Genomic DNA, 65,980 nt, shown 5'->3' with positions numbered 1-65,980 from the left:
AGATTTTTATGATTGCCACATCTCTGAAGTTATAAAGTTCTTACAAAAACTTGCTAAGAGTCCCAATGCTAGCGCTATAAACTTGGTTTTCACAAAACATATTACAAATGCTCTCATAAAAGCTAGAGAAGAGAAACTAAAACTTGAAACTTCTATTCCTAGAAAGCTAGAGGATGGTTGGGAGCCCATCATTAAAATGAGAGTCAAAGATTTTGATTGTAATGCTTTATGTGATCTTGGTGCAAGTATTTCTCTTATGCCTAAGAAAGTCTATGATATGTTTGACTTGCCACCATTGAAAAACTGTTATCTGGATGTTAATCTCGTTGATAATGCTAAAAAGAAACCTTTGGGGAAAGTTGATAATGTTCATATTATGGTTAACAATAACCTTGTCCCCGTTGATTTTGTTGTCTTGGATATTGAATGCAATGCATCTTGCCCCATTATATTGGGAAGACCTTTTCTTGAACCGTTGGTGCTACTATTGATATGAAGGAAGGTAATATTAAATATCAATTTCCTCTCAAGAAAGGTATGGAACACTTCCCTAGAAAGAGAATGAAGTTACCTTATGATTCTATTATCAGAACAAATTATGATGTTGATGCTTCATCTCTTGATGTTACTTGAGTCACACTTTCTGCGCCTAGGCGAAAGGCGTTAAGAAAAGCGCTTATGGGAGACAACCCATGTTTTTACTACAGTATTTTTGTTTTATATTTGTGTCTTGGAAGTTGTTTACTACTGTAGCAACCTCTCCTTATCTTAGTTTTGAGTTTTGTTGTGCCAAGTAAAGTCTTTGATAGTAAAGTAAGTACTAGATTTGGATCACTTCGCAGATTCAGATTTCTTTGCTCGTCACGAATCTGGGTCTACCTCCCTGTAGCTAGCTCAGAAAATTAAGCCAATTTACGTGCATGATCCTCAGATATGTACGCAACTTTAATTCAATTTGAGCATTTTCATTTGAGAAAGTCTGGTGGCCTAATAAAATCCATCTTTACGGACTGTTCTGTTTTGACAGATTCTACCTTTTATTTTGCATTGCCTCTTTTGCTATGTTGGATGAATTTCTTTGATCCATTAATGTCCAGTAGCTTTATGCAATGTCCAGAAGTGTTAAGAATGAGTGTGTCACCTCTGAACATGTTAATTTTTATTATGCACTAACCCTCTAATGAGTTGTTTCGAGTTTGGTGTGGAGGAAGTTTTCAAGGATCAAGAGAGGAGTATGATGCAATATGATCAAGGAGAGTGAAAGCTCTAAGCTTGGGGATGCCCCGGTGGTTCACCCTGCATATTATAAGAAGACTCAAGCGTCTAAGCTTGGGGATGCCCAAGGCATCCCCTTCTTCATCGACAACATTATCAGGTTCCTCCCCTGAAACTATATTTTTATTCCGTCACATCTTATGTACTTTGCTTGGAGCGTTGGTTTGTTTTTATTTTTTGTTTTGTTTGAATAAAATGGATCCTAGCATTCACTTTGTGCGAGAGAGACACGCTCCGCTGTAGCATATGGACAAGTATGTCCTTAGGCTCTACTCATAGTATTCATGGCGAAGTTTCTTCTTCGTTAAATTGTTATATGGTTGGAATTGGAAAATGCTACATGTAGTAATTCTAAAATGTCTTGCATAATTTGATACTTGGCAATTGTTGTGCTCATGTTTAAGCTCTTGCATCATATACTTTGCACCCATTAATGAACAAACACTTAGAGCTTGCTAATTTGGTTTGCATATTTGGTTTCTCTAGAGTCTAGATAACATCTAGTATTGAGTTTTGAACAACAAGGAAGACGGTATGGAGTCTTATAATGTTTACAATATGTCTTTTATGTGAGTTTTGCTGTACCGTTCATCCTTGTGTTTGTTTCAAATAACCTTGCTAGCCTAAACCTTGTATCGAGAGGGAATACTTCTCATGCATCCAAAATACTTGAGCCAACCACTATGCCATTTGTGTCCACCATACCTACCTACTACATGGTATTTATCCGCCATTCCAAAGTAAATTGCTTGAGTGCTACCTTTAAAATTCCATCATTCACCTTTGCAATATATAGCTCATGGGACAAATAGCTTAAAAACTATTGTGGTATTGAATATGTACTTATGCACTTTATCTCTTATTAAGTTGCTTGTTGTGCGATAACCATGTTTACGGGGACGCCATCAACTATTCCTTGTTGAATATCATGTGAGTTGCTATGCATGTCCGTCTTGTACGAAGTAAGAGAGATCTACCACCTTCATGGTTGGAGCATGCATATTGTTAGAGAAGAACATTGGGCCGCTAACTAAAGCCATGATCCATGGTGGAAGTTTCAGTTTTGGACACATATCCTCAATCTCATATGAGAATAATAATTGTTGCCACATGCTTATGCATTAAAGAGGAGTCCATTATACTGTTGTCCATGTTGTCCCGGTATGGATGTCTAAGTTGAGAATAATCAAAAGCGAGAAATCCAAAATGCGAGCTTTCTCCTTGAAAGACCATTTGTAACAGTGCATGAGCGAGTCATGGAGAGTACCTACTCATTGTAGACACTTGGTTAAAACTATGTTACAAACCACTTGTGTGAATGCCCTTAGTGCATTGATTCCTACATACTTGCATATTGAACTTGTTATATTACTCTATGTTGACAATTATCCATGAGATATACATGTTACAAGTTGAAAGCAACAGCTGAAACTTAATCTTCCTGTGTGTTGCTTCAATGCCTTTACTTTGATTTATTGCTTTATGAGTTAACTCTTATGCAAGACTTATTGATGCTTGTCTTGAAGTACTATTCATGAAAAGTCTTTGCTTTATGATTCACTTGTTTACTCATGTCATTACCATTGTTTTGATCGCTGCATCCACAACATATGTTTACAAATAGTATGATCAAGGTTATGATGGCATGTCACTTCAGAAATTATCTTTGTTATCGTTTTACCCCGCTCGGGACGAGCAGAACTAAGCTTGGGGATGCTTGATACGTCTCCGACGTATCGATAATTTCTTATGTTCTATGCCATATTATTGATGATACCTACATGTTTTATGCACACTTTATGTCATATTCGTGCATTTTACGGAACTAACCTATTAACAAGATGCCGAAGTGCCGGTTCTCGTTTTACTGTTGTTTTGGTTTCGAAATCCTAGTAACGAAATATTCTCGGAATTGGACGAAACGAAGACCCGGGGGCCTATTTTGCCACGAACCTTCCGAGAAGACCGAAGAGCATACAAAGTGGGGCCACGAGGTGGCCAAACCACAAGGCGGCGCGGCCAAGGGGGCCGCGCCGCCTGTGGTGTGGGCCCCTCGTCGGCCCCCGACTCTGCCCTTCCGCCTACTTAAAGCCTCGCGTCGCGAAACCCCCGATGCGAAAAACCACGATACGGAAAACCTTGCGAGACGCCGCCGCCGCCGATCCCATCTCGGGGGATTACGGAGATCTCCTCCGGCACCCTGCCGGAGAGGGATTCATCTCCCGGAGGACTCTACACCGCCATGGTCGCCTCCGGAGTGATGAGTGAGTAGTTCACCCCTGGACTATGGGTCCATAGCGGTAGCTAGATGGTTGTCTTCTCCTCATTGTGCTTCATTGTTGGATCTTGTGAGCTGCCTAACATGATCAAGATCATCTATCTGTAATACTCTATGTTGTGTTTGTCGGGATCCGATGGATAGAGAATACCATGTTATGTTAATTATCAAGTTATTACATATGTGTTGTTTATGATCTTGCATGCTCTCCGTTATTAGTAGAGGCTCTGGCCAAGTTTTTGCTCTTAACTCCAAGAGGGAGTATTTATGCTCGATAGTGGGTTCATGCCGCATTGACACACAGGACGGTGACGAGAAAGTTCTAAGGTTGTGTTGTGTTGTTGCCACTAGGGATAAAACATTGGCGCTATGTCCAGGGATGTAGTTATTGATTACATTACGCACCATACTTAATGCAATTGTCTGTTGCTTTGCAACTTAATGCTTGGAAGGGGTTCGGACGATAACACGAAGGTGGACTTTTTAGGCATAGATGCGGTTGGATGGCGGTCTATGTACTTTGTCGTAATGCCCAATTAAATCTCACTATACTTATCATGACATGTATGTGCATTGTTATGCTCTCTCTATTTGTCAATTGCCCGATTGTAATTTGTTCACCCAACATGCTTTTATCTTATGGGAGAGACACCTCTAGTGAGCTGTGGACCCCGGTCCATTCTTTAATACTGAAATACAAATCTGCTGCAATACTTGTTTCTACTGTTTTCTCCGCAAACAATCATCTTCCACACAATACGGTTAATCCTTTGTTACAGCAAGCCGGTGAGATTGACAACCTCACTGTTTCGTTGGGGCAAAGTACTTTGGTTGTGTTGTGCAGGTTCCACGTTGGCGCCGGAATCTCTGGTGTTGCGCCGCACTACATCCCGCCGCCATCAACCTTCAACGTGCTTCTTGGCTCCTCCTGGTTCGATAAACCTTGGTTTCTTTTTGAGGGAAAACTTGCTGCTGTGCGCATCATACCTTCCTCTTGGGGTTCCCAACGAAACAAACGTGTGAGTTACACGCCATCAGCCTTCGCCGCCATGGCCAGCTTGGCTTGGCCTCACTACCTCACATGGCAGTATTGCCGGCACTTTTCTTGCCGGCACATTGCAGATATGCCACTAAAGCTACTGTTTAGCGGCACTTTTTGATTAGTGCCTCAAATTACCATCTAATTATTGACATTTTTAGAGAGTGCCATTAATAATAGATTATTATTGGCATTTTACTAAAGTGTCGGTATATTTTTTTCGTGGCAATTTTAGAAAAGTGCCTGCAATGTTTCTTATTACTGGCATTTTACCAAAGTGCTGGTATTTTTCACGGCAGTTTTTTCAAAAGTGCCTGCAATGTTGTTTATTACTGGCATTTGGAAAAAAGTGCCGGCATTTCCCTCCACCCCGCGAGTTATTTTTTGAAGGGTCTAAATGCAAATTTTACACGCCTCTCCCCATCCCCAAGCTTCCGTCCCTTCCTTAATCGCTCCGTCGCCACGCACGCGGCCGCGGCCGACCTCGCCGCCGCCGTCGTCCTCCGCACGGATCTCCCCTCCCGGCCATAAATCTCTCCCCATGGCGTCCTACAACCCCAGCCCCAGCTACCCAGCCCCCTCAGCCCCGCCGCTCTACCCGACGCTCGCCATGGCGGACCTCGCCCCCGTCGAGATCCCCCCCCCCCGGAGCACGCCCAACTCGCCCGCCGCTCCCCCGCCCTCCGAGGACATCCTCCTCCTCATCCCCGCCACCCAGCTCCACCTCATCGACCGGCACCGCAGCCACCCGCTCGCCGCGCGGGGACCTCACTCTCCTCCGCATCGGGGCCGGCTCCACCTCCCTCGCCGCCATCGCGCAGCTCGGCCCCGTCCAATTCCCTTCGACCCGCGACGTGGCTGCCGTCAAGCTCGACCCCTGCCACTACTCCTTCTCCCTCACGGTCCCCGCCTGCCCCGATGACCCGGCGTCGTGGCCGCTCGACTACGGCCTCACGCTCTCGCGCCCCGACCCGCGCCTCGACGGCGTCCTCGGGGCCTACACCAGCTTCTCCGCCCACTCCGTGGCCGGCAGCGAGGGGCTCGCCGGCGGGGTGGGCGGCGAGGTCGAGGCCGCCGCGTCACCGGACCGCCGTCGCGCCAAACGTCGAGGAGTACGGCGGCGCGGTCGCCAGGGCCATCGCGCCGGGCGCCGAGGGCCTCGCCAAGGGGATCATCTGGTGTGGGGTCATGACGGTGGAGAGGCTCCACTGGGGGAACGAGGTCCTCAGGAAGAGAATCCAGCCTGGGGACACTGACGCCGAGGTCACCCCCGAGATGCTGAAGCGAATCAAAAGGTATTGCTGACTTCCTCACTTCTTGTAGTGCCATTATGGGTATATCAGTGTTCTCTAGTGTCATTTCAGTCGAGTTAGTAAACCTTATGATGATTAGGGGCAATATCTGCAAATTATCCATGCAATCATGCTGGCAATTACATGTATTTTACTAGTCTTGTTGTTTGGCTTCCCTGTTCCTTGGTTTCATATTTATGTCATGTATAGGAAGAACTCCAAGCATTCGTGTAGAAATGCTGCGGGATTGTAGATAGTTTGCAATTTATGAGCTTCTCGATCGGAGTAACTTAAACTGAGGGATATTTTTTGTAACCACGAAATTGTTCTTTTTGAGAACTTTATTATTTTATTACGAAGTACATTATGCTTAACATAATCGTAAGCAGGTAATATTCACTCTAGCATAAGGATGCATTATATATTGTACAAGGAGTTTGACCCTGTGCCAGGTACAGTCACACTTGTTGATTAGTGATCTCACCGGATGTTTTAGGTAACTTGTGCTTCCTTGCTTAAACTGATTGTGTTGTCTCATTTTGGTATTTCTTATATTTTCTGGCAGGGCTAAGAAGGTCACAAAAATATCTGAGAAAGTGGCAACCGGAATACTGTCTGGAGTCGGGAAGGTTACTGGGCCATTTTACAAGCTCAATAGCTAACTCAAAAGCTGGAAAGAAGTTTTTCAGCTCTACCGCCTGGAGAGATTGTTCCGCGCCGCTGCTCCCCGAGCCCTCCCACGACGCCCACCTACCCATCCCGTGTTGTATGACCGCCATGTGGGTACCGGTTCTGTGTTGTCTTTGTGTAACTAGTTACTGCACACGTAGCTGGCACTATTTCCTTCAACTACCACTTCGACAGCCATGAGCTGTGGTCTTTTGGGTCAAAGTAGTTGGTGCATTTCTTGACATGCTGTTATTTTCTGATTACTGATCAGTATTACCTGTTCCTTGGCATATGTTTCTGCAGGTCATGTTAGAGTTTGCTTACAGTATGGGTTGTAGCAATATATTTTAGATCAACCGAACTGTATATAAACATGAAGTTCATGCAACATTGTTTTTTATTAAGTGGCTTGTACTGGTATACAAAGAGCAATAAAGATAGCATGAGTGCAAGCATTACATTCTATTGTACTGTCTTTATGCCTTCATTCCTAGCATATTTATTTGACTCAAAATGCATTAGCTTCTTCCGGTTGCATCTTGGTATGTGAGTATGTGACTTGTTTTCTTCTTTCTCCGAGTCATATCTCTATCGGATACTCCGTGGCGTTGCTTACTTGTCATTCTCATAGAGTTCTTCATCGAGATTTGAAACCTCGGAATTTATTGGTAGATCGGTGTACTAACGCACCGAAGCTTGCAGACTTTGGTTTAGCCAGGGCTTTTGGAATCCCTGTTCGTACATTTACTCAAGAGGTATTTTTCTTCTATTACTCGTTTACAAGCGCATTGAGAACTGTTCCAGTACCACGTCGCCTTTTGGCAGGATCTTAGTATACAATTTTGCATCTTAGTATGTACTACATATGATTTTGCATCTAAACAAGCTCATTGTTCTTGTATCAAACAACACCATAGCACATCAACTCACAAGGCATGTCTATGGGAAGTATTTTTCAGGTAGTAACATTATGGTACAGAGCTCTAGAAATTATTCTTGGAGCGAGGCAATATTCCACACCAGTTGATTTGTGATCAGTGGGCTGTATCTTTGCGAAATGATGAAGCGGAAGCCACTTCGTTTCCGGGTGATTCGAGATTGATGAATTATTTAAGATATTCAGGTTCGATTCTCTCCCCGAACCATTCTAGTTTACCATCAAATTCGAATTTCAGCAACAACGAAACATGTTAGTGCTCAGTAGTACTAGATGTACTTCATTAACTAGGTTCAGATTCTTAGGAGAAGAGTGAGAGCCCAAGGAACCATGAGTTTGGCCAAATGTCTGAATTAGTTGATGCACCTTTGTTTAAGAGTAATAGTACGAATGCTTAACATCTGAACTTTGTGGTTCCTAACAAAGCCGGTAGGACTTTTTTAGCGAGTTTATCAAACTAATTCCACATTATTTATGGCTGGAGTTACTTTCTACTTTTTTTAGCTTATCAGTCACCTCACTTTTTTGCCTTATTGCTCAAAAACCAAGCATAGGAAGCCATTTTTAATGCAGACAAATACTTTTTTTCAAGGATACGTCATGGATAGACGTATCGGTTTCATAGAAGAAAAGGCCAGAAGGCCAGCATTACAACACACTCTAGGCACATGCGCCAGGGAGTGCAAACCCCACACTTCCGCAAGACAGCACACACACGCTATGGGACTACTCGCGGCATCTCCACTTATCCACTACTGCTAGGGCGTCTCTAAACAATCCAGCCGTTCTCCAGAGCTCAGCCTCATCTGTGATCCGTGCTAGCACCGTCTCTCTGGAGGGGGAAGCACCTTCGAAGACCACGTCGTTTCTGTGGCGCCAGAGACACCAGCAAACAAGCGCGATTCCCGTCCACGAGATCTCGGTCCTTCCCCAGGCCACCGCGCTTGCTTTGCAACCAGGGGATAAAGCTCGTGTCCGCTTGTGGCATCCACCCAAGTTTTCCCCACCAGCGCGCGAGCAAGCAGCCCGGACCTCTCGCGCCAGGACGCATCCCACTAGGAGATGATCTATGGACTCCTCTACCTGGTCACGAAGGGGCATGCAGCCGGATGCGGAAGGCCCCGTCCGCCTAGTCTCGTCGGCTGTCCAACATCCGTTTCTTGCAGCCAACCGGAGGAAAACTCGCAGTTCGGCGGGGCTCGAGAACGCCAAATCCGCAAGGCTCCGGCCATCTCTATCCCGGCGCCAAACATCGCACGATAGCATGACCGTGCTGTGTAGGAGTAACTGTTGTCCCAACCCCATCGGAAGCTGTCCTCCACACCCTGTGATAGGGCAACATCTGCTAGGCGGTCCGCCACTTGAAACAGCTCTCGGAGTGCTGGCGCCTGGAGATCCGGGCCAATGTCGTCCAACCAACCTCCCAACAATCCGTCATGTACTCTCCGCAGCCTAAGTGCACGCTTGGGCACAGCCGCAAACAAATTCGGTGCAATGTCCCGCAACCGTCCTTCGGGTAACCACTTATCAGTCCAGAAGAATGTAGACCTCCCGTCCCCGATCACGGAGTAGGTTGCCCCTTCAAAAACCTGCCGAACCATCGGGGGAACCTGGATGTTGAACTCATTCCACGGCCTTGTGTTGTCAACTCGCTGCAACCACAGCCATCTAGCCCGCAAGGCCAGATTCAACATCCTGAGGTTGGGTATGCCAAGGCCACCCCACTCCTTAGGTGTACAGACTTTGTTCCACGCCACTAAGCAGTGGCCACCCTTGACATCCTTCCTTCCCTTCCAGAGGAAACCCCTGATAATCTTCTCAATCGCTACCAAAGTCTTAACCGGGAGGTCAAGCGACATCATGGCGAATATAGGCATTGCCGAGAGGGTCGATCTAACCAGCTCAAGCCTTCCACCTCTGTCTAGCAGCGATGCTCTCCACCCTGGCAACTTATTGGCCACGCTATCCACGAGGTATTGCAGCTGTCCTGCACTTGGCTTTCTCAGTGTGAGGGGAAGGCCCAAGTACCGTAAGGGGAAGGGGACCACCGGGCATTGTAGCTCCTGGTCAATGATGATTCTGTCAGCATCGGAGCAACGAATGAGGTTGGCAGAGCACTTGTCCATGTTGGTACGGAGACCTGATGCTGTTGCAAAATCTTCCACCACTGCAGCGAAAACCCTGAGGTCAGTCCTCGTAGGACGCAAGAAGGTTACCACGTCGTCAGCATACATCGATGTGCGACAGCGCAGTCCGGATGCTGCCAAAGGGGTGAGAAAACCGACCCTAGCAGCCTTCTCGATCAACGAGTGCAGCACTTCCATGATCAAAATGAAGAGCTGCGGAGACAAGGGGTCCCCCTGTCTAAGCCCACGCCCGTTGGCAATCCGTGACCCAGGAATACCGTTCAGACAACACTCTCGTCGATGCCGTGGACAACAGGGCACAGATGACCGAGAGGAACCTTTCCCCAAAGCCTAGCTTCCTGAGGACATCAACAAGGAAAGCCCAATCCACCGAGTCGAAAGCTTTGGTAATGTCCAGCTTTAAGAGCACTGTTGGAGTTGCAGTGCTATGAAGCTTGCGAGCCATCCCTTGCACCAACATGAAATTATCATGTATGCTTCTTCCACGCACAAAAGCACTCTGTTGCATCCCGACCATCTGGGGAAGGACAGGTGCAACTCGGTTGGCCAGCACCTTGGCGACCAGCTTTGCCACGCCGTGTATCAGGCTAATGGGCCGGAAATCCCGGACCTCTTCCGCGCCGTCCTTCTTTGGCAGAAGTGTGACAAAGGCTTGGTTGACCGCCCCAAAACCACGGCTGTCCAGGCGGGAGAGGGAGTTGAAGGCTTCCATGACATCTGCTTTGATGATGTGCCAGCACGACCGGAAAAAACGAGCTGAGAAGCCATCCGGTCCAGGGCATTTATCCAGCGGCATGCCCCTGATGGCCGTCCACACTTCCTCTTCCGTGAACGCCCCATCAATATGTTGGAGGTCGAAGGAGGGAAGCCCAAGAAAGTCTAAGTCCAGAGTGAAAGCTCTCTCCGCCGTACCCCCTAGCAAATTATCAAAGAAGGAATCCACGGCCTCTGCCTTGTCATTATGTTCAGTGACTCGCACATCGTCCACGACTAGGTGTCCGATGAAATTCTTGCGCCTTCTGTGACTCGCATGAAGATGGAAGAAACGTGTACATGCATCACCCTCCCGCAGCCAGAGGACACGAGAACGCTGCCTGGCGATCGTTCTCTCCAGAGATGCCAGGCCCAAGAGCTTCTTCTTAAGCAGACGCCGCAGGGCTCTCTCCTGACCAGACAACTGTCTAGACTCCATGGCGATGTCAAAGCGTAGAATCAACTCAGTGGCCAAGAGGATTTGCATCTTCACATTTCCAATAAACTTGGAGCTCCAACTAGCCAGCCGCTTTGCCGTTGCTCTAAGCTTGATATCAAGGTTTTTGAAGGGGTTCACATTTGGGGGTTGAGCATTCCACACTTCCTGAACCGTCTCAAGGAAGCCATCGGCTTTAGGCCAGAAGGACTGAAACTGAAATCTACGACCACGAAGAAGGTCTGGGGTCAGGCTCAGCACCAAAGGGCAGTGATCAGACGGTCCACTGGACATGGCTGAGAGGAACGCATCTGGGAAAAGTTCTTCCCACTCCACTGTCGAGAAAACCCTGTCTAGCTTCTCCATAGTTGGCTGCGCACGCTCGTTGGACCAGGTGAATCTCCGTCCATTTAGGTATACCTCCTTGAGCTCAAGATTCGAGAGGGTCCGCCGGAAGGAGCCCATCATTCGGCGATTGGTAACACCTTGGCTCTTATCTTCTGGGCTTACGATGAGATTGAAATCCCCGGCTATCATCCACGGCCCAGCATGCAAATCCCGAATATCCTGCAGTTCCTGTAGGAAGGAACGCTTGTCCGTGTCGCTCTGAGGCCCATACACACCTGTAAACCACCAGCTCACTGATCCTCCAACCGTGATTCTTGCCGTGATTGCATTCTCTGTGAGGTGCGGGTTAGAGATCGACACCAAGGCAGACTGCCAGGCTAACAGGATGCCTCCTCTGGTGCCCTCAGCGGGAAGGTAGTAGAACTCATCGAAGTTGGGCCCGAGGCATTCCCTCACCACACGATCAGAGATGATCGCCATCTTTGTCTCCTGTAAGCAGACTACAGCCGCCCGTGAAGGGGAGATGGCCTGAAATACCGCAAGCCGCCGAACAGGTGAATTGAGTCCACGCGCATTCCAAATGGCAATACAGAGATCCGCAACATCCATTACACAAAACCAGAGGTACAGAGATGCTTTAGCGCGACACGATGCGCTTAAGCAAGAAAGAAGGAGAAGAGGCTAATCACGAGAGGCACTCCACTGGTGCGTCAGAGGCAGCAATGAGATCATCCGACGTCCAACCAAAGAGGCGGAGAACTACGTCCAGGGGCTGCTGACGGAAGGGTCTGGTGAAGAGATCGAGGTAGGCGTTCAGGGCGTCATCCCCAATGGTCTCACCCTCATGGGCAATGCCCAACCTGGTGATCAACGCTCGCTGCTGCTGCCGAATAGGGGTGCCATGCGCGAATCTACCCCTGATCCTTCCGCTACGCCTCACTGGCCCAGAGTAGATCTTCTTCTTCCTGCACTGCTTGGTGGGCCTGCCAAGCACAGGTGAGATGGATTTCCTGTAGGAATCCCGGAAGCAGGCAAAATCCTGCCCAAGTCCCAAGCTGATGGGCTCCACGGCCGCCGGCCTCGTCTCAGAGGTCCTGTGAACCGGCGAGATGCTGACTGAGAAGTACTCCAGCACTGATCTGGGCGAGTGTACGGCTACCGGGCCCGCCGAGATCTCTGGCGAGGTCCACCCCAGCGAGGATGGCGTGTCTATGACGCCGGGCCCAGACAGCTGACAGTTCTGGTCTGGGTCACAGTCCACAGCCTGGTCAAACAAAGGGGCCAGCCCACCCTTCTCTTTTTCCAACGGCCAGAACGGGCCAGTTCTGCATTCTCCTTCCTCCCAGCCAGAATCTTCCACGAAGGCCTCCACAGCGCCACGCGTCGGAGCGGGAGTGGGCACAACGGAACTGCCCATGCACGTAGCGACGCCGGGGGACAGCTCCTGATCCTCCGCGGGCCCGGGCGGAGGGGATCTCCCAGGAATATGCTCCACAGCCAGCCCAGGGGTGCCACGCGTCGCATTCACGGCGAAAGCTTCCACGCCAACCGCCACTGGTAGCATCGGATCCGGCGTTGGCCCAGCAAAAAGCACCTGGCGCGCAGCGGGATCAGGACAACTGGTGGCCAGCCTTGGACTGCTTTGCACAGGTGGGACCGCTGACTGCATGCAGCCCTCCATGTCGCCTAGCACGTCCACGTCATCGTCTTCCACCTCCGGCCAGGGGGTCACCTGAGCGGCGGTGTTGAGCGCGATCCGGCGGCTTCCGCCCCAACCGCCGCCGGCAGGGCGCCGCCGCAGTGCATCACCACGATGAGAGGGCGGCCGGCGTCCATGATCTCGGTCAGCACCATGGCCAGGGCCAGTGCGCCCATGACTCTGGCCACGTTCTCCCCCATGTCGCCGCCCAGAACTGTCTCGACGCTCGCCCCTCCGGTGACTTGGAGAGTCACCACCATCATGCCGCGGATCACGATCAAGGTCGTCGCCATCATGGCGACCATCCTCGTCACCATCGCTGTCCTCCTCCAACGGCAACATGTCTTCCGCGTGAGCGATCCGGACCGCCACATTGTATCTGAGCATATTCTTCTCCAGCGGAATCAGCGCCGAGCCCGGCAGCACCAGCCCCTCATCCACCTCCATCCGGTCACCTGGCTCCTCGACAAGAACCTGCTTGGATTTGGGGAAGGCGGCGACATTGTTAGTCCAAGCCACGACCTGGAAGCAGCTGAGATCTTCGCGATTGGCAGAGGCCGCGCCGATGCACTCCACCCAAGCATCCGAGGCAAGGATGGTCTCTGCAGTCCGGCGACTCCAAACGTGCGCCGGCACACCGGTCAGCTCGAAGTGAGCGCGAAAGCGCATGCGGCACTGCATGGCCTGGAGCTGCCGGTTCCACGGCATGAAGCGGAGAGTGAAGTCTCGGCCATGCGCCGCGTCCGCCGCCATGATCTCATCCCGCACCCGACGGCTGCTGCAGACGAAAAGGAAGTCCGCCGGCCGGGAGCGATGGACAGTGAAGTTGTCCTCTGCCCTCGGAACACTCGCCACCAGCGCAGCTCCAGCTTCGCCCAACGGAATGTAGGCTCTCGTGCCGGAGACGAAGGCGACGAGCGCGTAACGCAGGGCGGCTTCCGCCGCGTCAACCTCAGCCGTTCTTGGAAGGAAAACGGCCTCCGTCTCCGGCCGCCGCAGAGAGGTCGCACGACCAGAACTGGAGCGCGCCCGCGTCTCCTGCCTCTCTGTCGCACGAGGAGGCGACCTTCCACGCGTAACATGGTTCCCACGCGACTCCGGGGCTCTCCGGCCATCCTCACCGCCAGCGACGTGCCTCGCTCGGGGTGCCGGTCTTGACGTTGAGCCCGCAGCTTCAAGAAAAGGGGGCGGCGGCGGCGGAGGTGGGGGCGGGGGTGGCGTCGGAGGAGACCGCCGCCCATGTTCACCCAAGCGCATGTGAACAGGAACGCGCTGGGCGTCGACATCCACGGGCGGAGAGGGCGCCCCAAGGCCAAGCCTTTGCCGCGCCGGTATCTTGTACCGCTCCGGCAGCGGCTCCCCGGCGTCTGGCTCGCAAGCAACGCCTTTTCCACGGTCTTCGACAGCAGCGCGTGCCGGCCCCTGCGTCAGTTCAACACCCGCCGCCGATCCACGACCTTGGCCACCACGATCTTCAAGATCGATCCGCGCCCCGGAGCGCAGCTGCACAGCCGGACCACCATGCGCCACTGGATCGCGGCCTTGGTCACCACGCCGGTCAGCAGCCATACGCCGGCCTTGCGGACAAGCACGCGCATGATGTCCCTCGTCTCCACACCGGAGGCAGACCGTCTCGTAGGTACACTCCGCCGAGATGTGACAGGTGCGGGTACAGTTGAAGCAGGCCCCGGCGAGATTGGAGGGGAGGCCGGCGCGGATGGACCACGCCGGCAACGTCGCTTGCTGGCCGCGCGGCCTTTTGCGCCCACGGGCAGCTGTCCACGGACGAGCACCAGGCGGCGCCGCCCCGGCACCTCGAGGAGGGCTCTGCCGCCCATGAACCACCAGCGATGCAAGGCGGCGAACGCCGTCGTCCACGGCCCAAGGCCTTGCTGCAGCGGCCGGAGCCCTGGAGGAAACCACGCCACTAGGGGCCAGATCCTTGGGGGAAACCACGCCACTAGGGGCTAAAGGCGGCGAGGACGAAGTCGCCCTGGAGCCGGAGATTGACGACGGCGAGCCGCTCCGGAGCACCTCGCAGTACGTCCTGCGGGGCGCCTCTTCCTCTTCGTCGTCGGTGTAGTCCGCCCACCGCCGTGAGGAGGAGGAGGGGGAAGCCATGGCTGCGCGGCGGCGACCTCGATAGCTAATGATTGTGTGATGTAGATGTCGAACTCGATGAGGGCATAGGCAGTCCAGCAGGTTCCACTTGCGAGCGAGGCCAAGGACAGAAACAGGGGCATGTACTCCACGCTCTTGGTCTGAATCACCCATGCAGACAAATACTCACTCCGTTCTCTTTTATAAGACGTTTTAGCTCTTTTATAGATTCGCTCACTTTAGTTTGTATCTAGTCTAGTTTTAATGTGTAGGTTTTGGTTCATATCTAGTCCACTTTAAAATATCTTAAGTGTCTTGTATTAATGAACAGAGGGAGTAGGTAACAGTGAAACAGAGATACTGTTTCGGCGTTAATATAGCACATTCACACTAAAAAGTTTAAACTGTCAAATTGTTTCTTTATTTCTGTATGCGTCTTATCTATACCCCAATTTTCAAAATAGAAGTATTTGCCGCTTTCCCAGTTTCAAATTATATATGATAGCTCTGGTGATAATGTATATAAGATTATAAGGTGCCCCCATATTTGAAATTGGAGCTTTGTAATCTTTGACTATCGATCTTTCCGACAATATATATGACTGTTGACAGTAAAGTGGCACTAATGTCTCAAACTTGAAAGTAGCTTATATGTTCGTACTGTTTTAGTTATGTGGTGAAATATGGTGAAACAAACTAAAAAAAAAACACACTGTTTTAGAGACCATGCCAAACGAACCGTGCTAATTACTGATTGCACCGTTTCCTAATTTGCTTAAAATATGGAAACAAACTTAGGATGATATGTGGGGCTGGGGGGAAGTGGTATTTCCTTGTCATATTCCTGGTTCTGCTTTATCCAAGTATTCTGCTGTATTTGTTTATGCTAGTATAACATTATACCATTACCAAGTATTATGCTGTATTTGTTTATGCTTTATCCAAGGAATGAATATTGCATTCATTCGAGCATAATAGTTCACCATGTTACCCTTCCTGTCCTACTTTCATGTTAAGAGTTATCTCAACAGTATATTTCGTTTACTTGTTACCCTTTGTGTTGCTATTTCGCTTATTTTATTCTCTTCTGTGATATTAAGGTGTACAGTTGACAGCAACTCACGGTGGTGTTGCACATATATTCTTGAGGCATCCGATCCTTTATTTGTGGAAATTGGGAAGTCTTTTATTGAAGAACAAATCAAAGGTAGGATGTCTTCTTAAAATTGAACTCCAATATTATGATGCATGGTATTTTGATCGAGACCTATAGTAAATAGTCTTTGAGAATTATTATCATGAACATTGGCTGCCTAAAATATGGTCTTAGTTTGACCTTGCTTCTGAAGAGTTTTTGATATACGATCTCTGAAAAGCATTTGAGTATCCATCTACTGCTTCTCCAGTCTTCATAGTTTGTTGGGCCTATTTTGACGATTTGTGTGGTAGGATACCCTGGGATTGGTGTGGTAACAAAGAATTTCAGTTGATTGCCTTTGCTTTGAAAGAGCATGAAAGGAATGCTTTTTTCTTCATCTATATGTTTGTGTTGCGTCTCATCTGGATGCTACTCATGCATAATTATTTGAATCTGGTTCATGTTTATTTTGTGGTTGTAGTTCTTAACTATTGAAAAACTTTGTTGGTATTTTGTGGTATGCCTTTGGCATGCTCTCGAAATTTTTCTTTGTTGCATGATACTTTCTGAGGTATGTTTCTGTTTGCTTCTGGTAACTGTCCTTTTATCTTCAGGTCTGTACTTCTAAAATGATATTGAGTGACCGAGGTTGATTTCGAAGATTATGTCTCTAGGCCCGGATAAAATCAGCATGTTATGTGATTGTCTGGATATGTTTGATTGAAGATTTTGTAAGTTAGATTGTCAGGACATGTCATTGTGTCTTGCAACGATGAGATCATGTTGAGATGTACTGCTGGATATGTTGGTTGCAGACCATGTTCAGATTTGCCTTTATAGTGTACTATTGCATATGTTGGATTTGCAGGCAACTGCTGCTGGAACATGTTCAGATTTGCCTTTATTTGTGCTGCTGGAACATGTTGCTTGCAGAACATGTTGGTACTTGCCATTGCAGTGTATTATTTGTTGCAGAACATGTTGTAATATGCTGGAACATATTGCTTGCATAATTGTCATTAGTTGGAAACTGTTTGCTGCAGAAATGTGCCTCTAGGTCCATTTGGAAGCACTAGATTCTGCCTTGAATTCTATTTGCTGGCATTTATAAAAATGCCTTGGTTACAAATTCCTGGCGCTTTTTAAAGTGCCTGAAAAGGAAATAGTGGCAGATTCAAAAATAGCCTGCATTTGTATTTACTGGCACTTTAAGTATGTGCCAACAAATTTCTTTGGCGGCACATCAGAAAATGCCAGAAAAGATTTAGCGGCACTTTTTTAGATGCCGGTAATAGGAATGCCGGCACTTACGTAGATGCCGAGAATAAGATTTGGCGGCACTTTTTAGATGCCAATAATAGAAATGCTAGTGCTTTTACAGATGCCAGGAATATTTTTAGCGGCATTTTTGAAAAAGTGCCGGCAAAGGTTTTCTACGACATTAGTAAATGCAGCACTTTTTTTTATGCCTTGAAAAATCTTTGCCGGCATTTTTGATGGCTTTGCCGGCACTTTTTGATGCCTGCAATCCAGGTACGTGGTGTAGTGCCTCCCCCAGGTTTCTTCTCGTCGGGTATTGTATCTCTCTGACTCTCAAGTCTCGATGGCAATGAATAGAGACGAAACTTTCGAGACAGATTAGTTTGTAAGAGAGAATAGGGAGGTGGGCCCACAAGCTTCATGCAGTCAAACACACCTTGCCCACAGTCACACGCGTAGGAGCTCCTTTGTGTCCATCCAAAATTTCGGTCTAAGAAGTGAAACTATCTTCGAGACAATATTGAGAAAAAATAGTGCAAATTCTGCTAATGGGGGTGATAGTGTGCACATATTGCCACATATAACGGGTTCAATTCCTGGTATGCATAGATTTGACAATAAATCGGATCCTAGGAGCATGAAACAAATTCGTCTGAATCTCGGCCGATTTGACATATTGCCGCATATCACTGGTTTTTGAATCTATATACTGTAGATTTGATTGCCTAAAAATATGACTCTGGATAATGTCTGTATCTCGGAGAGCATCATTCAATTAACGTGCGATCGACGTGTGTAGAGGCTGCACTCCCAGAACATTGTGTGAAACAGGAAATCAGAGCGGCATGGAAGGAGGCCTCGCCATGGAACACGCGGTCGACCATCTCCCTGCATTACAGCAACCGCTCGTCGTCACCCGCCGTGTTCCTAATCTCTCGGAAGTGAGCCTCCATCCCGTCCTTCATCGCCGGCACGCCGTCCTGAACGCGCCGGAGTAGGTGCCATCGACGAGCATAGACGCGAGACCGGTGCCCTCCATGCCGACCAGCCGCGCCACGTTCTTCTCGACCATCTCAGTCAGGACCACCGCCACGACCTTCTCCTCCATCCGAGCATCGAAGCAGCGGGAGACCCTCGCCATCTCGGCGTCGATCATGGAGTCGACTGTACGCAGGTACTCGCCGCAGGTGCACGGCGAGGCGAGCATCCGGACGGACTCGCGGGCGTAGAACCAGCGGGTCTCGTCGAGGAACGGCGTCTCAAAGAATTCCTGGTACACACTATCGCCCAGCTCCAGCAGCATCTTCGTCGCACTGGCCGTCAGGTCGTAGAGCGCGACGTCCACGGCCTCGCCGGCCCGCTCTCGCCCCGCGATGCCCAGCAGCGCGGCTTGCAGCCTCAGCGGGACTTCGCCGTCGAGGCCGTCGAGCATGCCTTCGCGCCACGCCCTGAGGCCCAGCTCGGGGACGCGCGCCTTGCCTCTCTTCTGGATGAACGTCCGGTCCAAGTACATGACGACGTCGCCTATCATAGAAATGGCGTTGCAATGCGTATTCCACCTGCCCAGCAGCTCCCGCAGGAACTCAGCGTCAGACGCGGAGGCGGCGCTGTAGAGAGACGCGGCGAGCTTCTCCACCTCCGTCGCTATGGTGGTCGCCACCTGGGTGTAGAGCACCTCGCCATGGTCGGCAGCAACAACATTGTAAGCGCAGCTGCAGGATATAGGAAGATCGGAACTCGATCAGATCGCGGACGTACAATAGCGCGTAACCGGCCGGTGATAAGCACAACATGAATTCGATATTTGGATTAGAGGGACGGTGAACCTGTAGAGAGTGTAGTAGCTGAGGTGTTCCGCATTTCCGGCGTAGAAATCGCTGAAGGCGGAGGAAAGCGTCAGCAAGGTCCTGGAGATTTCAGATCGGTGGCGGCTATGATCCGTGCCGGGCGCTGGTAACATCTCGTGCGCTGGGCTGTGACCTGAAACTGAAAGATTGGAGATCGGAGGCAGCTCGACTTCTGTTTATATATTACTACCAAGGATTAGGATTTGCCGATTTGGACTTCAGTAAACCTTGAGTTCGTATGGGACTCGAAGTCTCGAACGAGTTCGAGCTGTGCCCGGACGGGAGCTCCAATGTATCGCTTGGAGCGAGTTCGATCCTCGCCGGCTCACACGACGTGTGCTCGCTCGCAGCCATCACAACCACCCATTAAGAAATGAGTAAAGTCTGAAATAAACCCTGTACTCGTGTAGGGTGTCCGAATCAAACCATGTATTCCTAATCCCTGAAATCAGAACCCTGAACTTCATGTTCCCAGTCTTTACGTCCGTGAAGCTGTGCTTCCAGCGGGATTTGCTGAGGTTCAAGAAGTCAACACCAGGATTGCTCACTCAAAAGATCCGAATGGCGAGCCCGCCCTTTGCCCTTCGTCGTCCTTGCACGCCAGAGCCGTACATCTGCTGCACTGTGGTGATCATTGTCGTGCTCGCCGTCTCCGCGGCCAAAGGTGAATCTAACCCGCGTGGTTCAAAGTCACGCTGCCGGCGGCGAACTTGTCAGCGCGAGGTGGAGGAAAAACGAAGCGAGCTGTAGGCCACGCGCCGTCGAGCTGCAGGTCGTGCGCCACTGTGCAGGCCGCGCCGTCGAGCTGCAGGTCGTTCGTCACGGTGCAGCCGTGCAGGCAGCAGGCCGCGCCATCGAGCTACATGTCGTGCGCCACGGTACAGGCAGCAGGCTGCACCGTCGAGCTGCAGGTCCTTCGCCACGGTGCAGCCGTGCAGGCAGCAGGCCGCGTCGTCGAGCTACATGTCGTGCGCCACGGTGCAGGCAGCAGGCCGCATCGTCGAGCTGCAGGTCGCACGTCAGGCTGCAGGCCACAACGTCGAGATCCAGCTGGTCGCGCGCCACTCTGCAGGGTGAACCTTGAGGTCCAGGTCACGCGCCCTGCTGCAGGTCGAACCGTCCTGGTTCCGGTCGCGCGCCGTCGAGCTCCTGCTGGTCGCGCGCCGCTCTGCAGGTCGAACCGTCGAGCTCCCTGTCGCGCGTCGTCGAGCTCCCGGTCGCGCGCCATACTGGAGGCCGCGCCGTCGAGATCCCGGTCAGGCGGCGTGCTGCAGGCTGAGGTGACGATCTCTAGGCCTTGTTGTCGATCTCCACGCCGCACATGATTTTGTGGGAACGCCAGGGAGGTAAGCAGTGTAGGGAACGCTGGGGAGGGAGGGGAGTCGGAGGAGAAGGGTATGACGCCGAAGGTTGTCAAGGAGCTGCCGAGGGAGGCTTCGCTCTTGAGATCCACGCCGCGCACGATTTTGAGGGGCCATGCGGGCACCGCGGTGGAGGGAACGCCGAAGAGAGGAGCAATCGTTAGAGAACAGAGATATTTCGAGAAAAAGATAGAGGGGATGATGAAGATGATGCATATGACATGTGGGGCCTTAATGTCAACGAGAGAGAAATGGGAGTCCCGGGCAGCACCACAGCATCCCTGTTTGGAAACGAAGTGAAGACAAAAATAGACCGGGAACAATAAGTTTAGGGTGCTGATTTCCGGGATTAGAAGTATAGGGTTTGATTCCAACACTCTCTATAAATACAGGGTTTATTTCAGACTTTACTCTTAAGAAATTGAACGTCCGGGTTGGCTGAAATTTATCGTATCAGCTTGGTCCGGCCAATTACTAGTACTCGTTTTTTTTATCACAATTTTTTTAATTAGCTAATAAAAATATAATCCTGTTTAGTAATTGCGAAAATATATTCAGCAAGAGAACATGAGAATTGCTCACACACAACAAAAATAGGCCGGCTAAAAAAATATTTACTTATCTTTGAAAAATGATTGCCGGTCTAAAAAATTATGTTCATGGTACAAAAAATATTTTTGTGTTTCTAAAATGTTAACGGGTCTGAAAAAATCACAGGTACGAAATATGGTCCAAACTGTATTCACCGGTTCAAAAATAGTTCTCGAATTAAAAACATAGGTACGGAAAAATGGTTTACGGGTGCGAAAAAGGTTCACCGGTTTGAAGAATGTCACCTCTTCAAAAGTTTGTCGGTTAAGAACACATGTACGGAAAAAAGATTCGCGGGTCCGAAAAATGTTCTCGGGTTCAAAAAATGGTTCCCACATTCAAAAAATCTCCATAGTTCTTCGGAGTGATTAGGAAAAGTTCATCGTTCAAAAATTGTTCACGAGGAAATTGTTCTCGAGTTCAGAAAATGTTTTAAAATTGTTCACGAGTTGAAAAACTTTTTTTACTCTGTACGCCCAGGCATACATTACTTGTATTTGTAAACATAATAATACAGAGTTGGTAGGCGTACAAGCAACATAACACAAGGAATATATAAACGGATGTACTACTGCAAACTGCCGCCACAGCAACTACCAAGAACACACATCCTCCACCGTCGCCAGAGAAGAAGAGCACCAGTAGTTGGTCCACACGTTAACAAGCCGTGGTAGCCACCAGCCTCGTAAGACTGGATCTAACCACTCCAAGCCTCCTCAACGCTGGATCCGGGGCCAGCGCCATCCCCGCCCTTCGAGCGGCCAGATCCCCGACCATCAGCCACAAACATGCCGCAGACAAGACCGCCACACTCTAAGAGCAGCCCATCCTTATCGTCACGTCACGGCGCGTCATCAAAACAAAGCCACTCCAATAGTTTGGACTCCACAAGCTAGCCTCTCGCCGGTGTCAGCAACACATCCGACGAGCAGCACCTCCCAAACCTCCACCACCAGCTCCACCGCCGCCCAGAAATCCTGTGCCAGCTGGATCGAGGTCAAACTTCACAGCCACAACCTTCCCTTGTGCGCGGCTCGCTAAGCCTATCACGCCATTGACAGTGGCGTCGAGCTCAGAATTCTCGCATTGATGCTGCGCTGACGAGGATAGGGCGGTGAGGATCCAACTCAACCTGTTGTTAACTTTAGCACGTGAAATTTAAAAAAAAAAAAATTAATCCGTAGCAGCGTACTCGTATTTTTACAAGTGTGTAAATTTAACAAAAGGTGAGTACAATTTTAAATCTGTAGATCAGTGGCCTAGAAACATGATTGAGCTAGGCAAGGTCTGGTTGGCCCACTGTATCGATCATTTACCCTGCGATCAACGTGTATACTGGCTAAACTCCCAGGACAATCATGTGAAGCAGGAATCCAGAGCGGCATGGAAGGAGGCCTCGCCGCGGAACACGCCGTTGATCATCTCCCTGTACCTCTCCTTCTCACGTGACAGCAACCGCTCGTCGTCGCCCGCTGTGTTCCTGATTTCTTGGAAGTGAGCATTCATGCAGTCCCTCATCGCTGGCACGCCGCCCTGGACGCGCCCGAGTAGCCGATGCATCCTGGTGAGGTCCCAGTACCTGCCATCGACGAGCATGGACGCGAGGCCGGAGCCCTCCATGCCGACCAGCCGCGCCACGTTCTTCTCGACCATCTCGGCCAGCACCGCCGCCGCGACCTTCTGCTCCGTCTGGGCGTCGAGGAAGCGGGAGACTCGCGCCTTCTCGGCGTCCATCATGGACTCGACTGTGCGCAGGTACTCGCCGCATCCGCACGGTGAGGCGAGCAGCCGGACGGACTCGCCGTCGCAGAGCCGGCGGACCTCATCGAGGAACGGCGCCTCGAGGACTTCTTCGTACAAACCATCGCCTACCTCCACCAGCATCTTGGTCGCGCCGGCCATCAGGACGCGTAGCGGAACGTCGACGGCCTCGCCGGCCCGATCCCGCCGCGCCATCTGCAGCAGCGCGGCTCGCAGCCTCGGCCGTACCTCACCATCTGGGCGGAGCATACCGTCGCGCCACGCCCTGAGGCCGAGCTCACAGACGGGCGCCTTGTGTCTGAACTCGAGGAACGTCCGCTCCATGTACATTACGACGTCGCGGATCATTGTGACGGCATTGCTGTGCTTCTTCCACCTGCCTAGCAGCTCCCGCAGGAACTCATCGTCCGGCGCGGATGCGGTGTTCTCGAGAGACCCCGCAAGCTTCTCCACCTCCGCCGCCATGGTGGTCGCGACCTGGGTGTAGAGCACTTCGTCGCCATGGCCGACACAAACATTGTATGTGCACCTGCAGGAAATCGGAAGCTCGAACTCGATCAGATCGCGGACAATCAATGGCGTAACCAGAGAGATGGACATGAGTTCCTTTCTTTTCGGGTATAAGATTATTAGAAGGGGAACCTGTAGAGACTCTCGAAGTTGAGGTCTTGGGCGTGTCCTGCGTATATTTGGCGGAAGGCGGAGGAGAGCGTCAGGCAGGTCCTGAGGACGAAGTCGGGGTCGGCGACGCGCTTAAAGGGCTGGATTCGTGGCGCTGTACGTCGTCCCGGCGGCCTCTGGACCGTCGCGCTCGCGTCTGCTGGGATCGGGTACATCTCCTGGGCTAGACCGTGACCTACAGATCGGAAACGGAGGCGGCTCGTCGTGTGTTTATATAAAGCGTTTGGGATTTGCTAAACCTAGAAATCGTGTAGTACGTAGACCCGAACGAGTTAATTGGGCCTCGGACCGGACAAGTCTTGTTGGGGTATTGGGAAGGTTTAAGAACCGGTAAACACTCTACTCTACATCGTGATCCGACGGGAAACAAAACAACGGACCGACTAGCTGCCGTTCATCTGTAATGCATCGTATGGCTCGCAAAGCAGATTGGTTATCACATTAATGGGAAAAACTGGCCCGTTATCCCCGCACGTACAATTGGTAACTGTATCCGGTAATTTAGCTCCTAATCGCTCGACGTCTCGCCAAATCGCCACCGACGACTCGACTCTGTTCTCTCCGCCATGGCGCCACTCCTCCACCATGCCGCGCCCACCCATCCCCGCCGGGACCTGCGCCTCAACCTGGTCGAGTCCTGCACCGGCACCGATGCCGTTCCGCTGCGGTAAATCATCGTTGAGACTTGAGAAATCACTGATTGCCAGCGACCAACACAGTAGGTTGGGTGGCGGCTTAGCCCTAGGGCCGACCAGGCTACAATGTCTCTCTTTGATGGATTAGCAGCGGCCTGGAGGATGCTTCCGCTGCTCGCCCTTGATGTCTCTATCCCTTGATCGACAACACAAATCAGGAGAAGCCGAGAAGGTAATTGCGAGTGAGCTATAGGTCCCAATCTGCTCGTATCTTCTCCACTTTAATCCATGTAATCCGTGCTGATTAATCTCCTGAACTGACTACTTCACCATCGACTAGGCATTCGGCTATGCATCCATGTTGGATCGTCGCTCCGTCCATGTCGCTATAACCCGTTGGACCATCGAGATGTAGCAGGAAGCCTGACAAGCAAGATCCAGGATTTCTATCTGAGTGAAACACATTAAGCATTAGAAGGAAGCAATGCCACTATCTGCTGGTGGCGTCTGGAGGAAGCACATCCACCATTTGAAGGAAGCATAATCGAAGCATGGCCACCATCGCATGGTGGGGTATGCATTTTGCCTAGACGACCCAAAGGCTAGCCCGATACGACATGTTTTATCTTACGGAAGCAAGCATGAAGTAATTAGCAAACAAGTAGCATACTCAATGAAATCAATTTGTGAATGAAGAATGATCATCTGAAGATTGTGTTTCACCCAGGGGAGCTACATGCATAGCAGCAACTGTCTTGCGGAAGCATACAAGAAGAAAGTAGCACAACTAGTGGATATATTTATCATTAGTGATCTTGTAAAAACATATGATTTCAGATGGTAGAAATATTTTATCCATGGAACAGACAAATTATTCGATGGAAGCAAATATTTATTTTTTTGGAAGCAACGTTACCAATTCTTTTGAAGCATACATAGTCAGGATAGCGAAAATAATTTCACTACTATATATGGATGATGGCAACAAATCGAGATATTGTTGGAAGCAGCAGTATGATCACTGGAAGCAATACCATGCCGCTTTGGAAACAGAAAATATTTGGAAGAAATTGCTTCGGTTATACAAATAATAGGAAACAATATTTGCTTGCGAATATAATCCAGTATTAGTTTCCTAGAATAACAGGGAGTTCAGATCGGAATAGTTAATTCGAATCCCACTAAATTAGTCTGAACAGATCGTACGTCTCTTGAGTAGTCCGATGGGAAGCCAGCGATCGGCATCCGATCCCTAGCGCTGCCCGAACCTTATTCCTCGAATCACGATTCATGAGTAATAAATAAGTTGATATTTATTACTCATGAAATTACAACTTATTTTTTCTTTGGGAAAGAAATTACAACTTTTTTTTGTAGAATTCAACACTTTATTTTTTAAACACAAGGCCGTAGCCCTACCTTAAATTAATAAGGCCGTTGCCGGCAAGTTGTTACATGGTGCTGAAGAACAGCTAACATGAGACGAAAAACAACAAGCATACAAGAATGAAAAGAAACACAATTTGAGCTTCGTGTCCGTTGTTCGGCCTTGCGATCCGTTCTGAAGAGGCCCCGAAGCTGGTGAAGAGGACCTCCATTGAGAGCTCGCGTCCTAGTCAACCTCCAGAGGCCAAGCACACACCCAAGCACCATCCGCTTCTACCTTCGCAGAAAGCTCTCTGCTTTCTCGCCCCGGATCGAAAGGCGCCGGATCTGTCAAAGGTAGACCGCTCTCCCTGAGAACGCATGAATATCGGAGGTTACTCCGGGGAGGAGGACTCCAAGCACTCGCCTCGCCGCACATCACCGCCACCTGCAACCCACACCACAACACACTAGACCAAGCTGCCAGGAGCAGGCACAGACAATGCCTACCAACCGCCGCCGAGCTCGTCCACCCATATCCGCTATCTCCGACTAGCGTCTCCATCGAGGGAACGACGCCAGCGCACCGCCGCTGTCCAAACCGAAGTTTTGGGCTTTCACCCGAGATAAGCAGAGCATGGGAGGGAGGGGATACAACCTCGATGTCGCCTTCAAGAAGGAGCACGGCACCGTCACCAGCATCGTCGACCTCGTGGCCGCCACTGTCAGCCAAGGGTTCCCCCCGGTTCAGAGCCCACCGCCGACCAACCTCACCAAACCGCCGAAGGAAGTCCGGGGCCAGGGAGAAGCACCAGAGGGAGGAAGAACACATGTCCAGATCTGATGCCGGAGGCCCGACGGGGCGACCTCCGCACCAGGTCTGCGCCTACCACCCCTTCGCCGTCCACACGGCCGAAGAACGCAGATCACAGCACCGGCGCCGCCACCCGCCGCTAGGTCTGCGACGCCCCACCCCGCGCCCAAGGCCGCCGCCCTGCATCCATGGACTCCGCCCGGTTCGTGGCGCACAGCCCGGACACCAGCCACCACTCGCAGGCGCCAGTGAGGCCAGGCCGGAGAGGGGAGAGACGGGAGGAGGGCCAACACCGAGTCCCCGAGCGAAGGCCATCCCCCCCACCCGGCCGCCTTCCTCCCTGCAGCCGCGCGTGGGGCCCTGAGAAAAGGTCCCCGCCGCCCCCATCACCGGCGCCGCACGTCCTTGCCGGCGGCTGCCTCCAGGGGCGACGAGAAGGGGAGGGAGGTTGAGGGGAGGTGGCGGCGGCGCCCGATTTAGGGTCCCCCCCCCCCCCCCGTCGCCTGGAGGGGCAACGCGAGGGAGAGAGGAGGGGCCCGCGTCGCGCTCAAGAACAAAGACTTCAGCACTTTATTGATTATAATCAATAACATTACAAAGTTCAAGTCGATTACAATCCAGAACAGAATTGCAGAAAAAGGAACTACCAAAGTGTTCAACTCGATGAGCTAAACATGAGCTGAATTATTAACCAAACGACTAATATGACTAACAATCATTGAAGACATAGTTGCAGCCATCGCTTAACCACAAAGAGGCAGTCCGAGGCCAAGATGACTTTGTTCAAACCTTCATCACGAGCAAGGCTGTATAGCTGTGGAACGATCAACCAACACGCTTAAAATCTAAACAAGACCTGATACACTAAAATTTGAACTTTTTATATAGTAATTGCCACTCAAATTGGCCTGACAATGGCATGCACAGGTAGCTGTACGTAAGGCTAAGGTTCAGTGGCTCGAGACGACTTCGCCGGCCTTGGGCGCCAACTGCACCGAAGCTTCCTCGCCGAGCCTTACCACCCTGCCGGCGGCTCCACGGGACTTCCCGGCCGAAGCTCCCGTCGTCGGGACTCGTCGATGGCCGTGCTCCGCGAGGTGCCTGTCGCCGGCCATCCTGTACCGGATGCCGCACGCGTTGCACAGCGTGCCCGGCCCGTCCGGCCCGGTCCGCCACTGCGGCGTCTCCTTCGTGTGGCATACCCCGCACGCGTGCCATAGCCCGTCGTCGGCGCTTTTGTCTCCGCCGTGGTCGTGGTAGGCGGCTGGCGCCATGAGAGCGGACGGGAGAGCTACCGACAAGGATCGATTTTGGACGGCCACCGGTATACTGCGCTGTTCCGTCTGAATCCAAGACGTGGAGGCCACCGACTCGACGAGCGTCGGCGCATCGCACAGCGGTGAGGTGTCGATGCAGAGCGCTCCAATGGAAGAGTCGTGGAGGGCGGGCACGGGATCCATAGCCTTCTTGATCGCGTCGTCAGGCTAGCACCGCACCGCGAAGCCGAGGGGCACGTCGTGAAGAGGTGCGATCGGTTTTGGCAAGTGGTAAACCCTAACAAATTGGTTACTTTAATCGCGACTGAATATGATCTACTCCAAGGATTTTATTGCCCTCTAGGATCAGCCACGGCAGGAGACGTGTGCGATGCTATCTGTGGAGTTTCGGCAAAAAAAAAGTGAGCAAGGGGTAGACCCCCGATTTCTATTAAAGAAACCATCATATAAGAGATCATGCCAAAAAGTTCTAAACCTGGTTGTCTTGAAGAATTATGAACACTCTCGTGAGGAGCATTTCAATTTGTTTGCAAAGTTGATCATGGGGGTATTTTACCGTCATAACATTGATGTTACAAACGTTTAATCAACTCTTAGCTAAAATCTGTTATTTCTCTCCTGGTAGATCATTTAAAGGCCAGATGAGTCTTCCATGATATGCAAGTATGGCAAGACACGCGTAAAGCAATGTCTTATTTTATTTAATCACTCTTAGCATGAATCTCATCACCGCAAAACAGGGTTCTATTGAACAACTCCCATCATAAAGTAATATCTCATTTTGTTTAATTGTTCTTAGCATGAATCTCATCGTCAAAAAATAGGCTTTTGTTGAACAACTCACTTTAAAGCGATATCTCATTTTATTTAATCATTCTTAGCATAAATCTCATCACCGCAAAACAGGGATTTATCGAACAACTCACTTCGTAAAGTACCTTCAAGTTGATCATCAATTTCTATGGGGTTGAGTTACTAACAAAGATAGACTCTTAAGACAATTACTACAACACCCATGTTATCATTAAGAGAGACTTTCTTATATTATATTTAATTTGCATATGTTTCCAATAGCAAGACTTGATTCTCTAAAAAAAATAGAGTAATAACTAATAAACCAAGCATACAAGTTGATAAAAAAGTTAACTATAATTGTCAAGACACATCTAAACAAACATAATATTTAGCACTAGCACTAGTATATCATAACCATTTCAAAATTGGAGATGGGAGTGACAAGACATACCTCAAGTTCATGAGATTCTAGTTTTCTTCGGTATGATGTGTTCCTTCAAAATTCGAGAGGCTCAACCTTCTAGTATAATCTGGGCGCATAAGAATAACATTTGGAACACCAAAAGAAAAACACTAAATGATAATAGAAAAAATCTTTCTAGATTTTTGTCTATGAAACAGAGGAAATAGAAAAAAAGAAAGGTGACTAAAGCAAGGCTTAAAAAGTAAAGCAAAAGAAAATGCTAATAAAAAGCTAAGTGTTTGGATGAAGCCAACACGAGTGTTTCAATGCTCTCATAAGGTGCAGTACAAACTCAATTATTACATGAGAAAATTAAAATGACGACACCTCTTGATGTAGAAGTGTCAACAACCTCCCCAAGCTTAGGTTGTTGCCAACCTGCTTTGTACGTCATTGTGGTGGTGGGTAGTTCGCGGAGTTGAATGCTTGACTCCACTGGTCGAAGTGTTGCGAAAAGTTCAGCGTGGTGTCGCGGAGGGAGTCAGTGAGGTTTCTCAGGTTGTCGATGGAGCCTCCAAGCGAGTAGATGTTGTTGTACGTGGCATAGGGCTGCGGTGGTGGCACCTCTTGTTCAGGCACCCATTCTTCTTCTTCCACGTCTTCTTCTTCGGGTACTTTAAGGAACGATTCCTCCTGTTCTTCTTGCTAAACATAATGAAGTCCACCATCCTCAAGGGAGAACATGTTGTTAGGCAACGGAGCGGGCAACAAGTGCTCCGCTATGGAAATATGAACAAAGAATGAGCCTCACTTTCTATGAAGCATGCCAACAACTCTAAGGGTAGTGTAAGAAACATGTCTCTCACTGTCCAAAGGTTGAAGTCCGGTTACATTGATAAAAAGGGTGGTGACGAGAACGGTTGCAATAAATCCGCATGTGATATCCTCGCGGGCCTTATTAGCTTGGCGTTCCAAGTGGAAAATAAAAATGGTTCCCAAGTTTAGCGTCACTTGCAATTTGGGATAACATCTTTGGTGAGGATGATAATGTCTACTCGCCACATGCATGCAAGGTGTTAGCAATGACATAGTACAAATAGCGAATGGAAGACTTGCAATGTGACTTCCCTTAGGGCTATTCTCAAATATGATAACTTGATGAAAATAAGAAAGGTGAGATGGATTCAAACATTGATTTGCGATGTGGCCGTCTCCATTGATGAATTTGAAGTGATCATACCACTCTCCAAGAGTTATGTCATACTTACGGTTCCTCGGCTGGAAGGTGACGATGTCCAAACCTTCATTCATGCTCCCGAATAAGGCGAGCACTATGTGCTTCAATGTCGTCAACAACTCCAAAGTTAACCAGTGATAGGTCGGGGTGCCCTAGTAGACAAATTATTGTAACCCCGGATTAGTAATAAGCATATTGAAATTGTTACCTATCCCGAGATGGTTAATAACAGTGGGACATGCCCACTCGGTGGACTTGATGGTGCGTGCTTGGAGTTTCTTGAAGCGGGCAAAATCTTGCTTTCTCCCTAGCTCGATCTTGAGGTACTCATCCTCGTTGGGCTTGCTCTTTAGGATTGTCCCCTCGTGTTCATATCTATCAATGTTAAACTTGGAAAATTTTAGCATGTTGGTTCCAACAGATTAGAGTAATAATTGTTTCTCTACAAATAATGTGTAAATATCTCCTCAAAATAATAGTACAAAACATGCTCAACAAGAAAAACTATTCATATTCATCTATGAACTAAGATTAAATATATAGAGATGTTGGGCAAAGATTTGCAAAAAGTAACTGGGGGGTTGAAGGAGAAAAGTACACCGTAGATTGTTGGTGCAACAAGAGTTGATGAGAAATCTAACGACTGAAGAGATCCTCAAGTGGGTTTGGAGAGTTAGGAGAAAGAAAAAATTAGAGCGTTTGCGATTTAGGGTTGCCTCTTCCCAGGCAAATAGATTGGTTGTACCGTCATGTGGTATATGCATGGATGCCCGTACTAGTGCTCGTTATCTTCCTAGTATGGTTTCGATGATTTTATATCAACATGGTACGTGCACATGCTATGGTCAGGGCTGACCGTACCAGTGCTCGTTAAAACTTTTGTTTCCATGCTTCATTCTGTCCCATTGGTACGGTCAAGGATGCCCGTACCACCGATCGTTAAAACGTCTAGTTTTGCAGCAAAATTTGTTGCGTCGGCCAATGTTTTGGTATGGTCACGTGGTATGGTCCGGTCTGACCGTACTAGTGGTCGCTAAAACGTCTGTGAACACTTGGTGACTTGTTTTCTTCAGAATTTCTTCGCAAACATGTTCATGTTATTTTGGGTACATAAAACTAAAGCACTAATATAGTAATAATTTTCAATGAATATTTCAGGTGACGATTACCTTATTCTTCTTCTCTCTGTTGTTCGAACTTTGAAGACTTTTATTAACAACAAAATAAAGAAACAAAAAGTAAAATGTGTTCTTCGAAACTATTTATCCTGGGTTGTCTACTAAGATTTGCTTTGTTTTAGCTCATTCAACTCGACCTAGATGAAGACTAACTCTTCTTTGAAAGAGGTACTCCTACCCCAATATAGATTGCTTTGAGGGTGATAATTTTGTCTTTGTTAGCATTGTTCTTGTTTCTAAGGGAAAGAACAAAGAATAGTGAACGGGGAGGTAATTCAAACATTACATTCCCTACAGGAAAATTTATCAAAGTTGTAATGGTTCTTAAAAATGCCTACCAAGAATCATAGGCGCCATGCTGTCTTCTGGCATATCTAATATTACGAGATCAATGATTGAAATGAAGTCTTTAATGTTAACAACTTTGTTTTCTTTTATTCCCACGGCTTGCTTATAAGTTCAATCAGTTAGGTGGAGCTTAATTTTAGTAGTCATAAATGAACCAAGATAAAGCCTCTCAAATAGTGTTTTAGAAATGTAGAAACACTAGCACCTAAATCACATAGTGAATCAACTTCATTAGGCTTATTTTAATAGTTGGTTCGAATATGTCATCCAACTTAGTAGGTAACTTCTCAGATAGGTTTTTAGTATTAATTTTCGAGCTCACGTACCTTCTCAGCAACTTGACTAATAAAAATTTGCCACAATGCATCATTACCTCCTTCAATTCTAGGATTTTTTGCAGCAATCATTTTCATGAGGTCTTCCATACTGTAGTCAGTGAGGGAGCATTACCATAGTATAGATCTTCAAGTTCATTTGCATTCGCACTGCTTCTTACCATCTTCAGATCTGCAACAGGGTAGGCTCCGATTTCCCCGTTAATTGGGCGAGAATTAGTGCTTGGCTAACAATTTTGCCAAGTTGAGCCTCTACAGTTTTATTTATTTCTTGCAGTTCATGTATATCATAACAGCCACTTGTTTAGATAGTTTTCCTATTCCTGCTTCATGGTTCTCCATCATTTTGATTACAAGATTATTGTTGCTCGGTTTGAGCTTGCATAAAAGACTTAAAATAATCTTATAGTGATTGACGATTACCACTACCACTTCCTCCATTATAATTATTAGATGTTCTAGAAGGACTAGGGTATGGTTTTTGGAAATTGGAAGTATAACTTTTATTCATCCATGCAGGGTGAGAGTTATTGTGTGATATAAAATCTACGTCCTCAACTTAGAATCAGAGATGGCTCTACCTTCATTACCTTCTATCATGCAAATGAGTTCGTCTACCTTTTCGGTTAGGACTTGATGGCTCCCAAGTGCAAAAGATGAATTGTAGCACTTTTTAATAAGAAAAGTAGTCGAACCCATGAGGAGCTGAAGGTATTGGTTAGCAAGTTTGACAAGTAAATAATAAAAATGATGCGGTAGTTTTGGTATTTGGAGTGTATAGTTTGCAATAAAATGAAACACTGAAAGTAAATAACAATATGTAAGTGCTCTCAATGATAGCAAGCCCAATCATGTATGCAGCAAGAGTACAAGCTCAACATTTATATTTCTACACAACATGGTGAATATCTTGTCAAGTTTCATTCCCTTAGGGGCGGAGCCTAAATTAGGTGTAGTCATAGATATGAGCAAATACACCCCTTATGATAGGTCCTAGAACCATTTTCATGAGCAAGTATAGGAATCATTACGACATAAATGCTCCATCATAGTAGTTAGTTCATTGGTCCCCGACATAAACTCCTCTAATGCAACTCAAAGTATTGGAAAACGATTTCTGTCATTTCGTCCCTTCCAACCCTCATCATTACACTAAAGTGCAGCCCTATGAGCCCATATAGGTGAAGTAATATGCAGTCGACATTCGCATAAAACCATCATAGAACAACATAAAAGATAAAAACTTTACCAAATACTCATTGCGCATTATATAGAATCATAACTAGATAATTATATTCCCTCAGGAACATGAGGAACTACTCACAAGTGCCAAACTTGGTGTGGATCAGAGGCATAATGATTACAACACAATCTGAAATTATAATCTCTCCACCATATAACACGAGGCCAATCACAATCATGCAATAGCATTTAAAACAAATCCATGGTTCGATCTATCACAAACTATGAGGGGAATGGTGTTGATCTCGCAGATGGTGATGGTGGTGATGATGGTGATGATGGAGATGTTGATGGAGAACCCCCCCCTATGTCAAGGAGGAGTGGTGATGACGATGACGTAGAATTCCCCTTCACCGGAGGCTCCCGTGCGGCAGGATCTTCCCTCTCCTGGAGTAGGAGAGGACTTTCGCCTCCGCCGCCGCCTCAATAAATCTCGGAAAAAATATGGCTAGATTTTCTGGCGAGACAAAATCATCTGTAAAAAGGAGGAGTCGAGACGATGCTCGAGGCCCAAACGATTATGGTATACTCTGCATGCAAGCATGCATTTCCGTATGAAATAATCCTTTATGTCCAACCTCATGATTCGTTTCTTATTTTCATTGATAACTATGGAAAGCATAGATCCTTTAGAAATGTTTTTGTGTTTCTTTGCAACACCGCCAAAGGACATGTTTTAGAAAATCTTGTGTTTTCAATTCTTGTAGGATCTAACATACCATGACATGGTATTCATAGATTTTCATGTTCTTGCATCTTGTAAATCTTATTAACCATTCTAAGAACATAGTACAATGCAGACGCTCACAACATGTTCCTAGAGAGATGAAAGGGTTAGAGCATGGGTCAGCACAACATTGCCATAAGCAATCGTTTATGCTCAGCTTCAGAAGAGATGACACTACAGACAATGATTTCAGTCAAGTTAATGGAAATGGGGGAGACCCTTTTCTTTCACAAAAAAAAAAACCCTAACACAACGATTTATAATGCAGAGAGCATCTTCCATTGGCTAATCATCTCAGTCCTTGGCAATTCCACCACGCGCTTAGCTCCAAATCGTCTACGATGAGTCCCATCTCAGCTCTCTTCTTTAACTTTTCTATGACCGAGAGACCGCGACTTCGACCAAACTTTCAACGATGACGTCACCGGTCACTCAGCACCTGCATGCTTATATCTTAGCGATCGCATCCCGATCATCCCATCTCCTCACTCCTGTACACCTAACCACAGCAACGCTTGAGAAAAAAGCCAAGCTAAGCTCGACCGTCGACCGAGCACATGGCGACAAGAAGCAGCAGCAGCAGCAGCGACGGCGCGCTCCCCGTGGTGGATCTGGCGCCGTTCTTCCTCGCCGGGGACGTTGACGCCGCCCGCGCCCGCGTGACCGAGGCCGTGCGCGAGGCGTGCATGTCGACGGGGTTCTTCCGCGTCGTGAACCACGGCGTGCCGCGGGAGCTCATGGCGCGCGCGCTCGAGCTTTCGGCGGCGTTCTTCGCGCTGCCGGACGAGGAGAAGGCCAAGGTGCGGCTGGCGGAGGGGTCGTCCAGTGCGCCGCTCCCGGCAGGGTACGCGCGGCAACCCGCGCGCTCCGCCGACAAGAACGAGTACCTGCTCGTCTTCAATCCCAAGCTCTGGCTCAACGTGTACCCCGCCGAGCCTGCCGGATTCAGGTCATCAGTTCCTTCCAATTCCAACTTCTACTCCCTTTTCTTGTTGTTTTTGTAGCAATAGAGATAGCCACACTTTTTGGTGAAATTTCGTGGATTCACATGTTGGTGATTTGTTTTAGGTTTCCATCATGATAACTACTATAAACTGACACAAAACATAATAGTTTTTCTTTTTCTTTTTCTTTTTATTTTTCTTTTTGAGTGTACACTCCGACGAACAAAATGTATGTTCCGGTCAGAGGAAATAGCTAACTGAACGACCGCATGACCATTTCTAAAGCTGAAAGAAAACTCCTCTGATACATGTCAGGGATGCGCTGGAGGAATGCTACGCCAAGCTCACCGACCTGGGGCTGCTCATCCAAGACATCCTCAACGAGTGCATGGGCCTACCGCCAGGCTTCCTCGCCGAGTTCAACGCCGACCGCAACTTCAACTTCCTCACGCCGCTGCGCTACTTCCCGGCGACGTCGGCAGAGGAGACCAACGGCATCTGTGCGCACGAGGACGCCAACCTCGTCACCTTCGTCCTGCAGGACAACGTTGGCGGCCTGGAGGTCCTCGGCAGCGATGGCTGGGTCCCGGCCGAGCTCATCGAGGGCACCATTATCGCCAACATAGGCGATATCGTGCAGGTTCTGAGCAACAATAAGTTCAAGAGCGCGACGCACCGGGTGGTTAGGAAGCCGGGAGCGCACCGGCACTCGCTCGCCTTCTTCTTCAACCTCCACGGGGACAGGTGGGTCGAGCCGTTGCCGCAGTTCGCCGGCAACGTCGGCGAAGCGCCAAGGTATAGGGGGTTCAAGTATGGAGATTATATGCAGATGCGCATGAGGAACAAGACCCACCCGCCGTCAAGGCCCGAGGACGTCGTCGACATCACTCATTACGCCATCTAGCTTGTAGAAGCTGAATCCCATGTGCAATCGTGCATTTTCGGTTCTCAATTTTGAATTCGTTATGGTGGTGTTTAGAGCATGGCAATTTCAGCTGAGGAAAGAGTTGCTCTCTTTACTGATGCTCTGCAATGTCAGTTTGGGAGTTTGCCTTTATTTAGAGCTGCCACTAAGCACAAGTAAACCAAGGAAAGTTATGCTTGCCCTTTATCCAAACTGTACATAGAAGGTTACAAGCTTGTTATGTACAACCTCAATTATGGCAATAAGCTAAAAATGATGAATTATGTTCTTTCTTCCCTGCCCATGTTCTTTCTCTACTCCTGCATGTTAGCTTTGCCGCAAAGTAGCAAGTCGTCTACAAACATCAGAGAATGAATAGGTGGACAGTTTGGTTCAAGAGAGATACCTGCTAGATGGTTGGACTGTAAAGCATTCGAAGAGAGCTCATTAACTGCAAAGACAAAGAGTTATGGAGACAAGGGACAACGATTGTCTTATCCATCCAGGCCAAAGGTATTGTCATTAAGTCCGTGGCGGGTGCATGTGGTTTTGGCGCAAAACGTTGACAAAGATCGCACTTCCGAACTAAGTCACTTGCAATGGCTGCCGTTGTTGGCTAATAGAACCCAGCTCTGAAAGCTTTAGCTACAAGTGCTCTGCTACTGGCATGATGGCCACATGTCCCCTCGTGTATTTCTCGCAATAGAGCATTTCCATCATCGATGGCGATGCACCACTGAAAGATGCCAGAGATACTTCGTTTATAGAGGTCGCCATCGACCACAGTAAATGCTTTAGACCGTCGCACGATGCGTCTTGCTTCTACTGGATCATCTGGCAACCTTTGCTCCATCAAGTATGCCAAGAAAGGTTCAGTCCATAAGGGTTCAAGGAGAAGGACTTGCTGATTACATCCATCAGTAACACCTTCGGCAGCTTCTTGGGGCGTATCCCCTGTGTCAGTAGCCGACGTTTCTGGAGGTGTCGAGGTTTTTACTTTAATAGACCTTTGAGTAATTACTTCATAGAAGACTCCATCTGGTATAGAAGAGCATGTAGAACCGATATTGTCCAAAGCATCGGCTTCCTCATTGCTGGCTCTGCCGATATGTTTCAACTCGCAGCCTTCAAATTTAGCTTTCATTCATTGATACATCTGGCAATATGCTATCATGTTGTCGCTAATAGCATCACAAAGATTCATCGACTACTGTACTACGAGATTCGAATCTCCGTAGATATCTAAACGAGTAGCACCACATGCTTTGGCCATACGCATACCGTGTATTAATGCTTCATACTCTGCTTCATTATTTGTTGGTAGCGAGAAATTCATCCTTAGAACATATCTCATTTTGTCTCCTTGCGGCGAGATTAGCACTACTCCGGCTCCTGCACCTGAACTGCGCTTAGACCCATCAAAATACATCGTCCATGAACCCGACATATCGGGTGCTGCCGGGATTTGCGACTGGATCCAATCAACCAAGAAATCGGGAAGGATCTGGGATTTGATTGTTGTTTGATTAACATAGGAAATATCGTGTGGTGCTAACTCGATAGCCCATTGAAATACTCTGCATGTCGCTTCTGGATTGGTAAGTATGTTTTTCAATGGAGTTTTTGAAACGACAACAATTGCATGTTCTGCAAAGTAATGCAGTAGTTTCCGTGTTGCCCTCCATACTGCATATGCCAGTTTCTGATGGTGAGGATATCATTGATTTACAGGTGTGAGTATCTCGCTGAGGTAATAAACGGGGCATTGCACGCCATGTACTCTTCCTTCTTTTTCGCGTTCGACGACAAGGACAGAACTAACGACTTGAACAGTTGCAGCTATGTAAAGTAGCATTGGCTCCTTATCCCTTGGGGTTACGAGAACTGGAGAGGTCGACAGAACCTTCTTCAGTTTGTCGAAGGCATCTTGCGCCTCTGCCGTTCACTCGAAATTTTCAGATTTTTTCATCAGTTGGTAGAATGGTAAGGCCTTTTCTCCTAATTTTGCAATGAACCCACTAAGAGCTGACAATCGTCCCGCCAACTGCTGCACCTGCTGTAGACTTCTAGGTGGCTCCATATCAAGAACAGCTTTAATTTTTAAGGGATTAGCTTCTATCCCTCTAGCTGAAATAAAGTACCCGAGTACTTGACCTCCTGGCACCCCGAAGAAGCACTTCTTCGGGTTCAGCTTGATTTTGTATCTGTCGAGATTATCAAAGGTTTCCCTTAAATCGTCAATGAGCGTGGTCACATTTCTGGTTTTGACGATGATGTCATCAATGTAAACCTCGATATTACGGCCAATCTGCTCTCCGAGGCAAGCTTGCATGCACCGCTGATAAGTTGCGCCTGCATTTTTTAATCCGAAGGTCATGACGTTGTAGCAGTTTACAGCATGTGGAGTTATGAATGCAGTTAATTCCTGATCTTCTTTCTTGAGCTTGATCTGATTTTATCCCGAATATGCATTGAGAAAAGAGAGGCGATCGCAGCCTGCCGTAGAGTCGACTATTTGATCAATGCGAGGCAACGGGAAGTGATCCTTCGGGCAATGTTTGTTGAGACTTGTGTAGTCGATACACATGCGAAGAGTTGTTGTATCCTTGTTTGGCACCATGACTAGATTGGCTACCTACTCAGATTCCTTGAGCTCTCGAATAAAACCAGCTTTTTGGAGCCGATTGACTTCTTCGCCGGTGGCTTTTCTTTTTGGTTCTGAGAAACGACGCAATGTATGTTGCACTGGTTTGTCTTTGGGGTCAACGTTAAGGGCGTGCTCAGCGAGTTCCCTGGGAATACCTGGCATGTCGGATGGTTCCCATGCAAATATTTCCCAGCGCTCACGGAGGAACTCGATGAGCGCGCTTTCCTATGCGGTAGTAAGGTCTGCCGATACATTGACCGTCTTATTCGGGTCAGAGGGATGTACTTGATGCTTCTTCGCTTCCTTTGTAACGTCGAACTCGTCGAGTTTGGTGTTTCGATTATCAGCAGGTGGTTGTTTATGATCGGTGACTGCATCAATTGCATTGAGTTCCTCCTTGACTCCGAACTTAGAAGCGATCTTCTGAAACTCTCTGTTGCAGTTATCAGAACGAGAAAAACTCCCATGGACGGTTATTACTCTCCCATTATTGCCATGCATCTTTAGCTTCAAATACGCATAATGAGGAATCGCCATAAATTTCGCGAACGCTGGTCTGCCGACGATGGCGTGGTACTGTGATTCCCAATCGACTACCTCGAACTCGAGCTTCTCCTTTTTGAAATTACTAGGTGTGCCGAATACGACGTCTAGTGAGATTTTACCAAAGGGATAAGCGGGTCGGGTTGGAATGATGCTGTGGAAGCCAGTATCGGATTCTTTTAGCATATCGACCGATAATCCCATTGCTTTCATTGTGCTTGCAAACAAAAGATTTAAATCGCTTCATCCGTCCATGAATACTTTGCTCATGTCATATCCCCCAATCTGCGCTTCAAGGACTAGGGCAGCATGACCGGGCCTAGGAACGGTTGTCGGGTGATCTGCTCTGCTAAACAGGATGCTCTGACCGGACCAATCGATGTAATCAGGTACCGCTGCCATAGCTACCTCTGCGAATTTTATTTCTCGTGAAAACTTCTTGGCTTCTCTCTTCGAAAAATTGGTCTTATGAATCATGTTCACTTGACCTCGAGACGCAGAATAAACTTCGGTTGGTTTGTAAATATCTTCGCCCGGTGTATACTGTTGCGGGTAGCTGTAAGCTACTGCTCTTTTTTCTGCCGAACGAGTTTTTGCCTCTGATTCAGACCTTAACTCGTCACAGAACTGCTTAATGTCGAGGAACTGCCGACAATCTCTGAGTAAATGAGTGACCTTCTCGATGCTATCCTTCAGGTCGATGTAAGAGTGCAAATAGCATGGTGCGTTGATGTCTACGTGTGCTTCTATTCTTGTAGACAGTGTTGGGCCTCCAAGAGCAGAGGTTTGTAGAACAGCAGCAAGTTTCCCTTAAGTGGATCACCCAAGGTTTATCGAACTCAGGGAGGAAGAGGTCAAAGATATCCCTCTCAAGCAACCCTGCAATCACAGTACAAGAAGTCTCTTGTGTCCCTAACACACCTAATACACTTGTCAGATGTATAGATGCACTAGTTCGACGAAGAGATAGTGAAATACAAGTAGTATGGATGTATATGAGTGGTAATAGCAATCTGAATAAAATATGGCAGCGAGTAAACATGCAACAGAACAGTAAATAAACGGAGTTTCGATGCTCAGAAACAAGGCCTAGGGATCATACTTTCACTAGTGGACACTCTCAACATTGATCGCATAATAAAACCACTATACACTCTTTTGTTGGATGATGAACACCACTAATTGCGTAGGGCTACAAGAGCACCTCAATGCCGGAGTTAACAAGCTCCACAACATTCAATGTTCATATTTAAATAACCTTAGAGTGCATGACAGATCATTGCAATTACACTAAGTACTAACATAGCATGCACACTGTCACCATCACACTATGAAGGAGGAATAGATCACATCAATACTATCATAGCAATAATTAACTTCATAATCTATAAGAGATTACAATCATAACCTACGCCAAGTACTACACGATGCACACACTGTCACCATTACACCGTGGAGGAGGAATAGAGTACTTTAATAACATCACTAGAGTAACACATAGATGAATAGTGATGCAAAACTCATATGAATCTCAATCATGTAAGGCAGCTCATGAGATCATTGTATTGAAGTACATAGGAGAGAGATTAACCACATAGCTACCGGTACAACCCTTAGCCTCGATGGAGAACTACTCCCTCCTCATGGGAGACAACAGCGTTGATGAAGATGGCGGTGGTGTCGATGGAGAGGCCTTCCGGGGGCACTTCCCCGTCCCGGCGGCGTGCCGGAACAGAGACTCCTGTCCCCCAGATCTTGGCTTCGCGATGGCGGCGGCTCTGGAAGGTTTCTCGTACCGTGGCTTTTCCGTATCGAGGTTTTAGGTCAGGGACCTTTAAATAGGCGAAGAGGCGGAGTCGGAGGGCTGACGAGGCGGTGACACAATAAGGGGGCGCGGCCCAGGCCCTGGCCGCGCCGCCCTATCATCTGGTGGCCCTGTGGCCGCCCTCTGGTGGCTCTCGGGTGTTCTGGAAGCTTCGTGGAATTCTAAGATGATGGGCGTTGATTCCGTCCGATTCCGAGAATATTTCCTTACTAGGATTTCTGAAACCAAAAACAGCAGAAAATAGCAACTGGCCCTTCGGCATCTCGTCAATAGGTTAGTTCCGGAAAACGCATAAAATCATCATAAAGTGTGAACAAAACATGTGAGTATCATCATAAAAGTAGCATGGAACATAAGAAATTATAGATACGTTTGGGACGTATCATGCGTCAACCTGTTCCGTAGCCGATAAATTAGGCGTACGGACGCGGTTCTTGCTGGATTGCGCATTGTAGCATCCCTTCTCGCACTGTCGAAGGCGACTTGTGGCTCATTCTTCTTCCTCACGGCGTAGATCCCTTCGCCTCTTCCGTTGCTCCTCTCTGCTACAAAAGCGACTTCTGCTTTCGTCGTTGTTTCTGGGTAAACCTACTGAAGCTGTCAGTGGACCAATGGTTTCTGGAGCCGAAGTCCTTAGGCTTGACGCGTTTGAACTGGGAAGTCGGAGGAATCCTCTTGAATCGATGATGAAGTGAACCCCTCTGTAGGTTGTATCCATACCACAGCGAACCGAGTTTCTTGGACTTGAAGGCGTTGGTGAGTTCAACACAAACACTTCTGATGTGACTGGAGCTGCCGATGACGTGCCTTGTACCGACAGGGTTCCCACAGACGGCGCCAATTGTCGAGGGTACTTCTCGGCAATGCCCACCTTTTGGGACTTAGGGTTGACGGAATCCTGCTGACTGACACGAGACATCGGATACCAAACAAACGGGGAGAGAGATTTACCTAGGTTCGAGGCCCAGGATGAGGTAAAACCCCTTACTTCCTGCTTGTCTGCTCTTGATTATCGAGAATATTGGGTTACAATGGGGTAGCCGAAGGCTTCGACTATGAACTCGTCGAGAAGCTAAGATTTCGTATGACATAGCTCTAGACTTACGGTGGTTGTGGCTAAGTTGATTGTGTGTCCCTCGGCAGACCGTCTCCTGGCCCTTATATTGTGAGCCAGGTCTCGAGAGGTCTGTCCGGGTACGACCAGGTTACAAAGAGTTTTATGTCTAAACTTTCCTTGTTTTCTTCATCTTCTTGCCTTGTTCTTCAAAAATCCTTCTTTGGAACTGACATAACGGCCCACCTTGGTCGGTGTATGATCTTTATGGGTCCCTGGTTGAGCCGTAGGAGGTAGCGTAGTACTAGTTACCCGAAGGGAATTCCCACATCAGCAGTCATAGATTCAACACTAGCTTGCTTCCTCCTTGAGATGATATCGAGCCTCCTCATATCCCACCGCTCTCTGGTGAAGGAATGCATGGTGGTCGGATCCATCATCATCATCTTATTCTCCCCAGCAACGAGCTCCATCATAGCTCTCTTCTCCTCAAGTGCTAGCCTCATCTCTTTCAAGTCACGAATTGATTGCCACCTAGCTTGCTTCATCTCATTGGTGTTCTCACTTATGATCTTATTTGCTTCCATCGTATTCTATCCGGCTTCCCCTTGTTATTTCCTACTTCCTCATCACTCTCATCATCCAATAGTAGCATTGATCCTCATCACTCTCAATTTCAACTTGTCAACATGCTCGAGCAACTTCCATCTAAGACTTTATGTCTTGATAATTCCCTTGTAATACTTGAGTTCTCATTTTATCCATGCCATATTGCTTTTATCTTTTGTTTTCTTTATAATACTTGTCAAACTAAGACTTTGTAATAAATAGATGGGTCTGTCTTTGGATGGAGAGGCTAAGAGAGTACTCATACATTATGTAAAAAAAATTATTAGTTTTTATCACGTTAATTATAATGCAAATTATATCTTCTTTCCAACATAATTTTCTTAATCCCTTGGGCCACAATGGACAACTCATTCGGGCCCTTTTAATATATAGATTTATGACTTGGTCTATAAAGACATAAATTAATTTGACCAGTCAAGTAAAAAACCTATGATTCCTCAAAAATATGAACATTCATACCCCATACACAATTATTCTTATTTTACCTAAATCGCAAGACTAAGTAAGAATGACAAAGTATTTTAGTAATCTCAAGCAGTTGTTGATTAGTCAGGCACAACTCAGAGGGGCGTCTTTGTTTCTTTCTTGTTTTCTGGGCTTGTCTGTAAGACTTTTGTTTAATGCAATCAGGTCCTTCTTCGCAAAAAAAAAAAAAGCACAACCTTGTGTCTTTGTTTTCCTAAGTCGGGGAAGACAAATGGCTATTAGGAAAAGACATTTTCTATGCGATGCAATCATATGATATATCTTCAATTCTTCATCACATGCTTCACCTAAAATTGTTCAGGGACATGTTCTTGCTGCCTATTTGACAACGGAATTTCCTTCGCATCGAAACCTTCTTTTTGAAAAAAATTCTTTTTATCAACAAGAATATCTCTTAACTCACTTCTTGGAGGATCGGATGCCCAAAATAGGTTAACATATGATCAGGATTTTTTTATCTAATTCATTCTAAAAAAAAAAACTTTAGATTGATGAAAGTGTGAGACTTGCACTTGTTTTCAAATTATGTTCCAGAATCAACTTCTGTATAAGAATACTTAAGTTAAATTAGGATTGGAGAAATCAAAAATTACTATTTTTTATCAAATAAATATAGTTGAAGTTATGTATGTCTGATCACATTTTTCTTATTCTTTTAGGCCATAATGGACAATTCATCTATATTGATGACATGGCCAAATAGGATAAAACTTAATTTGACCAGTCAAGTAAAAAACTCACGGGTCCTCAAAAAATGTAAACATCCACATCTCGTACAAAAGTATTCTTTCTTTTGACGCAAATCATAGGACTGACAAACAAAGACTAAGTTGTTACCAATCTCAGTAGGTTGTTTTAAGTCGTACAAGATAAATGGCTAGTAAACAAGAGACATTTTTTCTCCCTTACATCATACGTTATCTCTCCATCACCTTTTTCAAATTAGAATTGTTTCGGGACCCGTCCTCGCTAGCTAGCTGCCTCTTTGACTTCGGAATTTCCTTCGCTTCAAGCCCTTCTATTTGTCCTTTTTATTTGCGTTGAAAGAATCTCTCTGATTCACTACTTCGAGGACCAGGGTGTTGACTGAGATTTTTCTTATATCTAAGTTCACCCTAAAATTTCACACCAAGCATGTTGATTTTAGTGCGAGACTTGTTTTTCATCAAGTTATGTTCCGAAATCAACTTATCTCTAAGAATATATATAATGCAAATTTACTCTAAAAATGTAGGGATTTGCTAGTTCTCACAACTTCGTGCTCACTCAAATCTTACACCATTTGACTCACATCGTGATTCGTGCTAGTTATGAGTTGCAAGATTAGTTGCAACTGAAATTTAATGACATTATCTAATTAAGAACAAAGTTATTTCTTAGCCGACTGAAAAATAGCCACATCCCTAAAAGTATGTAAGGCGGGTTAGGACTAGCGAAGAATGAGCTGGCACATCTTGAGGAGCGTTTCACCATCTTTAGAAACTAGAATTGGCCACACTAAGGATAAATGATTAACTTGTGGAGGCGTGCAGGATGGTGGAGCTGTCTCGCATCATGGTGACATCGACGGTAGGCTGGCGCGGTCAATGCGTTGATCTCACTTGGAGATGGGTTCGAGATAGATGGCGCACACCCTCGGGGTTTTGCTTTTTGGATGATGTGCGTTGGTGTACCGTCAGGAAGTATGACCTTGTTCTTGGTCACCCTCTTCGTCGTAGGTATAGCGAGTTACCGCTAAGAAGGTGGCTTCAAGTTGATCTTTGCATTCCCCTCTAAAGCATTGCGAATAATTTAATAAAACAGAGAGCTGTGTGGATGCAGAGGCTATGCTCCTTTATCCAAACAAAAAAAAACGTGCGGAGGCATCCTCGAACTTGAGAAGAGATCGCCACACGTGAGCCGTGATCTCATCTCACAGACGTCATGGTATGCTCTTTTTTCCCGTCTGCCACGGCGGATAGATGGAGCTTCAAACTTTGTCTATGACCGAGGCGAGACTAAATATCTGCTTATATACTGAAACTCTCCAATACTGACCATCTCATCTCTCGTTTAACCCCAAGTCATCGGTAACTAATTAACCCAGAACACGTACGTCGGCACTATCAGACCGATCGAGCACATGGCGGCAAGCAACGGCAGCACGATCCCCACGGTGGACCTCTCGCCGTTCTTCGTCGGCGACGACCTGGACGGCGTCGCCCGCGCCCGCGCCACCGAAGTGGTGCACGAGGCGTGCCAATCGTCGGGGTTCTTCCGCGTGGTGAACCACGGCGTGCCGCGCGAGCTCATGGCGTGCGCGCTGGAGCTTCAAGCATTGTTCTTCGCGCTCCCGGACGAGGAGAAGGCCAAGGTGCGGCCCGCCGAGGGGACGACCTCCCCGCCCTTCCCGGCAGGGCACGCGCGGCAGCCCACGCACTCCGTCGACAAGAACGAGCTGCTGCTCGTGCTCCATCCGAAGCTCTGGCTCAACCTGTACCCCGCTGAGCCAGCCGGATTCAGGTCAGCTTTTGGAGTAGTTTGTTGCCTCCTGTGTTTGGAGTTTCGGCTGATTTTGCTGCCACCGAGCTCCACTCCATCCTTATTGAACTGCGTACGTGGTTGTTTTGTTATATGATTCTCAGTTTTGTTTACTAACGACATGGGCGTGCGAAGCACATGCAGTCCCCGAGTAGATCCCGGGCGTACCCAAGTTGACCCAACAAGTGCACAGGACACTGGGTCCAAACCTACTTCTTCGATATATCAGAGCAAGTCTAACGGACCAGCAAAGACGGCTAGGCATCACAAAAAATGACGATTCTTGGCTATATTACCTCTGTTGCTCAAAACACAACGTATAAATTTTCTGCAGAGTCAAACATCATATAGTCTGATTAAGTTAAACAAAAAATAATCAATAAACACAATAATATAGATATATGATATATATGAAAGTATATTTCATATTTTACCTAATGAGATTGATTAGACACCGTAAATGATGACGGTTTTTCGGTAAAGTTGATCAAACTTACATCATTTGACTTTTGACCAAATTTATACGCCTTCTTTTGAGAAATAAAGGGAGTAGCACAACAGCATCGGCAACCCGCTCAGAAAAATCGGGAGCTTCGCACATCTCCAAGCCTAAAGGATGCTCTGCATCGGCAACTAATGCATCGTCGCCTTCCTTCCCCACGCGTCGAAAGGGCTCCCGCATTGGCTTTGAGTTGTGCCTCACCAGGCAAATATATTCCCTTCTCGGTGTTAATTTTGCGCCATCGCCACCCTTTCTCGATGTGCCCCCACCTCCCCTTCTCAGTGCGCCTAAATTACCAGCGGATCCTAGCCAGCTAAAGAGGGTCAGATATAGTGAGGGACATAGAAGAAAACAGAAGAAAGGAGGGGGAGGGGGGAGGGAATGAGTGGGGAGGCCCAAGAAAGGGGGATTCAAGTTGGGCAGGGGAAGGGGGAGAGGCCAAGATAGAAGGGACATGAGGCAAGTGGAGAGAGAGAGAGAGGGGAAGGGAGGGAGGGAGGGAGGGAGGGAGAGGGGGAGGGAGGGAAAGAGATTTGCTAGTTATTAAAACTACCCCTTGTGGTAATTAAAAGTGAGTAACAAAAGTATCACTAGTACTAACCAAATCGGGGGAGGGGAGGTTACGATGGCACCGGACTAGGAAAGGAGAGGGTGCCTTGAGGGCACGACAGAAGTGGCAGGAGGTTCATGACATTGGGTTTGAATCGTGTTATCTTGCATACACGGAAAAGGGTGCAACATAAGTAGCTTTTTTTGTCTAAAAGATCTAAACGGAACATGCGCTAACCTATTAGCCAACTATAGAGATGACCGTTATAGCTTACCAACGATCTACCACTTATTATTAATGGGATACGAATATGATTTGCTAGTGGTGGTGTGGCCTCACTAATGGGCAACCACGGACATCCCTAAGTGTTAGGGTGTTTCTCAATAATATAACAACCAAATGTCTTTTTCTCATGTTGCTTAGGGTGGCTAAGAAGATGATGTTGGGATCCCGTGGCGTTGATGGGCAACAGTTAGCCAGTTAGCAGTGTGTTGCACTGTTGTGGGCTCGCGTAGACCCGTTAGTTCAGACCGATTACGAGAGATAAGTTTTCTTTTCTATTGTGTTAGTGTGTCACCATATCTACGGTGCTAATAACTAGTCATGTTCATTTTCAACTTGTCTTGAGATTATCAGAAACTGACAGGTTTGTTTATGCATTTATATATAGTCACTGAAATAAAAGTACCTTCCATGGGAAAGTGGGAAGGATGGAGATTTCATATTACTCATATTAGTCGTACTAAAAGTTTTGTGGGTCACGCCTTAGATAGTTTTGGACGAGAGGAGTTCCGCTCCCTTGGGTTTGGAGGACAATGTAGACCTGTTTACGACAGATTGTCTATGCGTAATCTCCACAAATAAGTGTTCGCACTTTTAGTTGAGTTTGACCAAGTCCATAAACAAGATAGCAATATTTATAACACCAAATTAAATATTATTAGATGCATCGTAAAATGTAGTTTATAATATACTGATCGGAAAACTTCAAATGGAGGCCGAGAGCTCTTTATTTTTGAACATCCAAAATTCAAATTTCAAAATTTTGAAAAATCTGAATCAAAATTCTAGAGATAGCCAATGATGTATACTACAATGGTGCAAAATCTCAATACAAACTACTCTATATTCTAGGCTATACAAAAATGTCAAATTCTAACAAAGTTTACGAATAGTACACATTTCAATACTACTAATTTTGTCAAAAAAAATTCAATTTCATGTAGCGTATAATACAAATCAGTTTGCATTGAGATTTTGCATTATATGTAGCACACATCATTGGCTACCTCTAGGATTTTGCTTCAGATTTTTTTTAAACATTGAAATACGAATTTTGAGTTTTTTTAAAATAAAGAGCTACATGTAGCTTGGCCTCCGAAACGTCACACACTGTACTGATCTTGTTATAAAAATTGCTCATTTTCTATGAAGTTCATCAAACATAAAAAAAGCTTCCTCAGATCACCACTCGAAAGAAAAAAAAAATGAAAAAAGTTGACTTAACATTTCCATGATCGTTTGGAAAGAAAACTCATCTCATGCATCCTCAGGGAGGCGCTGGTGGAGTGCCACGCCAAGCTCACCGAGCTGGCGCTCCTCATCCAGGAGCTTCTGAACGACTGCCTGGGCCTGCCAACGGGCTTCCTCCGGGAGTACAACGACGACCGCACCTTCGACTTCATGTCGGCGCGGCACTCCTTCCCGGCAACGAAGGAGGAGAACACGGGCACCCGCCCACACCAGGACATCAGCTGCGTCTCCTTCGTCGTGCAGGACGGCGTCGGGGGCCTGGAGGTCCTCGGGCCCGACGGCGACTGGGCGCCCGTGGAGCCCGTCGAGGGCAGCATCGTCGTCAACATAGGCGACGTCGTGCAGGTGCTCAGCAACGGCAAGTTCAGGAGCGTCATGCACCGGGTGGTGAGGAACCCGGCGGCGCACCGGTACTCGCTCGTCTTCTTCCTCAACGTCCACGGCGACAAGTGGGTCGAGCCGCTGCCTCAGCTCGTCGGCGAGGCGCCGCGGTACAGTGGGTTCAAGTACGGCGACTACCTGCAGCTGCGCGCGAGGTACACCAAGGCCTACCAGCTGCTAAAGCCCGTGGACCTCGTGGACATCACCCATTACGCGATCTAGCCGTGAAAGCGGACATGTAGTACCCATACGCGCATTTTCCGGCTCTTAATTTTCGTGTCCTATGTGCTGTAAAGTGAATGAAGCATCTCCCTAATAAGGTGGACCCTGGTAAATATGGTCAATCATGTTAATAGGCACCAATCCATTATCGTCCAGCCCGGTTAGGATACCTGGCTTTCACCCAGGCGACCCGGGTTCAAATCCCGGTAATGGAGATATGCTTTTTTGTTAATATCTTTGGACTTCTTAAAATTTCTACACTACAACCCGTGTTCAAATCTCTGTAATGGAGATACCTTTTTGTTATATCGTTTGGACTTTTTAAATTTTGTAGTACAGTAATACACTTTGGGTCCATGCATTGGCAACTGAATTAATGCTTTGCATTACTCTCCTTATCTGATAGACTTGATGCATTCCTGTATTCCTCGTCCTTTTGTTATTTCGTTTGGACTTTCTAAATTTTCTACTACCACCCGGGTTCAAATCCCTGTAATGGTGATACCTTTCTGTTATTTCGATTGGACTTTTAAAAGTTTATACTACAGTAATACACTTGGGTCTATGCATAATGCATTGGCAGCTGAATTAGTGCTTTGCATTACTCCCCTTATCTGATACACTTGTTGCATTCCCGTATTCCTCGTCTTGGGCTCACAAGATGCAATTTGAGGTCCTCATAAACTTCACCATGCCTTTTATGCTTTTGAATATCGTGGGCAACTTTCAAATGCAATTTTTTTGTTTGGTTTGTGCTTCAAAATAGAGCGTGGGCGATGGATAAGCTTGATCAGGGTGGCAAAATTGTGGCAATTGAAAACTTTGCAATCAAATCCAAGTACCCGCCATCCACCTCCGTTTCACTTGCTGGTTTAGTAAGAGACTTTGGACAAACTCAAACAATGGCTTGCCCTCGTCGATGTCAACCCTAGTGTGTGGCATGAAGCTCAAACCGTACACGAGTGGTGGAGATATTTTGTGCAAAAAAATGAGCAATCTTGAAAGGTGATGCCTTCTCTAGCTAAGGTTGTGTCTTGGAAAGTTCGGAAGGAGAGAAATGCTCGTGTACTTCGAAATTATTCCTCCACCGCTTTTTATGGTTGTTGCTAGAATTAGAAAGCAGGCGGCTATGTGGACTTTGGCGGGGGCTAAAGCGTTTAGTATGTAATCCCTTGATCGCTTTGGCTTGTAAGTTGTAACACGCTTAAATTTCTTCTCTAATAAAATTGGATAGTCTTTCGCCTTGTTTTCTTAAAATAAATGATGCAATTAGTAGCTTTGCTCATCATAGCACGATGGCATTCAAATTTCATCAGATTTTCACGGTTCACTAAATTATTGTCGCATTCCTTTTCCCTTTTCTTCTTTATTCTGAGGGATTCTTTTTCCCTTTTCTTGTTCACTCATTTCTAGCGAAAATGAACCTATAAACTCTTCATTAGCATTGCTCGGTATAGCGGGGTGGCAGGCTGGCAGCTGGGTCCATGCACTGGCAACCGAATTATAGCTTGGATTCTTGCCCCTTTCTGGTTCACTTGCAGCATCTTCTGAATGCACAAACCAGTTATTAACTTTGCTCAGAGGGAAATGGCATTTTTCGTATTGAGATTTGAACTTGTAACAGTTTCTGAAGTAACGGAATTAAACAAAAAGAACTCTTTACCAGCTTTGCTCAGCATATAACAAATCATAGTATATCTTAGTCCTTGTAGTACATGTTTATTTATGAAATGCCATAACATGGACCACAGTTCAATGGAAATGCCAGAGAAAACCTTGCTAAGGAGGCCCATTACCACTTTACAATGTAATAATCTCCTTTCAATTCCTCATCCAACATGCAAAATGCTCCCGCACACCACTACTACTACTACTACAGTGAACTAGTAGTAGTTATACAAACTCACAGCTAACCAATAACCGCAATGACAACCAAGCTGTGTAACGGACCAAACTGCCAAAGGAATAGATGAATAAGGCAAAGTGCCACTGTGTTCATGCACAAGAACAGTATAAAAGAAAATATACCAGGCAGTGAAAGGGTAAATCACCCTGTAAAGGCTTAAAACCTAGAGCCATACAGGCAAAAGCTTCGGAACCGGTGTTTGATTTGTTGTGATTGTTGGCCGCGCAAAACAGTTAGCCCCATTTGACAATAGCAGAACCCCAGGTAAGTCCAGCACCAAAACCCGATGCCGCGATAATATCACCCTTCTTCACCTTCCCGCCACGAACAGCCTCATCCAATGCTAATGGAATTGATGCCGCACTGGAGTTGCCGTAATTAGCAAGATTAGAAATAACCTTTTCTGATGGGATTGACAACCGAGTAGCAGCAGCATCGATAATCCGCTGGTTAGCCTGTAACATGAGGGGGTTGGGGGTGGTCAATTAGATCGATCCTTAGGGTCAAACATTTTTCATCATCGACAGGATACTCACTTGGTGAAGCAACAACCAATCAATACTGGAGGCAGGTAGGCTGGCCTCTTCTAGTGCCTTCTCAATGGACTGTGGCACGCAACGTACAGCAAAGCGAAAAACTTCTTTTCCGTTCATTTCAATGCACGAGAAAGTCCCCTTCTTTGGTGGGAAACCAGGGACGCCATTGGTATTGGACAAGATCGACTCAGCGTTCGAGCCTGAGCAATGCAGGTGCCTGCATAAGTTTAACAGCTAACATAAGAAAGTGACCTTAAAGAAAGATTTCATCAAAACTTTATAGAAATAAATCATACTTTTGCCCGTTGCCATCGCTTTGAGCACAAAAACCTAGCAAGCCATCTTCTTCAGGACTGCATGCCTGCAACACTGAGGATTAGAAAGTACACAAAAGAAGAAAGATTTTGCAAACTAGAATGCTACACCACCCAACACTTCATGCCTGTGATATAGCCAATTGCGTTGTCTTACCCAACAGGCTATGCAGAAAGCCACCCAACATTTCAGCTAGAAATAAGAAATACCTGGACCAAAACAGCACCAGCAGCATCACCAAAGAGGATGCATGTACCTCTGTCTGTCCAGTCCACATATTGTGAAAGAGCATCTGCACCAACTACTAGGACATTCTGATAATTACCACCACCTACAATAGTAGCATATATCAACCCAACATAATAGCTACATTAATCCAACAAGGCACTGAATACCAACTTCCTGTCGATATTTAACAATGGAATTACCTTTGATAAACTGAGTAGCTGTAATCAAACCAATAATGAATCCACTACAGGCAGCGGTGATATCAAAGCCAAGTGTCTTTGTGCTGCACCCCAGCTCCGCCAGCACCTGTTTACATTTTATCCAGTTATTATGCGAAATCAAGCACAGTAATATTCAAAAAGCCTAGAACAGTGTAATAGTTATGATCAAAACAGATAGAACACAACATTAACAGTACTGAACATAAAAAAACAAAACTTAAATAAAAATGAAAACAAATACAAAGATCCTTACATAATGAATATATTATTTAACTCCTTCCATGAACAATAGGATGTTCCAGAAAGCATGCCAGTAACATATTTTTTGTTTTGGTATGTTAGAACTTAAAAGTATATCAAGATAGCCATCACGAATTCAGCATTGCAAGATTTATTATGAAATATAAATCCATCTTATCAATTCGCTGTCATGTATAACATACTTCGAACAGCAATTCCTCAGATAAATTTAACAATAAAATTGCACCCGCTCCATCCAACTTATGATACAGAGTAAAACAAAAGGTAAGTAGATTCTCACACATGAATTGGCTTGCATTAAATGCAGGAGTACACAGTAGCTCAAAAATATCACTGTTTCAAATAACAGAAATAGTTTCCAAAGTATGAGAACTATTGTATTGTCGAGAAAAGGCAGGGTTTGCATAGCCATACCTGACCAGCAGCACCAAATAGATCATCCGGAGTAGATGTGCAGAACAGAACAAGGTCGACATCTTCAGGTCTTACTTGAGCCATCTCAAGAGCCCTTTGTGCTGCCAGAACTGCAAGCCCTCCCAGTGTTTCATCTCCTAACACATTTGAAAAATACAAATTACCCCCAGAAACATAGAGAAATGAATGTCTGGAAAATGGAAACATTATGGCTCCTAACGTTTTGACAACAAGATCTGGGTACCTACCTAGTAGGGAGTACATACTTAGACAAAATTGTATTAATCACACCTATACAGTTAGGTACATTGACATATGTGCATGGACTTGGAAAAAACCTGTGAAAAGTGCTGCATCTATATGTATCGAAATTAGTGTCCAGTAAAGTACCAAGTACCAGCATGTACATTTATTTTCTAGATAGATTCTTTATTATCTTTATGCTTGTGACTGTGTAACATGATGTTAATATTCACTTAGCTTTAATGGAAAATAGTGCTTAAAGATAAAACTTATGCTCATCTATTACGATTACCATCAGGATCAGCATTTGTATGACCTAAAACTATTTCAAGCAAAATGTGTGATGCCACATATCATCCATAAGTGATAACCTAGCTAAGAGAACTGGACATAAACACTCGGCCAAACCAGCTTAGTGAAAGAGGAAGGAGACAGGCGAATCGAAAGTACCTGAAAGAACTCGCCTGCTCCGAATCCCGGTGCGCGTTGCGATCCACTCATCTGACGTTTCAACCACTTTTGAGAGGTCATCATTTGAGATGGTAAGTGACGGAACGGCCGACCCGCATCCAACGAGCTTCGAACCCATACCGGCCACCCTGCGATTTCAAATTAACGTAAAGACATCTCCTGCAACTATAAATCCCCTCCAAAATCAATAATTGTAGATCAATGAGTCGACCCCAGTACTACAGTTGGATCAACACAAGCAATAGAATTGTGGCATTGCCTACACCACAGTGAGCTACAGAAATAGCATCATCTGCCACCTCATTTATGGTCATAGGAACCACGAGCTAGCATCTGCATAGCTCCATGCACGAGGGCTGCCTATCCTGGTGTCAAGCAGTGCCACTAGCGGGCTGGGCATCTTGGCACCATCCTTGTGTAGTAGCACCGAAGCTTCTGAACAGTGGTGACAGCCTGAGCTGACTACATAGAAGTGCTGCATTTCGATCTTAAGATGCCTGAATAAACCCGTAGTGGTACCAAAAAGTAAGCCACCTTTCGCAGTTAGCGCCAACCGTTCTACCAAGCCCCATAAATGCGAAACTGCCACGGGGAAATGTAAATCTCCTACTACCGAAAAGCCTTTCACTAAATATAACCCCCAAATTACATGAGCAAAGGCATGATTCAAACCAAAACCCAAGGCAAATCGAAATCATGGAGGAATTAACACATCATCCCAACAAAAATGAACCGAGAATCGGGAAATGGGAACTGGGGAGGGGCATCATCTTCCTTGGTAACCGCGAATATATAGCATAAAACATCCCAGCTCTGACGCGAGTAAACGATCCCCAACTCAGGCAGCAAGCAGAAGCAATCGCATCTCGCGGGCCTCGCCATTGCAGGTAGTGAGTTGGGGGTTTACCTCGGGGTGCGGGGCTTGGTGGCAGCCGTCTCGACGACGCCGTTGTCAGTGGCAGAGGCGCAGCACCGGAGCTTCGCGGCCGCCGCCGCCGCCGCCAGCTGCGAGTGGGATCGGAGGAAGCCGACGCGGTGCGCGGCGCGCGCCCGCGCGGCGGGGAGGGCGGCGGCGGCCCACGGCGGCGCGATGCCGGAGGCGGCGACCATGGCGCGGGCAGCCGGAGATCTCGCGGCGGCGGCGGCGGCCCCCAGTTGGGAAGAGTGAGGAGGTAATCAATCAGCTGCGGGGAGAAGGAGGGCGGGGATGTGGAGGCGGCGGCGGCGGGGGCGAGTGTGGCATGCGGGGGGTGGTGGGCGGTGGGATATAGAGGAGGCGGCGGCGGTAGGAACGGTGGGCGGTGGTGATGGTTGCGAGGGGGGTGGGGCCGCTGGGGGGAGGAGGGAGCTTCGAAAGCTCCGCCCGGAGGTGGAGGAGGTTTTTTAAGGGAAGGCGATGTGCTGGGTGACTGCCCTTCCCTGACACAATCTATGCGGGCTGCCTCTGCCTGCCTGTGGGTAGAGAGTATGTAGTTTTTCGCGTGCGTTCTCGGGGAAAGCGGAGGGGATCCATCCATCATCGAGGTTATGGATTGAGCGTCAGCGCTGTCACAGCCACAAGTCACCGACTTGCTGTCACTTACAAGTCGGGTCAGGTGAAACCCTTCATTATGCGGCTCCACATGGCCCACTGTAAGTGACACGAAGTCGCTGACTTTGTGCGGCTAGCAAGTCACTCGAGCTCAATCCCGAGGTTATCGGCTGGACTAGCGAGTTTTTTTATTTCAAACTCAGTACAGACCGTATATTGTTGGCGATTTGCACAAAAATAACCCAAAAGTGAAAGAAAAGCAAAGACTGACCCTCCGCGAAACTATTTCATCCATCTAACCCTTTTGTGTGGCGCCCTTCCATCGGCGCCACACATGCCAGTGTGGCGCCCCTCCTGTCGGCGCCACTCTCCCAGCCGACGTGGCGCCCTCGACGCTGAGCTGGTGCGCCGATCCGACGTGGCAGGATGTGTGGCGCCCCTCCCATCGGCGCCACACATGCACTTATAATTCCAAAACATACTGTGAGACAATTCGTCTGGGACTTAGCCGTTTTGGCGAGGCTCTATGTGTGACGTCGATACCACGGCCGTCACACTAGCATGTGTGGCGCCGATGTCACGGGCGCCACACAAAGAGCCTCGCCAAAACGGCTAAGGACTTATCGTCCGGAGCCCTGGATGTTTTCGACCCAATAGTTGATATAGGTTGGCATGTGTGGCACCGATGCCGCGGGCGCCACACAGTGCAGTGTGGCGCCAGTGTGCAGGGCACCACACATTGACTTGTGTTAAAAACATGAAAAATCCTACCAAACTACAACAGTTTTGAGTACAACATTGGACACAACAAGTAGAAATTTTAGAACATACACATATAACATTTCATAGCTCACATCGTAGCAAGTAGATTCAAACAATAAGTAGCATTACAGACATGGTTCGAAATGACATAGGATTCACAACTCGATACTTATGAAGATATAGTTCACAACAACACGGAGCACATCCTAGTGTCATCCTCGACGTGCCGTCCTCACGGGCTGCTTCCGGACGGCCATCCTCTTCGTCCGCTGCCGTGGCTCTTGTTGCTGCTGCTCCTCCTGCTCCTCCTGCTCCTCCTCCTCTGAAGATAACGGCTCGTCGTTCCTCATCCTTGACAAAGATGATCTCCGCGGCGGCCCCTCATGCTCCTCAATGATAACCTTCTTTCCTCGGTTGACATAATCTTCCGGAGTGTACCGGTTTGGAGCCTTGCCCCTTGGCTTCAACTGGTAAGCTGACCGTGGGGCTTGCTTCTTGCTTGGAGGTATGCTTTGACTCAGAATTTCGTCGTTCTCAGGAATCTTCACAAACATGAACACATGAGATTACAAAAGTTGAAATTAGTAAGAACATGTTTGACAGCAACAAAATAGTCCATACCTCCCGCTCTTCATAAGAGGAGGATGTAGGAATTTCGCCTTCGCTGCAACCTAGCAAGTTGGCTAACCGCCGCATCTTTCGTGCAGTGTTCTGCGTCATGGAACTCATGGTTACAAAGCCACCAGAACATAATAGCGTACATTCAAAGTTGGTGATCATACCTTAATGAAATGCCGCAACGGTCCGACAGGCTTTTCATCTCTCCCGCTCTCGCTCCCACATAATCTCGCACTCCTCAGCTGTTTTTGTGATCTCCGTCCGCTGTGACAAACATAGCATACACAATTTAAGCGAGCACATGACAATCTAGATGATGTACTAGTTAGTGAGAGAATCCATTACCACGAAGTTCAGCTCGGAAGCAATAGAAGTCGATCTCCCTCTGCGAGCAAAGGTGACGTGCTGGCTTTGCGCAACCTCATCGAACTCGATGGGATCGTCCAAGATGTCCTCAGCATACGCGTGCTTCACTAACTCGATACGCGTGTTTTCATGGAACCACTGGAGGTAGTTGTTGAAAGCGGCCAAGTCGTGAGGCACAATCTCCACAGGGCCGGCAGTCCGTGTCGCTTCCAAACAGTGTAGGAACGCCGCGACGTGGCCGCTATGATGAACTGGCCAATTTGTGATCTTCCTCTGCCGCTGCCTATCAAGCCTGCAAGAATCAAGAAGTTAGATTGTACCTCTTCTATCAAGAATCTTTCATCGCATGATTCCAGAAGTTTACCTATGAAGCTCCTTGTCCGTGTCTTGCCACTGAGGTGGGCACTCCTACTCCTGATACAGCCCAAACTGCCTCATCACTCTGTGCGGCTGGTGGTGTTCAACAAGCCACATGCATATGAGTGGGCAGCGCATACGCCAGAACCGCGCCTCCTCCGTGCACTTCTGGTTGAGGTCAGGCATCCCCGCGCCAATACGATAGTAGGTACCATATGGCTCCCATTCCACCTCGCAGCATACAAATATTTCAGAATTTACAACATGCCAAGTAGAATCAATGAAAACTAGGATTGCAAAAGAGTGATCGGTTACCCGCTCGCCGGTAAGAGTGTCCAACTCCGCAGTTGTACTGCTCCGTACATGATCTTTGGATCGCTCGTCATCTCCGAGACATTGTCCCAAAGGTATGCCCAAGTCGGCTCCCGATCAAGGTTCTCATGGTGATGAGGCCATGGCCTCTCGTTGAGTACCCTGGGACGCCCAACTGATAGGCGGTCCCAGCTCCATACGGAAAGTAGGAGCATGTATCCACCAATACCGCCGCTCCCAGTCCTGCTCCCAGTCCTGCGACAAGCTTCATCCAACTGCGTACATAAGACATTTGGTTAGTACTTTGTCTAGCACACTACTATAGGAAATTAGTACATAGAACAAATCATCACCTGCCGGTAGAGGTAGGCAAGTGCCGCTGTTCCCCAACTCCACCGGTGCTCCAACACCGTAAGCGCCTTCAGCCAACACCAATGAGCCAGCTTCCCCCCACTATCAGGAAAGAGAGTCCTCGAAATCATGTACCATAAGTACACGCGGGTGTACGTCCTCCGAGTGTCCTCGTTGGCCCCGTCCGGGCATTGTCGAAAGTTAGTCCTGATCCAAGAGAAAGACGCGCCGGCGGGAACTCTCTCCTTTGGATTTGCTGGCGCCGGAGGAGCCCTGCCAATAAGCGCCTCCATCTCGCTAGCGCCACCCATCGAAGCCGTGTTCATACACAGTGGCTCGCCCTGAATAGGTAGTCCAAGGATCATGGAAACATCCTGGAGAGTAGGGGCCATCTCGCCGGCCCTCAAGTGGAAGGTGTGTGTCTCCGGCCTCCACCGGTCGACAAGAGCGGTGAGTGCCGCGGCGTTCATGTTCGGCCCCCACGGCTTACAAGGGATATGAACGGGAGAAGACCGGTAGGCTCGATGAACTCCGTGTACCTCTCGTCATACGGTATATCCACTGTGCCATGGTAACGAATCTTCAAAGGGTGAAGATCTGTTGTCCTCTCCGTCATATGAACAACCCGGTGATCCCTGTCATACTCTAGATCTAGGAGCCACACCATCCTACATGTTTACACAAATACACCATATTATGAGCAATACATACATGAGAATATATCCAAATAAGCCATCACAAATACATCAAATACATACATATACATTCATATCTAGGGATAGAACACCATATGAGTTATTCCTTCACATACACATTCATGAAATTTGATGCATAGGGTTCCTCCACAAATCTAGGATACATACATATCTAGGGTTCCTACACATACACATTCAACACTTACATACCCATTTCAACACATACATAGCCATTTCAAATCTAGTTTCCATGTCTAGGGTTCATGTACAAATCTAGCAAAATTTAACATCTATGGTTCCAACAAATCTATGGTTCAAACACAAGCATACAATGAGGCTATCAATTTCAATACATACACACCAATATGGATTCCAACAACAAACATTTCCAATCTAGGTTCCATGTCTAAATCGAATTAAATCGGAGCAAATCTTGGATGAATCGAATGGGAACGAAGGGGAATACCTTGAGGATTGTATGGGGATGGATTTGGCCGGCCAGATCTGTCCAATCCGTAGAGGATTTGGTGGGGGGCGGAGGAGAGGCGGCCGGCGGCGGCAGTTGGAGGAGAGAAAGAAAGAAGAGAAAGAGAGGGTCGGGCTGGGGGCGGGCGCGGGCGCCACACTTAAGTGGATGTGTGGTGCCCGTGGCATCGGCGCCACACATGCTAGTGTGGTGCCCGTGGCATCGTCGCCACACGTAGAGCCTCGCCAAAACGGCTAAGTCCCAGACGTCCGGAGCCCCTGGATGTTTTCGACCCAACAGGTGATATAAGTTGGCATGTGTGGCGCCGATGGGAGGGGCGCCACACATCCTGCCACGTCGGATCGGTGCACCAGCTCAGCGTCGAGGGCGCCACGTCGGCTGGGAGAGTGGCGCCGGCAGGAGGGGCTCTACACTGGCATGTGTGGCGCCGATGGGAGGGGCGCCACACAAAAGGGTTAGATGGGTGAAATAGTTTCGCCAGAGGGTCAGTCTGTGCTTTTCTTTAACTTTTGGGTTATTTTTGTGCAAATCGCCTATATTGTTCACACATACAAATATATAAATATGTACATACACTCTTGGAGAGACTAAGAGCATCTCCAGCCGCGTCCCCCAAAGCGTCCCCCAAACCGCGCCGCATTGAGCGTTTGGGGGACGTGTTTCGTTCGCGCCGCCTTTGGGGGACGTCGCTCCCCAGTCGCGTCCCCCAAACAAAATTTCGGAAATTTTAAACTTAACGAGATTCGACTAAGATTCGTCCAAACTTACATAGATTCGAAGGAAATTTGACTAAATTTAAACTAAACCTAATCTAGAACCACTTGTGGCGGCCGGAGGCGTCGTAGTACTGCTGGAAGTTGTACATGTCGTCCGTGACGACCTCCTGCTTGACGCGCTCGTCGACGGGCTCGTCCTTCACCGCGCCGCTTGGTCCTGCCTCGCCGTCGTCGGTGAGGTCCACCAGCCGGCTTGCCGGAGTCGCGGATGGACAAGGCGATCGCCGCGTCGAGGTCGCCCCTCCGAGGCGTCCTTGTCGTTCATGGACGCCAAGAACACCGCCCGCGGACCTGGGCGGTCCTCGGGGTCGTCGCTGCTGGCGATGAGCCGCTGCTGCCGCTCGTACTCCGCCAGCAACGCCGCCTGCGACGCTTCCTCCGGCTCCTCCTTCACCTCCGGCTTCGGGATGAGGAGGGCGCCGCCGCACCTCCCTTGCTGCCGCCGGCTGCCGCTGCCGCCACGCCTCGTGTTGACGGGCGTCGTCGGCTCCTCCTTCACCTCCCGTTAGGGGACGGTGTAGGGCGCCGACCGGTACGACGAGGACGGCGTCGATCGCGCCGGTCCTGAGGAAGAAGAGTGCGAGGAGGACGAGTACGTCGTCCTCCTCGGCTGCGATTGAGGAGACGGCGGCGGTGACGACGGCATCTCCAACCTTGGAGCGCCGTTGCGGATGCCGCGGATGACGTTCTCGAGGGTGCGCCCCGGAACGCCCCAGAACCTGGCGCAACCGTCCTTGTTCTAGCTGTTGGTGCCGCCGACGAGCCCTTCGGTGTTATACATCTCGACGTCGTACTTCGCCTTGAAGTACGTCGTCCACCAGGCGTCGTTGTTGTCGGTCGCCCACGTCGGATCCAACCGCTCCTCAGCGGTGAGTTGAGCCCGACGGGCCTTGATGGCGTCCCGCCATTGATCCGTGCGCGGCTTCGGCGGCGGCGGGACGCCAATGCCGTTCACGGCCATCTTCCAGCCCGCCGCCGCTTGGCAGCCGCATGTCCGGCGGGACCGGATACCGGCGTGGTACAGCGCCCACGCCTCCGACACGGTGAGGCTGCCGCGGCCGGGCCGCTCGCCGCGGCGATCTTGCGGGAGGACGAGCTCGACATTTTTGGAGCGGCGAGGAGAAGATCTGGGAGGGGGGAGGCGGCGGCGACGAGAAGGTTTGTGAGCGGTGAGAATTGCAGGGAGTCTTTAAACAACAACGGCAGCGGGTGGTTGCACGCAATAACGCCGGTGCGGATGGCCACGTGGCCATGCACGACGAGACGCGTCTCTGCGTCGCCTGGGAAAACAGGGACGCCATTAACGTCGCTTGACCAAAGGTAGGCGACGGGGTTTTAGGTTTCCGAGCCGCTGACGCGTCGGGCCCGCGTCGGTTCGCCTCGCTTTTCGTTGTGTCCGGCGTGCCCGGTGCGTCCCCTGTGGGACGGGGACGGGCTCGGGGCGCCAGACACCGTATCGGGGCGCGCCGGACAAAAATGGGCTTTGGGACGCGACTGGTGATACGTCTCAAACGTATCTATAATTTCTTATGTTCCATGCTACTTTTATGATGATACTCACATGTTTTATACACACTTTATGTCATTATTATGCATTTTCCGGAACTAACCTATTGACGAGATGCCGAAGGGCCGCTTCGTTGTTTTCTGCTGTTTTTGGTTTCAGAAATCCTAGTAAGGAAATATTCTCGGAATCGGACGAAATCAACGCCCAACATCTTAGAATTCCACGAAGCTTCCAGAACACCGGAGAGGCACCAGAGGGGAACCCTGGGGGGCCCACACGTGGTGGCAGCACGGCCAAGGAGCCAGGCGCGCCCCCCTATTGTGTGGTGGCCCCAGGCTCCCTCCGACTCCGCCTCTTCGCCTATTTAAGCCTCCCTTACCTAAATCTTCGATACGAAAAAGTCACGGTACGAGAAACCTTCCAGAGCCGCCGCCATCGCGAAGCCAAGATCTGGGGGACAGAAGTCTCTGTTCCGGCACGCCGCCGGGACGGGGAAGTGCCCCCGGAAGGCATCTCCATCGACACCACCGCCATCTTCATCAACACTGATGTCTCCCATGAGGAGGGAGTAGTTCTCCATCGAGGCTAAGGGCTGTACCGGTAGCTATGTGGTTCATCTCTCTCTCCATGTACTTCAATACAATGATCTCATGAGCTGCCTTACATGATTGAGATCCATATGATGAGCTTGTAATCTAGATGTCGTTATGCTATTCAAGTAGATTTTACTTATGTGATCTCCGGAGACTCCTTGTCCCACGTGTGTAAAGGTGACAAGGTGTGCACCGTGTGGGTCTCTTAGGCTATATTTCACAGAATAATTATTCACCGAGTTATGATTTGAGTTGGATGTCTCTATGAAATTGTGGTGTGTTAGTACCTCCTATGAATGCTCACAAGTGACAGCGTGGGGTGTTTATTAGTACTTGGGAATACATCTTTAAGGTTTGCCTACATGATGAATTAGTGTTCGTTATCTTGCCAAAGAGTAATTCGGAGTAGCATAGTGAAGTGCTTATTTATATTCCTTTATGATTGCAATGTTGAGAGTGTCCACTAGTGAAAGTATGATCCCTAGGCCTTGTTTCCAAATACGCAATCACCGTTTGTTTCATCGTTTTATCGCATCTTTACTTCCCGCAATATTACCACCATCAACCGCACGCCAGCAAGCTATTTTCTCGGCGCCGTTACTACTCGCTCATATTCATTCATACCACTTGTATTTCACTATCTCTTCGCCGAACTAGTGCACCTATACATCCGACAAGTGTATTAGGTGTGTTGGGGACACAAGAGACTTCTTGTATCGTGATTGCAGTGGTTGCTTGAGAGGGATATCTTTGACCTCTTCCTCCCCGAGTTCGATAAACCTTGGGTGATTCACTTAAGGGAAACTTGCTGCTGTTCTACAAACCTCTGCTCTTGGAGGCCCAACACTGTCTACAGGAAAAGAAGTGTGAGTAGACATCAAGCTATTTTCCGGCGCCGTTGCCGGGGAGGAAAGGTAAAAGGCACTCACACTCCGGTCCCAGGTAACTAAGTTATTTTCTAGTGCCGTTGTAAGTGCTCGAAGCTATTTCATTTAGATCCTGCAATTGCATCTTTTTGTTTCTTGTTTTACACTAGTAAGGCATAATGGACAACAATGAGCTTCTTATTCTATTTCCTGAGTTAAGACATGGATTGTTTGATGCGAAAATTAAAAAACCTATGGAACCTTATTTGCATGCTGGTAGTAATATTAGTATGAATGCTTTGAACACCATTGTTGATAATGATATAGAAAGTTCTAAGCTTGGGGAAGCTGGTTTTCATGATCTTTTTAGTCCCACAAGTTTTGAGGAGAAAATTTTCTTTGATGATACTTTGCCTCCTATTTATGATGATTATAATGATAGTGGTCTTTTGGTGCCGCCTACTATGGAGAGTAAATTTTATTATGATTATACTATGCCTCCTATACTTGATGAGAATAATAATGATAGTTACTTTGTTGAATTTGCTCCCACTACAACTAATAAAATTGATTATGCTTATGTGGAGAGTAATAATTTTATGCATGAGACTCATGATAAGAATACTTTATGTGATAGTTATATTGTTGAGTTTGCTCATGATGCCACTGAAAGTTATTATGAGAGGGGAAAATATGGTTGTAGAAGTTTTCATGTTACTAAAACACCTCTCTATATGCTGAAATTTTTGAAGTTACACTTGTTTTATCTTTCTATGCTTGTTGCATTATGCTTCATGAATTTGTTTATTTACAAGATTCCTATGCATAGGAAGTGGGTTAGACTTAAATTTGTTTTGAATTTGCTTCTTGATGCTCTCTTTTGCTTCAACTCTTATTTCTTGCGAGTGCATCACTAAAACTGCTGAGCCCATCTTAATGGCTATAAAGAAAGCACTTCTTGGGAGATAACCCATGTATTTATTTTACTACAGCAATTTTGTTTTATATTTGTGTCTTGGAAGTTGTTACTACTGTAGCAACCTCTCCTTATCTTTATTTTATTGCATTGTTGTGCCACGTAAAGTCTTTGATAGTAAAGATGATACTAGATTTGGATTACTGCGCAGAAACAGATTTCTTGCTGTCACGAATTTGGGTATGATTCTCTGTAGGTAACTTAGAAAAGTCTGCCAATTTACGTGAGTGATCCTCAGATATGTACGCAACTTTCATTCAATTTGAGCATTTCCATCTGAGCAAGTCTGGTGCCTCTAAAAAATTCATCTTTACGGACTGTTCTGTTTTGACAGATTCTGCCTTTTATTTCGCATTGCCTCTTTTGTTGTGTTGGATGGATTTCTTTGTTCCATTAACTTCCATTAACTTTGAGCAATGTCCAGAAGTGTTAAGAATGATTGTGTGACCTCTGAATATGTGAATTTTTGATTATGCACTAACCCTCTAATGAGTTTGTTTTGAGTTTGGTGTGGAGGAAGTTTTTAAGGATCAAGAGAGGAGGATGATACAATATGATCAAGAAGAGTGAAAAGTCTAAGCTTGGGGATGCCCTCGTGGTTCATCCCTGCATATTTTAAGAAGACTCAAGCATCTAAGCTTGGGGATGCCCAAGGCATCCCCTTCTTCATCGACAACTTATCAGGTCACCTCTAGTGAAACTATATTTTTATTCCATCACATCTTATGTGCTTTACTTGGAGCGTCTGTGTGGTTTTATTTTCATTTTGTTATTTTCATTCTCTGAATAAATTCATGCTTGTGTGGGAGAGAGACACGCTCCGCTGTTGTATATGAACACATGTGTTCTTAGCTTTATTCTTAATGTTCATGGCGAAGGTTGAAACTGCTTCGTTAATTGTTATATGGTTGGAAACATAAAATGCCGCATGTGGTAAATGGTATAATGTCTTGAATAATGTGATATTTGGCAATTGTTGTGCTCATATAGATCATGTTTAAGCTCTTGCATCATGTGCTTTGCACCTATTAATGAAGAACTACATAGAGCTTGTTAAAATTTGGTTTGCATGATTGGTTTCTCTAGAGTCTAGATATTTTCTGGTTGAGGTGTTTGAACAACAAGGAGACAATGTAAGTCTTATAATAGTTACAATATGTTCATATGTGAGCTTTGTTGCACCTTTTATACTTGAGTTTGCTTCAAACAACCTTGCTAGCCTAGCCTTGTATTGAGAGGAATTCTTCTCGTGCATCCAAATCCTTGAGCCAATAACCATGCCATTTGTGTCCACCATACCTACCTACTACATGGTATTTCTCTGCTATTCCAAACTACATTACTTGAGTGCTACCTTTAAAATTCTATCCTTTGTCTTTGCAATATATAGCTCATGGGAAAAATAGCCTTAAAAACTATTGTGGTGAAGAATATGTACTTATGTGTCTTATTTCTTAATAAGTTGCTTGTTGAGCGGTAACCATGTTTCTGGGGACGCCATCAACTTTTACCTTTGTTGAATATCATGTGAGTTGCTATGCATGTTCGTCTTGTCTGAAGTAAGGGCGATTTTCATGATCAAATGGTTTGAGTATGCATAATATTAGAGAAGAACATTGGGTCGCTGAAAGGACACAGATGTCGCCTAGAGGGGGGGGTGAATAGGCGATTTAAAACTTTTACGAGATGGGCTTAACAAATGCGGAATAAAACTAGCGTTTACTTTGTCAATCCCAAAGCCTATATACTATGGTTCACCTATGTGCACCAACAACTTATTCTAAGCAAGAGTTCACCTATGTGCACCAACAACTTATGCTAAGCAATACAAGCAAGTATGTGATAGCAAGATATATATAACTTCAAGCACGATGGCTATCACAAGGTAAAGTGCATAAGTAAAGAGCTCGGGTATAGAGATAACCGAGGCACGCGGGAGACGATGATTTATCCCGGATTAAGACCTTGTAACGTGCGGCATAGTAGGTACCCCTTGTGACACTTGGTTGAAACATATGCTATGCAATGATAATCCGTGTTAATCCAAGCTAACTAGGACAAGGTGCGAGCACTATTGGTAATACTATGCATGAGGCTTGCAACTTATAAGATGTATTATACATAACACATATGCTTTATTACTACCGTTGACAAAATTGTTTTTTGTTTTCAAAATAAAAGCTCTAGCACGAACATAGTAATCCATGCTTCTTCCTCATGAGGGCCTATCTTCTACTTTATTGTTGAGTCGCTTACCTACTTCTCTCTATCCTCGAAGCAAACACTTGTGTAAACCATGCATTGATTCCTACATGTTTACCTATTGCACTTGTTATATTACTTTGTGTTGACAATATCCATGAGATATACATGTTGTAGTTGGAAAGCAACCGGCCGAAACTTATATCTTCCTTTGTGTTGCTTCAATACATCATACTTTGAATCTATTGCTTTATGAGTTAACTCTATGCAAGACTTA

The 65,980-nt window shown here is 47.5% G+C and overlaps 4 protein-coding genes, 1 non-coding gene and 1 pseudogene across 5 annotated transcripts; 4 read left to right on the top strand and 2 right to left on the bottom strand.

Moving 5' to 3' along the window:
* Nucleotides 1-5,133: 5,133 nt before the first annotated feature.
* On the top strand, nt 5,134-6,866 carry LOC124671003 (annotated as a pseudogene).
* A 15,745-nt stretch (nt 6,867-22,611) lies between these two features.
* On the bottom strand, nt 22,612-23,767 carry LOC124677140 (cullin-3B-like). Its single transcript, XM_047213142.1, has 3 exons — nt 23,574-23,767; nt 23,160-23,460; nt 22,612-22,749 (listed from the first exon to the last, which is right to left on the bottom strand). Exons 1-3 carry the CDS (start codon nt 23,765-23,767, stop codon nt 22,612-22,614), a joined length of 633 nt encoding a protein of 210 aa, XP_047069098.1.
* Nucleotides 23,768-34,705: 10,938 nt separating this feature from the next.
* On the top strand, nt 34,706-35,892 carry LOC124669975 (gibberellin 3-beta-dioxygenase 2-like). Its single transcript, XM_047206500.1, has 2 exons — nt 34,706-34,959; nt 35,228-35,892. The coding sequence occupies exons 1-2, from the start codon at nt 34,706-34,708 to the stop codon at nt 35,814-35,816; spliced, it is 843 nt and encodes a 280-aa protein (XP_047062456.1). The 3' UTR covers nt 35,817-35,892.
* Nucleotides 35,893-45,123: 9,231 nt separating this feature from the next.
* Nucleotides 45,124-48,709, top strand: LOC124670664 (gibberellin 20 oxidase 2-like). Its single transcript, XM_047207137.1, has 2 exons — nt 45,124-45,503; nt 48,127-48,709. Exons 1-2 carry the CDS (start codon nt 45,124-45,126, stop codon nt 48,707-48,709), a joined length of 963 nt encoding a protein of 320 aa, XP_047063093.1.
* Nucleotides 48,710-48,850: 141 nt separating this feature from the next.
* Nucleotides 48,851-48,924, top strand: TRNAE-UUC. Its single transcript has one exon. It is a non-coding gene; the product is annotated as a tRNA-Glu (tRNA).
* A 1,924-nt stretch (nt 48,925-50,848) lies between these two features.
* Nucleotides 50,849-54,414, bottom strand: LOC124671002 (3-oxoacyl-[acyl-carrier-protein] synthase III, chloroplastic-like). The gene is made up of 8 exons (XM_047207453.1): nt 54,212-54,414; nt 53,284-53,432; nt 52,591-52,727; nt 51,895-52,000; nt 51,676-51,797; nt 51,448-51,512; nt 51,152-51,368; nt 50,849-51,070 (listed from the first exon to the last, which is right to left on the bottom strand). Exons 1-8 carry the CDS (start codon nt 54,412-54,414, stop codon nt 50,849-50,851), a joined length of 1,221 nt encoding a protein of 406 aa, XP_047063409.1.
* Nucleotides 54,415-65,980: the final 11,566 nt, after the last annotated feature.

This window comes from Lolium rigidum, chromosome 7, assembly GCF_022539505.1.
Source record: "Lolium rigidum isolate FL_2022 chromosome 7, APGP_CSIRO_Lrig_0.1, whole genome shotgun sequence".
NCBI classification, from domain to species: Eukaryota; Viridiplantae; Streptophyta; class Magnoliopsida; order Poales; family Poaceae; genus Lolium; species Lolium rigidum.
This window is presented reverse-complemented; position numbering and strand designations above follow the sequence as displayed.

Coding starts and splice junctions, on each gene's coding strand:
- LOC124677140 (XM_047213142.1), bottom strand. CDS start 23,767: ATGTACCCGATCCCAGCAGACGCGAGCGCGACGGTCCAGAGGCCGCCG. Junction 23,461..23,573: donor AACTTCGAGAGTCTCTACAG/GTTCCCCTTCTA, acceptor GATTTCCTGCAG/GTGCACATACAATGTTTGTG. Junction 22,750..23,159: donor TGCTCCGCCCAGATGGTGAG/GTACGGCCGAGG, acceptor CGTCGATGGCAG/GTACTGGGACCTCACCAGGA.
- LOC124669975 (XM_047206500.1), top strand. CDS start 34,706: ATGGCGCGCGCGCTCGAGCTTTCGGCGGCGTTCTTCGCGCTGCCGGAC. Junction 34,960..35,227: donor AACTTCTACTCCCTTTTCTT/GTTGTTTTTGTA, acceptor GATACATGTCAG/GGATGCGCTGGAGGAATGCT.
- LOC124670664 (XM_047207137.1), top strand. CDS start 45,124: ATGGCGGCAAGCAACGGCAGCACGATCCCCACGGTGGACCTCTCGCCG. Junction 45,504..48,126: donor GCTGAGCCAGCCGGATTCAG/GTCAGCTTTTGG, acceptor ATGCATCCTCAG/GGAGGCGCTGGTGGAGTGCC.
- LOC124671002 (XM_047207453.1), bottom strand. CDS start 54,414: ATGGTCGCCGCCTCCGGCATCGCGCCGCCGTGGGCCGCCGCCGCCCTC. Junction 51,513..51,675: donor CTGGTGCTGTTTTGGTCCAG/GTATTTCTTATT, acceptor TCAGTGTTGCAG/GCATGCAGTCCTGAAGAAGA. Junction 51,369..51,447: donor AGCGATGGCAACGGGCAAAA/GTATGATTTATT, acceptor AAACTTATGCAG/GCACCTGCATTGCTCAGGCT.